This window comes from Amia ocellicauda, chromosome 17 (assembly GCF_036373705.1).
Source record: "Amia ocellicauda isolate fAmiCal2 chromosome 17, fAmiCal2.hap1, whole genome shotgun sequence".
Taxonomy (NCBI): Eukaryota; Metazoa; Chordata; class Actinopteri; order Amiiformes; family Amiidae; genus Amia; species Amia ocellicauda.
The window spans coordinates 27088992-27150317 of record NC_089866.1 but is presented as its reverse complement, the minus strand read 5'-3'; the positions used below and the strand labels follow the sequence as shown (position 1 = coordinate 27150317).

Genomic DNA, 61326 nt, shown 5'->3' with positions numbered 1-61326 from the left:
TTTTTGACCACATGAATCTCTGTTATTTCAGGTGGGCTGATTTAACATATTAGTGGATCCAGAGACCACAAATCCCATGAGAAATCGCACTCATAATTTCCGACGATCAAATTATGATTGGAAATAATACAATTAATATTTTAGTGAAACATGATATAATGTTATTTTAAAAGTAATGTAACGTACATATGATATATTAAAAAGTCAGTAGAAAGCAAATACTAAAACCAATAATTATATGTTAAATTGCAGAAGATAATTGGTTTTAAGGACAATTAAAATAAAGCATGTTGTCAAAGAGTGGAGTGGATGTAGTTTATTTTTAACTGGAACTCCTCGCAATTTTTTCAACAATTTTGATCCCCTCGCCGATTGATATACTTCCGTTTCACTGAATAAAAAAAAAAAAACAGTGGTGGATAAAACCAGACGAACTCTCTGGCAGTTCTAGATCTGTTGCGTATTCTTATTGGTCAACATGTGTTTTTGATTGGTTCTCTTATTTGACCTTTAGGTGTTAGCCAGAAGAAACGTCATGAAGTCACACATACTTTGACTTAATAGTCGCGGATCTGAGCTTCTATACCAATGGTATCGGTGGAATTCTGTAGATCTGTGCAGAACTGCGGAAATCTGCGCTACAAGAACGTTACCCAAATCTACACAGTTGCGCAGTTTCTGAAGGGGTACTGAGCTGGAGCAGACCTATCATCAGAACAATAGAAGAACGCTAGCTGACAAAGAGTTGTATAGGCGCCAGGATTAGATCATTACTCATGTCCTACTGCCACCTAGTCTGGGGGGAGGGTGAATAGCGTCTTACTTCACTTTCGAGTCTTAATTGATTTTATACCGTTATGTAACATATGTACATGTAGTGACTTTTCACTAACACGTACTCTGCCAAAGCTACTATATAAATATTTTATTAAAACATGCTCCCAAAAGACTACCCCAATGGACCGAATGGAAAAAACAACAACACTTCAAATCCCAGCATGCACTGTGTTGGACTGTTCGCGAAACTTCTGCTGTCATCGGGCCTACAAGCATTTAAAGTGGTATATTCTAGAATGTATCAAAACAAACGAAGCAATGTGCAGGCGGACGCTCTGTAATTCGTAAAGACACATTGATTGGATTACTTTTAAGGAATAAAGTAGAACGGAAAGGCACAACGTAAACCGATTATTTGCAGATACAAAAAGATGGAAGGGAAACATATATAGTATGATGAACAATACAGGTATACATAAATAATTATAAGGAATTTATAATTTAGATAGAATCGCAACTTTTTTTACTTTCCTTTTCTTCTTCTTCTTCTTCTTCTTCTTCTTCTTCTTCTTCCAAATGCGAATGCATGTTTGTGTCCGGTTTAAATCAGTTCTGCAGGGTCGTCTTGAATGTAAACAATATAACATTCTCAGGATCATTTTGTGAAATATAGACAGTACACATTCTGTTTAAAATTGATACTATGAAATAAACCCTTAATTCAGTGTATTTATATGACTATTATTAAAAAATAAATCAAATGCTTGAATATGATTAACTGCGTTGACACTTTTGAGGGTATTGTTAATGTTAATGTATAAGTGCACTCGATGGCAGTTAGTAATGCAGAATCCGAAGTTAACATTTTGAAGTATTTTTATTGTAAGTAGCCGATATATGCAGCACTGATAATCGGTTAGTAATCATTTGCACGTGCAGATAAAATGGGTGTAATTATCTGCTTAGTACTACGGTAGCACACGTGTTTCCTTACGAAAATATACAGTTAAGTATTTTACACCTTACTTAAGTATTAGTACTAGGTAGGATATGTTTTCACAGACCTGTATGAGAAAAAGTCTTGGAACACCCAACCTAAAATTAAAGTTAGTAGTTCAAGTACATTTATAGGTAGTACATTTAGGTAGCGTAATCCAAATTTAGTGCTAATCCAGGTTTGTGAAACAAAAAATATTTTTTCGATAGGACATACATTTTAGGCAACAGTTATAATGCAAATATGAATAAAAGTTAAACAAAAACAAAAACGTATATTTTATATTTGCTTTTATGTTTTGTTTAAAAAGTGGCCAATTCGTGTACATGGAAGATGAGACATTTTTTTTTTTTTTTTTTAGTAACAATGTTTTCTAAAAGCACCTTGACCAAAGTATAGTGTTAATTGGAAAAAACGTTCAGATAAAGAATAACAGACTAAACGTTAAAAAGCCTTATCTGTTTTTGTGTTAATATATTTATTTTCTTGTCCAAAAATGTTCAAAGCACACCTAGTCCATGATAGGAGTCTCACAGAAGACCTGCACCTCTCCTAGAACAGTCGCTCATCAGGAAAGGTGTGAAATACAACCCTTTGAAGAACACTTGGTGAACAGACATCAGTGTAAATGTACAGCACAGAAACTGTCTGCAGGGAGCTTCCATTCTCTCAGTACCGCACCCAGATGTTTCAGCGCACTGATGTTGGAATGACCAGGAAGAGTTCTGAAGTTATTAATCATGTTGGGGCTTCACAAAGCAATATGTAAGTTCTACTATTTTTGGTGTTATGGAGAGAGAAATAATAAGTCTACTTCCTCAACCTCAACCTGCTGATCAACTTGTCCAACTATTAAAAGGTTAAACAAAAACAAACCCACAGTGGCACACCTAGAGGTTATAACATTATGAAAATGCTATTCTTCAAATTCTAAACAATAATTCAAATACATTACCACAATATAGCTTTTTAAAATCTTTTACTTTTACAAAATTGATTTGAAGCCTTGCAAACCCATTGTCAATTAGAAGAAACATGGGGTTGCAGATTTTAGCTTGGGCACTTCCTTGTGCATACATCACATGCACTGAATACTATTAAGAGAGAGATCAATTAATATATTATTGAGCACATACTTTCTCATATTATGACATCAAAAACTTGTCCCTTTTTGTAAGAAGTAGTTGATTTGTTTATTCCAGTTGATCAGTAAGGTTTTTTAACAATCTACATTGCTGCTGTAAGGAAATTAATGTTGCTTGTTATTTATGTTTCATTGTATATATGTTTTGTAAGTCACCCTGGACAAGGGCATCTGCTAATAAATAAATAATAATTATAATATTAAAGATAATAAAACAATGATTGATTCAAGGATACAGGGATTACATGTATGATAAAAATGCCTTAGTTAGGGAAGGAGCAACCAGCTTTTTATAGTAGTACACATAATATTGTTTACTTGAACCTACTGGAGGAAAATGTTTCCATAAGTGATGAAATCAAACACCAACCAAAAGTAAAACTGATTTTTTTATTTTGTAATCAAATTGGCAGGTCCTTAATCTGCAGTGAAAAGAATCTGTATTAATATGATGCCCATATTACTCCATTGTCCCTGGGACACTTTAAGGCTATATGAAGTTTGAAGTTTTCCCTTGAAATAAAACAAATGAATGTGTAAGGTTTATGCCATGAAGACCTCTAGTTTCTGTGCATGACAAACAAGGTACTCCAATCAGCTGTTTAAGTTGATCAGTATTCCTGATGGGATTGATTAAAATTGCAAGCAGCAATGTAGGGAGCCAAGCATATGTGGAGGGATATCACATATTTAACAGACTTTAGGGTTTCAGCTATGATAAGACTTGAACCCAGGTCTTACACACCACAGTACAGTGATCTAACCACAACACCAAATGGCTCAGGCTTAAGAATATGTTTTCAGAACTGCTACAATATGATAATGCTAGTACTAATAAAGCTATAAGCAGTCAAACCCATCTGTAGGGATATATTGTGTTTAACATACTTTTCAGTTCTGGCCATGGTGGAACTCAAACCCAGGTCTCCTGTGCCATAGTGCAGTGACCTTACTGTCTGAGGCATATCCAACTTACTCAGTGTATCACAAAACTATCCTATGCCTGAGAAGGGAGTACTTAGATCATAACTTCATCTTTTGTAATATGAGTCACCATTTATAATATGAGTGTGATATGTTATTCATATATATTACAATATATTTTTTGTACTCTGCAATATACTACATTAACTAAAGTATTTTTCATTCTTACAATGAATACATAGACAATATAAACTATTGTTAACTATTTCAATATTTGTAAAGATTACTATTAGTTAAATTTGTATTGGTAGTACAGCTCCCTCTCTTTTTCAGGTTCGCATGAATTTATAACATGTATCGCTTCATAAATTTACTCTAATATAAATCCAAGCCTTAATAGCAAGCTCCCCAGTGGTGCAGTGGGTAAAGGCATGAAATGCAAGACTAAGAAATGTTCTCATATCTTGTATATATCAACACCTGCAATGTGTCTGAGTTCTTGTGATTGAATACTGCTAAAAGCTTGGTGTGATGGTTGAGTTTCAGAGTATGTGGTCTATACTGGAAGTCCTTGCAAGCTTGGCATGATGGTTAAGTTTCAGAGTATGTGGTGTGTACTGGAAGTCCCCACAAGTGGTGGCATTGTCTGTGATAGATGTGCAATCTAAGTGGATTAGATGAAGTTTATGAAAGTATTTAGTTTTATAAATCTTTTTTATGAATTTACATTTACAAATCTGAATATAGGTCATAACATGAAGTCATGCACCAAGTTTCACATCTGCCCCATTAGCGGTTTGGAAGGAGAAGAGGTTTGAATATGGTCTTAAAATTGTCACTTAATCTAATATTGGCACCACACCATATAACATATGACCTCTAAATTTCTTGTGGGACAACCTGCTATAGGTATCTACCAATAAACCAATTTTGGTGAGTTTCTCTTATGATGTTTTAATTTCATGGACGTTTGAAATTTATGGACAAAAAATTATAAATTGATTTGGTCATAGCAGACAGGTTATTTAACAAATTAGCTTGTTTTTAACAAATCTCATAGAGGACCAAGCCAAGTGCAAAATTTCACTTCAGTCATAAACATATGTACCAAGTTTTACATCTGTCCCATTAGCAGTTTTGGAGAAGAAGATTGTTTAATATTGTCTAATAATTGTCATTAATCCAATATTGGCACCAAATGATAAGGCATATAACTTCCACATTTCTTGAGGGACAAGGTCATATAGGCATCTACCAGCATACCACATTTGGTGAGATTCTGTACAGTAGTTTTCATTTTATGGCCATTTGAAATATATGCAAGTTACTTGGCGGAATAATAATAATAATCCAAACAATTACAAAAGGTTGTCCAGAAACTTCGTTGCTTGGCCCTGTAGCGTAAGGTACACTTATAAATTTCAATTAAAGAAGTGAATTTATAGTATCACCTTATCACGAATCCTGGAATTGTCTTAAATCATTTCCTAATTGCTCTCTCTGTTCAATTAAGTCCTCTTTTTCAGCATTCAACACAATGACTTGTTTTCCACAAGTATCTAGCTTTCCTTCAAATTCTAAAACCATTCCATGCCGTTTGGCTCTTTCTTCTTTCGCTTTTGCATACTTTTCTCCTAGCTTTTTCAGTTTTTCAAACTTGCTTATGCTCCAGTTCACTAACCTTGAGCTCGCAAGTGCTAAGCTAGCCATAACTTTCACCACCTCTATTGACTCTTTTTCGAGTTGCGTCGTATTGTCGTTTAACAACTGAGTTCGACGCGACTCTACTTCAAAGTCCAAACTGCCTAGGCGTCCAAGGAATTCAGGAATCTCTGTTCCTGATACCTTTACAATCAATGCTTCACATGGGGACATTGGGGTAATCATTGTTTTGGCTATTCAGTGACAACCCAACAGAACAGTACTCGAATAATCACATAATGACTCTAATGCCAACGCTTAGGATATCAACAATTTATCACAAGTAACTAAAACAGACTTAACCTTTTGTGACTTTGGAAACCATACACATACCACGTGGGCAGTTCTAGGGCAGTTCCTCTAGAGTACAAACAGTGTATCACGCCTACAAAAGTTTTCTTGTTTCACTTTGGAATCTGGATTTCTGGACAAAGCTATCCAATAACTATTACAGAAATTAGTTATTTTCAGTCTAAGATTCCTCACACGGGGCACCAATTATGTAGCGTAAGGTACACTTATAAATTTCAATTAAAGAAGTGAATTTATAGTATCACCTTATCACGAATCTTGGAATCTTGTAGAACTCAATTTCTGTAATAATTGGATGCAGACACCAATTCCAAAGATATAAATTGTCAAATTTATTCAAAAACAAAGAATAAATGTAGCATTATACAAAAGGGAAAAACTAATTAAAATTCAACTCTAGATCAACAAATCAAAGACAAATCACTTCCGTGACCAAATCAAAGACCATGGGATCGCATATGATAACACACAAATCGTTAAACAAAAAAGGTTATAAACACATTGACTACAATACTGGTTAGTAAGACGAAGGTGAGTCTCTCATTAGTATTGTTAGTCAGACATTCAATAACTACGCAGGTTAGTATTTATGTCAGGTAACTTCTCGTTATATATATATATCAGTCTCATTTACGTTTAGGTGCCGAGAAAGATCCTATCATTACTTGTTACCACAATTTCCCTTAACTGATTATTATTCAATGATTAAGGATAGGCAGGGCCACCAATAATCTAACGTCTATTAACTTGTGTCAATTTCAGACTAAACAGTTAAACAGGAATGAGAAGATATTTCTCGGCGTTGACAGATTTTATTTCTAAAATTATCAACACAACAGTTTAATGCAACACACATTTATATTTAAGAAAACTAAATGATATTACACATTCTAGAGTTATGAATCACAGATTAACATTTCTAATTGATTTCTCAAATGTCATGAATCACAAACTCCAAACTGTCAAACTTATCTGAACTTCGTCGCAGAGAGGCCTCTGGCTTCGGGCTCAGATAACAGCACACGGCACGAGGTCCGTGTGGTTTGGAACAAAGGCAGTCCGGTTCGGCTTTGTCCAAGAACTTCCACTCAGTCGATGCACCTGGAAGTTGGGGTTTCGCGAATGTAGAGTCTTTTCCAAACAGATTTTCCACTGGTTTGAAGGCTCCAAAGTTGTGCACAAAATCTTCTTTGTAAGCAGGGTTCCACCGTAGTTACTTGAAGACAAAGTCTTTGAGGAAAGCAGGGCCCTGTTTGTTCCAAGGGTCAAGTTTCTTAAGACTCAAATAACTATTTAAATGACTGACACTTTCGTATACAGTCGACTTAGTCAATTGTCCAGCTGTAAGACTCCACTGATCAGGTGGGCACAGGCGGGCATGCGCAGTCTGTAAAGTTCTTTATTTATTAAAGTCCTTTAAAAGAATTCTTCGTACGCTCAATCTCCTTCTCCCAGGTTAACTCTTCTGTTGCCGGCAAAGACTTGGTTGGGTTCTGGTTCTGGCAACAGAGCTACAGGTTGAGCTGTGGCAGCGAGTTACTTGTTCAGGTGAGAGAGAGAGAGAGAGAGAGAGGCCGTGCGCTGTTCTTTATACATCTGTCAGATCAATAGGTGATTGGTTCTTGAGTTTTTGAGATTGGATTTCGGTTTCAGCCCCCAGTGTCCTATTGGAGGGGGGCTTGATTTATGACTGATGTCAATCCATGCCATCTTTTGGAAATGCTGGTTGGCCCGGGTTCGTAGCTCTATGTCGGGATTTCGGCTCTCGTCCACTTCAAAAAGTTTTTTATTACCTACAGGCCCCTTTCTCCAGACATCTCATAGCAGGATTCCAAACTATTTGGCCAATTTCGGTGCCATCCTCCCCAAAACTGTCACTTTGATGTAAACCAGTTCCAAGCTGATGAGTTAAGGAAATCTGATAACTTTGGGGGGGAGAGGTCTTCTTTAGATCAGTGCTTCAGCTCAGAGCTAAAATGCTCTTATCAAAATACACCCAACATAACGCTACAGCCCCCTAACTAGAAGTTGCTTGCAACTTTTAGGCTTCCATGTTGTATCAGTATGTTTGAGATTTGAGCAGGCATTTGCAGTTTAAATGCATGTGTTATTAAATGTGTAATTTTCAATTTCAATCCAATGTAGTATACATTTGAGGTTTTCAATCTTTTGTCATTTGTAGTGCATATTTCAGTGTCTGTAAGGTTCCATTGCATTTTTACTTAATTTCAGCATATATGTGAAGTTTTCATTCTTGTGTCATTCAAGATGCACAATGCTATTTCCAAACTTGTCCACATGATGAAGATATAGGTCTACAAAGGAATGCCATGATGTGGCTGACATGTAAAGCTGTCATTAGGCTTCCATGCACAAAGTGCTGGAAGCCTATTGTTTCTGTTAGGATTTTTAGGCTTCCATGCACGAAGTACTGGAAGCCTATTGTTTCTGTTAGGATTTTTAGGCTTCAAAGCACGAAGTGCTGGAAGCCTATTGTTTCTGTTAGGATTTTTATTAGGGGGCCAAGCAATGAAGTTGCTGGAACCCTATTGTTATTGTTAGGATTATTAGGGGGCCAAGCAACGAAGTTGCTGAAACCCTATTGTTATTGTTATGATTATTCTTATTATTAGGAGGCCAAGCAATGAAGTTGCTGGAACCTTATTGTAATTGTTAGGATTATTAGGGTCTATTGTTTTTGTTAGGATTTTTATTAGGCTTCCATGCACAAAGTGCTGTTAGGATTTTTATTATTATTAGGCTTCCATGCACGAAGTGCTGGAAGCCTATTGTTTTTGTTAGGATTTTTATTATTAGGCTTCCATGCACGAAGTGCTGGAAGCCTATTGTTTCTGTTATTCTGTTATTATTATTATTATTATTATTTTTTTTTTTTTTTTTTTTTTCCCTTCCGCCTAAAATTCTAATGCCCCTAAAACACTCATACATGCATGAAAACTCACGAAACTCGCAAGTGCTGTAAACACATCTTATACCTACAAATGCACTGAAAACTGCACATACTAGTGTCATGGTGTTGCTAAATATTGTGATAGGAATCTAAATTGTGAAATGCAACAAGAATCTTCTTCTCCAAAACCTAATGACACATGCATATGCCACTTCATACACATGCATACCTTATGCCCCACTATTACGCTTGTTCATCAGAAGTTCCCCGGGCGCACACTTTGTCCCCCATACAGCATTCTCTGATTCAAGCTTTGTGGCCTTGTAATCCATGCCACTTATACTCATTGTGCCACAAGTTGGTATTCATGACACTAGTACAGAGTACTACCAAGGTTGTTAAAAGCGAGTTGCCCCAGTGAAAAACATGGGTGCTGTGGGCCAATGAAAAAAACGTATGTGTCGCTTCAGAGAAGTATCACATTACCTCTACACTGGAATGCAGTACACAGATGAAACTCAGCACCTGTGTTTATGTCTGTGCATTGAACATAAAACCTGATAATTAAGATTGTGAGGTACACGGTTAAGCCGCAATGTTGGATTTAACATGTGTCCGCGTGCAAAAATGACAACAGCTAGTACTCCGTAACCCTAAAGCCCAGTGCCCTGAAACTTTGCATGTATTACATAGACACTGCTATCTATCACGTCTGCAAGAGACAATTGACTGTGTTCAACAACATGGCAGCCACAAGAAAATGACTGTACATGAATCCAAAATACACATATTAACAAAAGCTTGAAATTGACCCCAGAAAAACCTATCAGCAAAATTCATAAACTCTCCAAATTGTGTTACAATATGTCACTTATGACAGCAAATATCTTCAGAACTATAGCCTAATGTACTTAAATTGTCAGTGATTGAACTAGTAGAAATATCTGTCAAAGTTGATGAAGCCAAGTTGATAGGACACAAAATCTGGCTGCTGTACACCAACCAACATGAAAGCTTCACGTCTGTCATATCATGACATTCCTTATGTAGACCTCTACCTCCATCATGTGGCCAAACTTGAGACTTGCATTCAGCATTTTAAATGACGCAATCATGAAAACATCACATATATGCTAGAATTAAGAGAAAAATACAGTGGTACCTTACACAATTGATGCATGCAATAAATAAATGAATATTATGCTTCACTGACATTGAAATACACACTTCAAGTGACAAAAGATTGATAGCCACAAATGTATACTACATTGGATTGAAATTGAAAATTACACATTTAATAACACATGCATTTAAACTACAAATGCCTGCTAAAATCTGAAACCTACTGATACAACATGGAAGCCTTAAAAGTTGCATGCAACTTCTAGTTATTATTTTATTTTATTTTATTTTTTTCCTTCCGCCAAAATTTTGAATGCCCCTAAAACGCTCATACATGTATTACAACTCACGGAACTCGTAAGTGTTGTAGACACAACTTATACCTACAAATGGAGTGAAAACTACACGTGTCGGTCACATGGTGCCGCCGCCATGTTGCGATGAGTGTCGAAATTGTGAAATGCTACAAAAATCTTATCTGAAACCAACGGACACATGCATATGCCACTTGATACACAAGCATACCTTATGCCCTACTATTACGCTTGTTCATCAGAAGTTGCTCGGTCTCACGATTTGTCCGCCAGGCTGTGTTTCCTGATTCAAGCTTTGGTGCCTTCTACTCCATGCCACTTATACCCACTGTGCCACAAATTGGTATGCATGACACTAGTACAGAGTACTACCAAAGTTGTTAAAGGTGAGTTGCCCCAGTGAAAAACATGGGTGCTGTGGGCCAATGAAAAAAAACGTACATGCTGCTTCAGACAAGTTACACATGTCCTGCACACTGGAATGCAGTACACACATGAAACTCTGCACATGTGTGTATGCCTCTGCCATGAAGAGAAAACCAGAGAATGAAGTTTGTGGGGTACACGGTTTAGTCGTAATGTTGGATTTAACATGAATTCGCGTGCGAATATGAAAACGGCTACAACTCCGGAACGATAAAGCCCTGTGCCCTGAAACTTTGCATATCTTACATAGACACTGCTATCTATCAAATGTGCAAGAGGCAAGTGACTGCATCCAAAAACATGGCAGCCACAAGCAAATGACTGTGCACGTATGCAAAATATGCGTATTTATAAATGCATGAAATTGACCCCAGAAAAACCTATAAGCAAAATTCAAAAACTCACCAAATTCTGTTACAATATGTCACTTATGACAGCAAAAATCTTCAGAACTATAGCCTAATGTACTTAAATTGTCAGTGATTACACTAATAGAAAGATCTGTCAAAGTTGATCAAGCCAAGTTGATAGGACACAATACCTGGCTGCTGTACACCAACCAAAATGACAGCTTCACATGTCAGCCACATCATGACATTCCTTATGTAGACCTCTACCTCCATCATGTGGCCAAACTTGGGAATTCCATTCTGCATCTTGAATGACACAATGAAATCTTCACATACACTCACCTAAAGGATTATTAGGAACACCATACTAATACTGTGTTTGACCCCCTTTCGCCTTCAGAACTGCCTTAATTCTACGTGGCATTGATTCAACAAGGTGCTGAAAGCATTCTTTAGAAATGTTGGCCCATATTGATAGGATAGCATCTTGCAGTTGATGGAGATTTGTGGGATGCACATCCAGGGCACGAAGCTCCCGTTCCACCACATCCCAAAGATGCTCTATTGGGTTGAGATCTGGTGATTGTGGGGGCCAGTTTAGTACAGTGAACTCATTGCCATGTTCAAGAAACCAATTTGAAATGATTCAACCTTTGTGACATGGTGCATTATCCTGCTGGATGTAGCCATCAGAGGATGGGTACATGGTGGTCATAAAGGGATGGACATGGTCAGAAACAATGCTCAGGTAGGCCGTGGCATTTAAACGATGCCCAATTGGCACTAAGGGGCCTAAAGTGTGGCAAGAAAACATCCCCCACACCATTACACCACCACCACCAGCCTGCACAGTGGTAACAAGGCATGATGGATCCATGTTCTCATTCTATTTACGCCAAATTCTGACTCTACCATCTGAATGTCTCAACAGAAATCGAGACTCATCAGACCAGGCAACATTTTTCCAGTCTTCAACTGTCCAATTTTGGTGAGCTTGTGCAAATTGTAGCCTCTTTTTCCTATTTGTAGTGGAGATGAGTGGTACCCGGTGGGGTCTTCTGCTGTTGTAGCCCATCCGCCTCAAGGTTGTACGTGTTGTGGCTTCACAAATGCTTTGCTGCATACCTCGGTTGTAACGAGTGGTTATTTCAGTCAAAGTTGCTCTTCTATCAGCTTGAATCAGTCGGCCCATTCTCCTCTGACCTCTAGCATCAACAAGGCATTTTCGCCCACAGGACTGCCGCATACTGGATGTTTTTCCCTTTTCACACCATTCTTTGTAAACCCTAGAAATGGTTGTGCATGAAAATCCCAGTAACTGAGCAGATTGTGAAATACTCAGACCGGCCCGTCTGGCACCAACACCCATGCCACGCTCAAAATTGCTTAAATCACCTTTCTTTCCCATTCAGACATTCAGTTTGGAGTTCAGGAGATTGTCTTGACCAGGACCACACCCCTAAATGCATTGAAGCAACTGCCATGTGATTGGTTGGTTAGATAATTGCATTAATGAGAAATTGAACAGGTGTTCCTAATAATCCTTTAGGTGAGTGTATATGCTAAAATTAATTGAAAAATACAATGGTACCTTACAAAATAGATGCATGCAATCAAGAAATTAATATTATACTTCACTGACATTGAAATACACACTTCAAGTGACAAATGATTGAAAACCTCAAATCTGTACTACATTGGATTAGAATTGAAAATTTCACATTTAATAACACATGCATTTAAACATTTAAACAAATGCCTGCTCAAATCTGAAACCTACTGATACAATATGGAAGCCTTAAAAGTTGCTTGCAACTTCTAGTTATTAGGCTTCCATGCACGAAGTGCAGCAGAACCATGTGACCAGCACATGCAGTTTTCACAGCATTTGCAGGTATTAGTGGTGTCTTTTGTGAGTTTTCAGGCATGTATGAGCATTTTAGGGGCATTTTAAATTTCTGGCGGAAGAAAAAAATAAAAATAATAATAATAACTTTGTGCATGGAAGCCTAATAATCCGACCAATTACAAAAGGTTGTCCAGCAACTTCGTTGCTTGGCCCCCTAACTATCAGAAAATAAATGATGACTAACATACTTTGGACTGTTGAATCAGTCCAATCAGTCACATGTTAGTAAAACATCTTATTGCACCACCTTGTTTGTAATGCTTAGAAATTAGACAACATTATTCATCTTGTCAAATGTGTAATAATTTATACATTATCTTCTTTCAGTTAAAGGAACAATTAAAACCCTGTCCTGTCTCAAATTGTTTTAGGGATTATGAAGCGATATGGGCATCGTATTAAATGGGTTCAGTACACTACACATGCTATAATTGAAGGGATCACTGCAGATGAAATAACTTTTTTAATCCAAGACTATACTTGTATCTTGCATTGTTTTGTGGGCGGTTGAGAGAGATGGTGTGCACGCCAAAACCTAGGAGAGTTGAGACCTCAGAGCAGTCAGCGTAGAGAACTGCTGGGTTACAGTAGGTCGTACAGTGTACAGTGTACAGTGTAATCAGGACTGCATGTAGCAAGGATGTGGCTGTTATAATGGGGGATTTCAATTTCCCAAACATAGACTGGGAAAGCCCCGGTTGAGACTACAGAAGCAGAAATAGAAATGGTTGAGATGGTAAATGACTGCTTTCTAACTCAATTTGTCAGGGAACCAAGCAGGGAGAGTGCATGCACTGACTTGATATTTTCAAATGACCAAAAAAGAGTCAGAGGGACACTAGTTAGAGAACCAATGGCAAATTGTGACCACAACATGGTTAGCTTTGAGGCATTCTTTCAAAAAACAAGGCCCAAGTCTAAAACAATGGTCTACAATTTCAGAAAAGCAAACCTTGAAGGTATGAGGTGGCACTTAGAAGAGGTAGACTGGAGCACACTGGATACAGATTCAGTTGAAAATGGATGGTTATATTTTAAGAATATACTACTTGAGGCTCAGGAGCCACAAACTTAGCAAATTGAGGACCAAAAAACAGTGGCCAAAATGATTTAATAGAGGTATGCAAAAAAATATCAAGAGGAAGAAAATGTTGTATAGCGCATACAAAAGGGACGGAGACTAAACAAAATACATAGAATATGTTGAGCTGCAAAAAGATCTTAAGAAAGGGATCAGGAAAGCAAAGAGGGAAATAGAAAGAAACATAGCTCTTGGAGCTAAAACTAATGGAAATAACTTTTATCAATACTACAACAGCAAGAGGACAATAAGGGAGGAAGTGAAACCTGGGCCAGATGGTATATTTCCAACAGTACTTAAAGAAATGAGGGACATTATTTATAGACCGCTAAGGCAAATATTTCAAATGACACTTCGAACAGGGGATGTGCCAACTGACTGGAAGACATTATATGTCATACCAATCCACAAGAAAGGGGACAAAACTGAGCCAGGAAATTACAGACCAATCAGTCTCACCTGCATCACCTGTAAAATGTTGGAAAAAATGATTAGACAGAAAATAGAGAAGCATCTTGATGAAAACCATATTCTTGGAGATAGTCATCATGGGTTTAGATGAAGCAGATCATGTTTTACTAATTTATTCAAAATTTTTGAACATGCAACTGCAGCTCTAGATCATGTGAAAGCATATGATATGATATACTTAGATTTTCAGAAAGCTTTTGATAAGGTTCCACACCAAAGACTGATCCTCAAATTGGAAGCTGTAGGCATTCAGGTTAATGTAAGTAGATGGATTATGAACTGGTTGATGTATAGGAAACAGAGGATGTCGATTAGAGGAGTTGCTTCTAACTGGAGTGAGGTTGTTAGTGGAGTTCCACAAGGATCAGTATTAAGGCCTTTGCTTTTTCTAATCTATATTAATGATCTGGACTCTGGGATAGTTAGAAAACTTGTCAAGTTTGCCGATGATAATAAAATAGGTGGCTCAGCAGATACAATCTTGGCAGCACAGGCTATTCAAAGGGACTTAGATAACATTCAGTTGTGGGCCGACACCTGGCAGATGAAATTCAATGTGGACAAGTGCAAGGTAATACACACAGGTAACAAAAATGTCCACTATAATTACACTATGGGAGGAATAGAACTAGAACTAGTAACACATGAGAAAGACCTAGGAGTCTATGTGGACTCCTCACTTTCTCCATCCAAACAGTGTGGGGACGCAATAAAAAAGGCAAACAGAATGCTAGGGTATATTGTCAAAAGTGTAGAATTTAAAACAAGGGAAGTAATGTTAAGACTGTACAATGCGCTAGTATTCATCTGGAATACTGTGTACAGTTCTGGGCACCACACTTCAAGAAGGATATTGCTGCTCTAGAGGCAGTTCAGAGGAGAGCAACCAGACTTATTCCAGGTCTGAAGGGTGTCCTACACGGAGAGACTGAGGGAACTGAACCTTTTCAAACTGGAACAGAGGAGACTACGTGGGGACTTGATCCAAGTCTTCAAAATCATGAAGGGTGTCAACCACATCAAACCAGAGGAGCTTTTCCACATCAGCAGGGACACATGCACCAGGGGACACAAATGGAAATTGGGCTACAAGGCATTCAAAACGGAAAACAGTAGACGCTTCTTTACACAGAGAGTTGTCACAATCTGGAACAAACGATAGTTTGCGTATACAACCCCGGTTATCTGAAAAAGGAAGCACTGCCAACGCTGCCATTGGCCCCTGCGCTCGTCACTCAGAACAGGTCCCTTCCCACTTCCTGTTCTATAAAACGTGACGTCAGCACAGGTTCGTCCTCTTTTGCCAAGAGCCTTGAGTCCCGCGCGACCTTGCAACCCTTGGCAGTGCTTCCTTTTTCAGATAACCGGGGTTGCATATGCAACCTATCGTTATCTTTCAAGTCAGAAGCACTGCCCAAGGGGGAGGGGTTACTGTATAACAAAACCGTCGCAAGGGAGGAGGCAGCGAGCAGATAAGGGAGGCTGCCCCGAGGTGCACCGCTAGGGGACCTCGGCAACACAACTCCAGACAGTAACCTCAGGGGCCCCGTAGGGCCACACCTGAGCCATCCAGGAGCGAGAACCATAGTCACGCTCTACCGGGAACTGTCTGCAATCAGCATATACAAAGCGGGGCTACAGAGGTTAACTCCTATGCCCTCCGCTTACAAGAGCAAGGCCGGCTGCTCTACTAATGCAGCTAGGAGCAGGGCCGTAATCTACTTGCACAATGTCTGGCGCGGGCAATCAAGCACTTGTGCGGCCTCCGCGCAATATCATGGCAGTGGACCCCTGATCCAATAGGAGTGGGGCTACAGACTCAGACAGCTGAACAATATACAATACATACATATCGCGTGACAGCAATACCTTCATGCTGTCAGCGCGCAGCACAAGAGCATCCAACTTGACTAAACAGTACAGAGTGGAAGAGCTCCATTGTGCTGACAATTTAGATTTCGTACAAAGGAATGAAGGAATGAAGTCATGCACTGCCCATGGAACACAGGAGTAGTTGACGCCTACTGGTTAGACCGGCTAACGCAGGGCAACATTAGCTGTGTTAACAAAGGAACTATATACACAGCGAGGCAGCGAAACTCAAGCGCCGTCAGCTGGGAACAGCGGCAGTGAACTTCATTCTACAATTTTAGAATGGAGCCACAATCCTGCTGTTTAACATATGAGGTGGTGGTTCAGGCACCTCAGATCCAAGATGGGGCGGAAACCGCCATCTTTCTTTGGCACAAGGAAGTATGGGGAATAAAATCCCTCATGCTGCCCCAGCGGGGGCACTTCGCGGATTGCTCGCTTCTCCAGGAGAGCGGAGATTTCGACGCGAAGCGCTGCACACGGCAACGGGTCCCTCACTCGCGTCCACACCACGCCCTGGAAGGGCGAAATTGCAGGGAGTAGCCAACTGATATAATTTGGAGCACCCAAGAGTCTCGCAATGTTGCGAATTGGAGAGTTGTTGGGGGTGTAAAGGTGGGCCAGAGGCTGCTGGAACGCCTCAGGGACGGGGCTCAGGTGGTGGAGGAGGCGGGGTCGGGCTGGGTCCCCTCCAGGCGGGCAAGGTGCGGTGGCTGCAAGCGGCACAGAGGAGTTCATCGCCGAGCACCGAGCACACACGCGCGAGCACTCTAAAACCCGAGGCACGCACGCACGGACTGGGAGGGCTAGCAGTGCTCGTTCTCGGCGAACCGAGAGAGCGAGATCTCCTACAGGGCCGTGGATTTTACTGCCGCTGCTAGCGCTACTGCTGTGGAGGAAAAAGCCCTGTGGACAAATAACCAACACGGCAAGCAGTCAGAATATATATAGCACTATATAAACACGACTATTATTTTTAAAAGGCTCTTCTTGTGAACGAAACTGAAACCGAAAGTGCAGTCGGACCTCCGGTGAGCGGACGGGACAGAATCGGGATTAGCTATCAATAATAACTAAACATACACAAGACAGAGACGATGTGAAGCGAAAACGGTGGTGATCAACACTATGAAGTGAGCCAGCCAGCCGAAATACGCAGTTTGAATGTTTATTTCAAACACAGACACAGAGAGCTTACGTTCTTGAGTCAAGCGAAGAGGCAAAAGAGGACGAACCTGCGCTGATGTCACGTTTTATAGAACAGGAAGTGGGAAGGGACCTGTTCTGATTGACGAGCGCAGGGGCCAATGGCAGCTTTGATAGAGTGACGTTTCGATCGGGGCAGTGCTTCCGACTTGAACGATAACGCCCCAGTAATGTGGTAGATGCTGAAAATTTGGGAACATTCAAAAATAGACTGGATAGGATCCTTGGATCACTTACTTATTAATGGACACCAAATGAGCACGATCGGTCGAATGGCCTCCTCTCATTTGTAAACTTTGTTATGTTCTTATGTTCTTATGTCATCATTGATGGAAATGAGAATATATTCCCCTCTTTGTATTTCCCATAACGAACACAATACTGGGCTTATAGCACATCGATATATCTTAGGATCTGAGGTCAGTTCATTTATTGAATAAATCAAAGACAGGTTTCATGGATCCTAAGAGACTGGACTGACCATGTGAGTTGGTACACTAGCATTGTGGCATTATGTGTTGGAAAATTTAGTTGTTATTCACCCATCCATTTTCAATAGTTGCTGCATCCAGTGCAGGGTCACTGGGACCAGATATTGCATGCTGGAATACCTCACCATACTGAAGTACCTATAGGCTTTTCAGACGAGACTGATGCATGGGGAGGTATTCCAGCATGCTGCACCTGAAGACTCTTGGCGCAAGGCAGGGGACCCTGGACGTCCATCTCATGGCAGCCAACACACATACATGGCAATTTATAGTAGCCAGTCAACCTAAGCAGATGTCTTTGGGATGTGGGAGGAATCCATAGCACCCAGTGTTAACCTATGCAAACATGTGGAGAATATAGGACATATTAGAAATACAATTAAAGAAGCAATGCAGAATTAATTTTGATGTAATGTCTATTTTAATAAAATATATTAATAGCTTCATATATGTTAATGCATTTCACTTTTTTGTTTAGGAGCTCAGATAGACGATACCAGAGAAAGCACAGGAGAAGTAGTAATGAAGAGTAAGTGTTCTGATTTGTTTAACAAATGGATGTTTCTTGTCTTGTTTTGCAGTCTTAATGAAAAGTAATCTGAAATTCACCTCTCACAACTACAATGAGCAAAAGTCCAAAAAAGATCTGAGTATACTCTTTGTACTCTATTCATAAAGATTATAGTTTAAAATTACCTAGTTTAGGACATATTATGTTTTATATTCTATATTATTTTTGTTTTGTTTTTCTGTCAGAATCCTAATTTTTTTTGCAGATGTTCTCCTTACGAAAACAGCAATGAAAATAATTAATGAAACGTTATACCATTTTAGCACATGTGACCAATGTTGGGGTCATTACTAATAAAAAGTAATATTAGTCATTCATTATTCGTTTCTTGAGAAAAAAGAAATCTTACATATTACTCGTTATATTACCGGCAAAATGTGAACATATTTTAATGTTGAATATAAATAATTTATTCCTGCTTCAAGATTAGTTTTTAGAACTATACAACTTTAATTTCAATAACTAGAATAAGGTAGTTTAACTATTGTTTTATAATTTATTTTCCTTTAATGTTGATTGAGTATTTACACAATAGTATCATCTGAAAATACTATACTGCTGAAAATAATTTTGGTATCAGAATAAATACATATGTACAAATATATCAGGGTGAAGAAAATAATGTTGTCCTTGAAGTGTATATTCTTACAGTATAATTGTCTGTGGCTGAGTTACTGAATTCAAAATAGAATGGAACATTCTGTAGCCAGGTGGATGAATCAGCATATACAGTGAGGGAGAAAAGTATTTGATCCCCTGCTGATTTTGTATGTTTGCCCACTGACAAAGAAATGATAAGTCTATAATTTATCATTATAATGGTAGGTGTATTTTAACAGTGAGATACAGAATATCAACAACAAAATCCAAAAAAACGGATTTCAAAAAAGTTATACATTGATTTGCATGTTAATGAGGGAAATAAGTATTTGATCCCGTATCATTCAGCAAGATTTCTGGCTCCCAGGTGTCTTTTATACAGGTAACGAGCTGAGATCTCAGTTTGTTACCTGTATAAAAGACACCTGTCCACAGAAGCAATCAATCAATCAGATTCCAATCTCTCCACCATGGCCAAGACCAAAGAGCTGTCCAAGGATGTCAGGGACAAGATTGTAGACCTACACAAGGCTGGAATGGGCTAAAAGACCATCGCCAAGCAGCTTGGTGAGAAGGTGACAACAGTTGGTCAGATTATTCGCAAATGGAAGAAACACAAAATAACTGTCAGTCTCCCTCGGTCTGGGGCTCCATGCAAGGTCTCACCTCGTGGAGTTTCAATGATCATGAGAACGGTGAGGAATCAGCCCAGAACTACACGGGAGGATCTTGTTAATGATCTCAAGAAAACAATTGGTAACACACTACGCCGTGAAGGACTGAAATCCTGCAGCGCTCGCAAGGTCCCCCTGCTCAAGAAAGCACATGCACAGGCCCGTCTGAAGTTTGCCAATGAACATCTGAATGATTCAGAGGAGAACTGGGTGAAAGTGTTGTGGTCAGATGAGACCAAAATCGAGCTCTTTGGCATCAACTCAGCTCGCCGTGTTTGGAGGAGGAGGAATGACCCCAAGAACACCATCCCCACCGTCAAACATGGAGGTGGAAACATTATGCTTTGGGGGTGTTTTTCTGCTAAGGGGACAGGACAACTGCACCGCATCAAAGGGATGATGGACGGGGCAATGTACCGTCACATCTTGGGTGAGAACCTCCTTCCCTCAGCCAGGGCATTGAAAATGGGTCGTGGATGGGTATTCCAGCATGAAAATGACCCAAAACACACAGCCAAGGCAACAAAGGAGTGGCTCAAGAAGAAGCACATTAAGGTCCTGGAGTGGCCTAGCCAGTCTCCAGACCTTAATCCCATAGAAAATCTGTGGAGAGAGCTGAAGGTTTGAGTTGCCAAACGTCAGCCTCGAAACCTTAATGACTTGGAGAGGATCTGCAAAGAGGAGTGGGACAAAATCCCTCCTGAGATGTGTGCAAACCTGGTGGCCAACTACAAGAAATGTCTGACCTCTGTGATTGCCAACAAGGGTTTTTGCCACCAAGTACTAAGTCGAAGGGGTCAAATACTTATTTCCCTCATTAACATGCAAATCAATGTATAACTTTTTTGAAATGTGTTTTTCTGGATTTTTGTTGTTGTTATTCTGTCTCTCACTGTTAAAATACACCTACCATTAAAATTATAGACTGATCATTTCTTTGTCAGTGGGCAAACATACAAAATCAGCAAGGGATCAAATACTTTTTTCCCTCACTGTATGTTGCAATAAACACAAAATTAAGCATACATTTATTTTTCTGCCAAAATAAATTGCATTCAAAATGTTTCCCCTGATGTGGTGTTTATTTGTATTGGCTGTAGAATGTTGCTTTTGCAAAATGAATTATATTTTTATTAATACATTCTGTGTATTATGCCTTCCCCAAATTTGATATTTATAGTAGTATTTTTAAAATTTCGGAATGTGAAGTATTAGCACAAATGACCTTTGTAAGTCTGATTAATTAAAAAAGTTATACTGAGTGAATATAGTTCACTGAATCCAACAATGCTACTGTCAGTCAGTGTTTAACTTCTTAAAATATTTTTCTTGAATGCCCATCTTCTTTTTATTAAAGAACCTATGTTTTTCATATCTTTTAATTTTTCATCTGCATATTTTAAGGGAAAGTAGCCCAGTCATAATATAATATATTGTGCTCCTACCTGAGACATCTTAGATGATAATGTAATACTGTTGGACAATCAGTTTAACCAGCTGAATCTTGTGCTTTCAGAGCCTGTAGTGCCAAAAGGCGAAAAGTAATGGGGGAGGTGGTGAGGCTCTCGTGCCAGACTCCTTGGCAGCAGGATGGAAATGCCTGGGTACTTGAGGCTTCACATACTCCACAGCAGGCTTTACAGCTGGACTCCAACCCTCATAACTCCACTATGCCAGAGTTAAGGGGAGCCTGTTACAAACCCATAGTGCAAGAGTCTGAAGTGACCTCTATGGAAGTAGAGGCCAGGGACTGTACAGAGCAGCTGGAGGCAGCACACTGGCAGCTTCAGGAGATTGAAGAAAGGTATATGAGCACAGTGTTTTAATTCTCTTCGGGGAGACTGAAACCCAGAATCTAGCAATATAAATGACTAGTTTATTCGTATAAGTATACACTTCATGGTTTTGTTTCCACTTCAAAAAGTATGGCTTAAATTGGTTACTCTTAAAGGGTATATCACCTTGGACATGAGATGGGCAAGTAGAATAACTGAAAAGACCTTTGCCTCCAAAGTTTTGTTAAAGAATGCTGTGTTTACCAAAAATTAGACTGCTATAACTTAGAATGAGATTGCAGGAATTCTGAGAAAAATGCATTATCCAGTTCCAGTTCATACTTTTTCTGCCATATTGTCTTTGAACACCACAGTGATGCATGCATTCACTATCTACAAAATACAAAAAAATGCAGGTATATAGTTTTTGATAGAAACAACTCTAAAGGTAATGTATTGGATATTATACAGTGGATATTAAAAGTCTACACACCCTTATTGAAAATGCAGCTTTTGTTGCTGTAAAGGTTGAAATCAACACAAATCATGTCAAACCTTTTTTCACCATTAATATGATCTTGTAACCAACAATATTTAAGTGAAAAACAAGTGGATAATTTATTGGAAAAATAATAAAAAAATACGAAACTGCCAATGCCTTGATTGCATAAGTTTGCAAATGCTTTATAATGGGGGTTGTAACTGTGTTCAGATTTAATCAATCACATTCAAACACCATGGAACACTGTGAAGACCATCATTAAGAAGTGGAGGCTATATGGCACATCCAGGACATTGTAAAGATCAGGACTTCCCTCCAAAATTGATGACACTGCAAGGAGAAAGCTCATCAGCGAGGCTACCAGGAGGCCAATGGCAACCTTAAAGGAGCTGCAGGAATTTCTGTCAGTAACTGGGCACTCCCTGCATATTACAACCATTGGGCGTATTCTCTGTCTGACCTGCGGGATAGGGTGGCAAGACGGAAGCCATTTCTCACAAAAAACAACATCCAAGCCCTTCCACATTTTGCAAGAAGACGCATTCAGTCTCCCAAAATCATGTGAGAAAATGTCTTATAGTCTGATACCAAGGCAGAACTTTGTAGCCTTAATTCCAAAATATATGTTTGGTGCAAAGCCAGCACGGCTCATCACACAAAGAACACAGTACATACTGTCAAGCATTGTGATGGCAGCATCGTGGGGAAAATTAATAGCTCCAAATATCAAGATATTTTGCCAATTATATTGCTGCCCTCTGCCAGAAAGCTGAAGTTAAAGAAGAATTTCATCTTTGAACACACCAATGATCCGAAGCACACAGCTAAATCAACCAAGGAATGGCTTAAAAAAAGGAAGATCAATGTCTAGGAATGGGCTACTCAGAGCCTGGACCTCAGTCCTATAATAAAAATCTGTGGACTGACCTAAAGAGGGATGTGCACAGGAGATCCCCTTGCAGTTTGACTGAACTTGAACTTGAACTTGAAGAGCGTGATAAAATTGCAAGATCCAGGTGTGCAAAGTTGATACAGAGGTATCCAAACATACTTACTGCTGTAATCCAAGCAAAAGGTGCTTCCACAAAGTATTAGTTAAAGGGTGTGCACACTTATGCAACCAAGGCATTGACAGTTTTTAATTTGTTATTTTTTTCCCAAGAAATTATCCAGTTGATTTTCACTTAAATATTGTTGGTTACAAGATTTATTAAAGGTGAAAAAAGGTCTGATGTGATTTGTCTTGATTTCAGCCTTTGCATCGACAAAAACTGCATTTTCAATAAGGGTGTATATACTTTTGATATCCACTGTATATATATTGAAATCAGTTGCATATCTGTCAAATATACTAGTAATAATTGGATCAAGTGTAATAGCATCAAGACAGTCAATGTATTGCAGTGTCATTAAATAATCTTGGGACTACTGTGTTTTGAGCTATTTATTTACTGTTTGTTAATTTAAAGCTGAAATTAGTTATTTTCTAAATTTTCTATTTTAGAATAACACTGGAAGATGACGATGAGGATGATTTTGAATTGGAACCAGCAGAGAGAAGACCCATCCTTGTGATGTCAGACAGTCTGAAAGAGGGGTTGCAGAATGGAATTGGGGACATCATCCCACAAACCATAGTCCAGTCTGTGTGAGTGATATAGTTTTAAAGGCTGACAAATCCAAAAAATATGGGACATTCAATGGTAAGGCCTCCATGGTGTCCTGAGCCACTTACCTGAGCCATTTTCTGACAGGCCTATGGGAAAACTGCTTCAATTCTTTACTTTTGGCCTATAAAGTAAATGTCCTACAAAAATAATAAAAAATAATGCACATTTCCCACACAATAAATTAAAATGAACATAGTAAAGGTCAGGCTTGATCACAGTCGGATTACAGTCAGACCAGTAGCTGAGAATACCCGTTCCAAAGGCACTGATATCCTGGATAATTTTCCAGTCCTGTTTTATTTGTTCAATCAAACAGTAGAATGTGCAATGTGCAAATGACTCCATTGCAAAGAGGTTTTTTGGTAAGTGTCATGAAGTTGCGGACTTAAAATCCTGACTTTAAAGGAGCATTTGAAATACACTTTTTAGATTCAGATATATTTTAAAGAACGACGTGTAAATGAATCAGCAATGTTTTTTGTTTTTTAAGTGTTACAAATGTGTGCTTTCAGTTGCGTTGTGTGTGGCGGTTCCTGTCAAAAATATCAGCATATTGACTTTGTTTGGTTTTAACAATGATCGCATCATAGTTTTAATGTTTGGCAATTGAAATGGGAGCCTAATGCCTGTTCACAATATCAAAGTGTTGTAGCCCAAAGAAGCATCCCATCATAACAATACTAAATCAAAAATAATATATATATATATATATATATATATATATATATCTGCATTTGTTATGTTCCGCCACTCATTTATTCAAGTTTTTCCTTTAATTTGTCAACCATCAGTATGTATGTATATATACTGATGGTTGACAAATTAAAGGAAAAACTTGAATAAATGAGTGGCAGAACATAACAAATCCAGATACCTCCAAACAGGTGTACTGCATGATACAATTAAGCAATTAACATCCTTTCATGCTCTGTGTCATGTATAAAAATGCTGAGCAGGCCCACTTGACCTCCATTTTGGATCAAGATGGCAAGAGGAAACGATATAAGTGACTTTGAAAGAGGGGTCATTATTGGGGCCCGAATGGCAGGAGCTTAAGTCACAAAGACTGCTCAACTGGCTAGTGTTCTCGACAAGCGGAGTTCCAGAGACTCGTAGAATCTATGCCAAGGTGCATTGAAGGAGTTCTGGTGGCTTGTGGTGGACCAACACCTTACTGAGACACTATGTTGTTTCTTCCTTTAATTTGTCTCCCGTCTGTATATATATAATAGTAGGTAGGTCAAACAGGGTTTTTTACAATCTTCCCCAGTGGGGCTTTGTTTAAAATTCAAATTAATCTTTTATTATTATATATTATTATCTATCATTATCTATTGATTATATCTATTAACCTATATGTTAAAATGTTCACAAAGCAATTAAATGAATTATAAAGCTATTTTTAAGTTTTAAAGTAAAATATAATGAACAAAAACACCATGTATGTGTTGACTGACACTGCATGTGGCTTACTGTATTCACCTATGGCAAATAGCGTTGCAGAATTAGCATGTGCTCATAACTGAATTTTATGTAGCTGTAATGAAGATTGACGCAAATGTGGGATTTGTTATTTCCTGTCTCTGATCGGCTAATCTAGAACGTACCTTGGCTAACAATCACTGTGTTCGTGCAGCGCAGATTTTCGCGGATCTGTGCGGCTCCACCAATGGGATCGGTGGAATTCTGCAGATTTCCGCAAATCTGCGGAAATCTGCGCTACAAGAGAGAAGCTTCCTCTCTTAGCTTAGCTTCCTCACAGAGAATTTCTGCATGGAAATACTTTGATAAAGTAAATAAAAACACTGTTAAGTGTATAATGTTTGCATTGCAATTAAACTACCACAAATCTACAGTTGGTTTGTTAACTCACTTAAAAGGTATTGCTATTGATATTTATTTATTTTATTCACACAAACTCGAATGCATAGATATGTTTCGTAGACCGGCAGTTTAAATTAGATGATAGTCAAATACTGCTCCTCAGCAGTGATGCACTTTGGGCCACTCCACAATTGTTGGCAGGGGGGCCCCCCACATTTTGTGTTGCGCCACTGGTAGAATAAGCAGTATAAATGAAGAGCTGGTCACTCAAAAGTACTTAAACTTAAAATGGGAGTTAAAAAACACACAGGAAAACCGCTACAGGAGGCTGGTGTTTGTAATTTACAGGACAAAGTGGACAAAAAATTGAAACACATAGTTAATTGTGGGACCACACAGGTTTGGCTAATGTATTACTTAAGCAGATTACATTCCATCTTATTTAGGGTAATGTATGAAAATGCTGCACAAGCCTGGTTACCTTTAATTATGGCTAGCATGGCTGCAACAGTATGAAAGCATATAGAGGACTTAATTCAAATTAGTGCTTCAGTCCTGTGGGCATGTTCAGAGGTCAAAAGTTAGAGGTCGGTAGAGCATGATCAATTTTGTTTCAATAGCGATTGCAATTGCATTTACATTTAGTCCAGAAAACTGCTTAAGAGGTATGACATGCATTTGTAAAGAGGGGCGCTGTTTCTCTCATTTCACAATTGCATTATCAATAGAATAAAGTCCATCTTGAAGCAAAGTTGATCATGCATTTGTAATAGTTGTCTTTTGACCATGCATTTACAATAGCGTTTTACATTTACATTTACATTTTGTCCAGAAAACGGCATAAGAGCTAGGACATGTATTTGCAAAGAACAGTGCTGTTTTTCTATTTTCACAAATACGTAATCATTTGAATAAAGCCCAACATAAAGCGGGGGAAGATTTTGAAAATGCAATTGCAATTGGGTTTTGAATTTACATTTTAATATTATCTGCAAATGTGCGTACTAGATGCAAATGGTATTACTGTATTTTCATTTTAATTTTGTCCCAAATAATGCGTGTATAAATGGAACATGATTATGAAATTGTGGGATTGCATAATGACGTTCCATTTTGAATTTACATTTGAATTAAGTCCTCTATATGCTTCCAAACAAGAGGAGACCACAGTGACTTTTGCGCATTTGGTAGGAGTGACCAAGACTTGGTAATGTTTCACGAGTAACGGTGTCTAAAGTGATGTCGGCATGGAACTCCGAGGGAAAGACATTATCAGCAAAGGTCAACAGTGGGCAGAAGCACATACTCCAAGATCGTGATGAACATTCAATAATTCGAAGTGCAAGGGAAAACAGGTAACTACAGATCATTTTACTGCAAATTTTAACCTGGGGCTTGAGCGTCCAGTTTCAAAAACTGCTGAGAACTTCACAAAGCAGGATATCAAAGTAAGGTTGTACTGCTCAAACGATTTATCACACCTGGCATGTTTGTGAGTCCAGTGGTGCAGAGAGCACAGACAATGGACTACCAAGCAGTGGAGAAATGTGATATGGTCAGATTAATCATCTTTCACCATTTTCTCAACAAAAGGATGAGTGCACATGTGGCTTCAACCTAAAGAACTCTATAGCCCTGAGTGCTTGGTTCCAATGATGAATGATTCTGGTGGTTCCATAATGTGTGGGGCTCATTTTCCTTGAATGAGCATGACACTGATGTTATATGTGGTGGCCTTCTCAATCACCAGATCTGAACATTGAGCATTTATGGGATGTCCTGGAATGACGCCTCAGACAACACTTTTGACCTCCATCAGGCTGGTGTGAGTTGATTGGGTTGCTTGTGGAAGAATGGAGATGCACCCCTCCTGCAGAAATCCAGATGCTGGTAGACTGTATCCCACGGCGTACTGCCGCATGTGGTGGGCCAACGCACTATTATGTGTCTTTACCTTGGCGTTTCCAAATTATTGTCCACTACCTTTATGTGTATCTGTTTTTGCTTTGCAATATATGGAGATGTATTTAATATATGTACATATATGTACATGTAATTAAAACTGGTGATTAAAATTTTGAACTTGGAAGCTGTAAAATTGCTGGCAACATCTAGTTCTAAATGTTTTTTTCCTATCTGGTAGGAATCAATCGTGTATGGAGCTGGTGTTGTGGAGACCCCTGAAGATTCTGCCAAAGACACTGAATGACTCAATGCAGAGACTGAAGCACCAGTCAGCATACAGTTCAAAAGAGCTTTTGGTAAAAAGTACAGACACCGAGGTGCAGCAAAAAGGTGGCTATAATAACCTTAGGCCACAGACCAGCCCAGAGGAGGACATGGAACTCTAGAGTACAGAAGCTCACACCAGCTGTGAATGTCTGGGGAAATTAACTGGGTAGTGATGCAGCTAAAAAAAAAAAAAAGGTGTTCAACAAAACAAAAAACATGTTGCTGTACCATACAGGAATCCTGTGTTTACAGGCATTAAGCTTGTGAAGAAGCTTACTTTTACTGGGACCATCTAACTTGTTTCTTTAATGCAAACTATAATTTGACCTTCCTTTACCTGCATTAAAATCATTTCAAAATGTAAAAAACTTTCCTCCAACTTAAACTCCTTTCTTCATTTTTTCACTGCATTGATTCTATATGTATTGCATAGACCTTGTATTACATTTGTCCTTGAGCATCAGGTTCATGTAGGTTCAGTTAGCAACTGATTAAGACCTACAATAAATAGGTGATTTGACTTGTCTATCCTAATACTTGAATTGCTTGAATCCCTTTGAGCCTCAAGGCGTAGAATTGCCTGCCACTGGATTAGACCTATTCTAAAAATGCCTGGACATTGAATTTAAGAGACAATTTTATAACATATTATTAATATTATAATGCTAGTGGTAGGGGGGAAATGAACAAATAACATGGATGGAATCTAGTTCCTATACATCTATTTTTATGTTTTCAGAAATTAAAAAAAAAATCTGTTACCAGAAGGATTATATATAAACAGTTGTTGTTGTAAAGGACATTGAGTTTGCCTTTTACTTATTAAAAATATGACAAATACACAGTCTTGATTGATTTGTACATTTATAAAATGTGAATGTAAAAACTGCTATTTAGCACTGACATTAAAAAGCAAGGTTGAATACTGTTTTAAAGAACTTAACAAATGTAAATTTTGTATAACACAATTTAATTGAATTTATTTGACTGAACAATATATAACTTCTGAACGTATTAGGTTAGTTTGTATCTAAAAATATATTTTCATATAGAAATGTTCTGTGTAACAATGATGACATTCCACAGTACATTTATCTTTTCTATTCAGAAGTATTTATTTGAAGGGATGTATTCTGGACTGTACCTTCCACAACTGCTGCTGATTATGGATATTATTAGAATCAAGGGATTCTGGAACATGCTTTTGAGAGATGGATTGAGCAGATGGTGTCATTGTCCAGAAGTAAGATAGAACTATAGCTGGAGCTCCTGGGTTTCAGTACAGCACAGGTGTATCAACCAGTTTCAGCTGGGGGCTGCACTGATAGTGGATCTAAACCTGGTCCAGGTGTCCTGTTGTCTGTTGGTATTTGGACCTACTGCAAGGTATAAAGTAGTTTTTTATTAGACATCATTAAGTAGTCATCACATTTGCATTAGGATAGCTGGCATTAGGATAGCTGAAGGTAGATTTTGGAATATATATTTGTCTACAAGATTATGATTATACAAGTTTATTGTGTGATTGTACTTGAAACTATATACAATTGACTGAAATTGGTTTATTTGTTCTCATCTGTTATGAGTGTATTAGTAAAGTATATGTGATTTTTCTGTTCTATTCTACACTCACCTAAAGGATTATTAGGAACACCATACTAATACTGTGTTTGACCCCCTTTCGCCTTCAGAACTGCCTTAATTCTACGTGGCATTGATTCAACAAGGTGCTGAAAGCATTCTTTAGAAATGTTGGCCCATATTGATAGGATAGCATCTTGAAGTTGATGGAGATTTGTGGGATGCACATCCAGGGCACGAAGCTCCCGTTCCACCACATCCCAAAGATGCTCTATTGGGTTGAGATCTGGTGACTGTGGGGGCCAGTTTAGTACAGTGAACTCATTGTCATGTTCAAGAAACCAATTTGAAATGATTCGACCTTTGTGACATGGTGCATTATCCTGCTGGAAGTAGCCATCAGAGGATGGGTACATGGTGGTCATAAAGGGATGGACATGGTCAGAAACAATGCTGAGGTAGGCTGTGGCATTTAAACAATGCCCAATTGGCACTAAGGGGCCTAAAGTGTGCGAAGAAAACATCCCCCACACCATTACACCACCACCACCAGCCTGCATAGTGGTAACAAGGCATGATGGATCCATGTTCTCATTCTGTTTATGACAAATTCTGACTCAACAAATTCAACAGAAATCGAGACTCATCAGACCAGGCAACATTTTTCCAGTCTTCAACTGTCCAATTTTGGTGAGCTTGTGCAAATTGTAGCCTCTTTTTCCTATTTGTAGTGGAGATGAGTGGTACCCGGTGGGGTCTTCTGCTGTTGTAGCCCATCCGCCTCAAGGTTGTACGTGTTGTGGCTTCACAAATGCTTTGCTGCATACCTCGGTTGTAACGAAATGTTATTTCAGTCAAAGTTGCTCTTCTATCAGCTTGAATCAGTCGGCCCATTCTCCTCTGACCTCTAGCATCAACAAGGCATTTTCGCCCACAGGACTACCGCATACTGGATGTTTTTCCCTTTTCACACCTTTCTTTGTAAACCCTAGAAATGGTTGTGCGTGAAAATCCCAGTAACTGAGCAGATTGTGAAATACTCAGACCGGCCCGTCTGGCACCAACAACCATGCCACGCTCAAAATTGCTTAAATCACCTTTCTTTCCCATTCAGACATTCAGTTTGGAGTTCAGGAGATTGTCTTGACCAGGACCACACCCATAAATGCATTGAAGCAACTGCCATGTGATTGGTTGGTTAGATAATTGCATTCATGAGAAATTGAACAGGTGTTCCTAATAATCCTTTAGGTGAGTGTATGTTAGCCACTTCTAATTTCGAAAAGTTTCACCCTCACCAAAACCGTGGTTTCCAGGTTTCAGGATGTGTCGTTTGGTAATGTCCTGGACAGTGAAACAGAGAGGGAAAAAAAATTACATGAGCAAGGGATCTCTCTTCTCTGTGGGTAAGTGTTTAGTGGTGATTTAGCAATTGACAATAATAAAATAGCTGTAAAATTATATTTTTTCTCTAAGTACAGTAATATAAAAATATTGTGTGTGTGTTATGGCTGCAAGGAGTCTAGCTGTTTAGATTAATTGTCAGTTACATCTCTTTCTGAACCAGTAAATTGACTGTTTGTATTATCTTTCTTTCCATTCAATAGAGATTGTCAGCTTCGATTAACTTGTTAATAATTGTACACTCCACCCTGTTTCTCTTAAACTTTAAAATCCCATCAGAAATGTATTGCTCATAGTAACTGCAAATAGGAACATGGGGGAATAGTTTTTTGTGTTTTGGGTGACATTACACTCATATTATTTAACTATTCATTTATAATATGTCTGCACTGGAAATCACCAGGAAAAAACGTGTTTCTGTTGAAAGTAGTCAGGCGACTAGACACAAGGTAATTATCTGTTTTAAGAATGTAATTAGGTTAAATTAATATTTGGTGGTTGAAAGAGTCATAAATGGAAATTAAACTGAACAGATTGACTCCTAACAAGTCTATGTATAGCACAAATTAAACAAAAAGTTACAGAAAGCTTTTGAGATTTCATACCATTAAAATAATGGTTATATTTCAGAAATGCAATTTGCATATTTTAGCTCTCCCTTAGCTCTTTGTGTATGGAGTCAGCCACAATTTTCCTTGTAATACACAGCTATCAGCCATATACTAAGCATACAGATGTGTATTCTGATGTTATCCATAGATTCACCCACAGGAGTAGTGTATTGTTTAAAAACAAACTATCTGTTTCCAGGCAAAATACTTTCCATGAAAAACTAAATTCTGTAATTTGGGGATAAACCTATTAATTAATCCATGGAACTTTTCCATGGCCAGAAAAATATTTAGTTGCATATATAGTCCCCACTGCAGACTAATCTCCCATGTTGTTAGAAAAGATTAACCCTGTCTTCCCTTTCATTCCTGTAGCCATGGACACAGAAACAACTCATGTAGTCTGGGGAAGCTATAATTATTATGAAACACCAATTGCTTAGTTGACCCGATCAAAATAATAATTTGAGTTGCTGCGGGTTAAATAAATCCCTCATGCTGCTGTAGTTTTTTTCCAATTATGTTTATCCATAAAGCTATTAGACGAGACATCCTGTAACCCCAAAGCCACACTCCTTCAGCTGCTTGACAGCTGCCATGTTTTTAGGGAAAGTTAAACTTTTAAGTGCAAATATGATACAATTAAATAGCAAACAAGAACACAATTGTAAGGGATCATGAGAATTATTTAAAAGTTCAAGTTACTTTATTGTTTGAAATACATATTAATCAACATTTTTTCTTATTTTGCCTATGGGATACACTATGAAAGTGTAAGCGAAAATGGTGATGTGCTGATTTAGTATTGATTATAATGCAGTAGAAAAATGTTATTTATAAGGTAATGGACTGTGACTCATAGTCTGGTTTAACAAGTACTCACCGTCTCCATGTATGATCCAGCCAGCTCCATGGGCAGTGAGGCAAGGTTGCTTAACCCGTTGCTGTGGTTCCCACTATTCTCGGCTCTAAGCTGTCTTACCCGGCTCTGTAGGTGGCGCAGCAACTTTAGGGTACTCGGGTCTGGCTGGCTGGTGGGGGGACTGGCACCAAGGGAGGGAGAGGAGGCAGACTGCAAGTGTCCAGATTCACCACATTCCTGGGGAGAAATTATAAGAACATAAGATAGTTTACAAACGAGAGGAGGCCATTTGACACATCGTGCTCGTTTGGTGTCCATTAATAACTGAAATAATTCAAGGGTCCTATCCAGTCTATTTTTGAATGTTCCCAAGTTTTCAACTTCAACCACATAGCTGGGGAGTTTGTTCCAGATTGTGACAACTCTGTGTGAAGATGTGTCTCCTGTCTTCTGTCTTGAATGCCTTGAAGCCCAATTTCAATTTGTGGCCCCAGGTCTGGAAAAGCTCCTCTGGTTTGATATGGTCAATGCCTTTCATGATTTTGAAGACCTGAATCAAGTCCCCACGTAGTCTTCTCTGTTCCAGGGTGAAAAGGTTCAGTTCCCTCAAACTCTCCAAATACGACATTCCCTTCAAACCTGGTATAAGTCTGATTGCTTGCCTATGAACTAGAGCAGCAATATCTTTCTTGAAGTATGGTGTCTGGAACTTTACACAGTATTCCAGATGAGGTCTAACTAGTGTATTGTGCAGTCTTAACATTACTTCCCTTGTTTTAAATTCTACACTTTTGCTTCCCCACATTGTTTGGATGGGGAAAGTGATGAGTCCACATAAACTCCTAGGTCTTTCTCATGCGTTACTTATTCCAGTTCTATTCCTCCCATAGTGTAATTTTAATGGACATTTTTATTACCTGCATTTAATACCTTGCACTTGTCCACATTGAATTTCATCTCCCAGATGTCAGCCCACACACAAACTATTATTATCCAAGTCCCTTTGAATAACCTGTGCTGCAGAGATTGTATCTGCTGAGCCACCTATTTTAGTATAATCTGTTATTTTGACAAGTTTGTTAACTATCCCAGAGTCTAGATCATTAACATAGATTAGAAATAGCACAGGCCCTAATACTGGTGCCTGTGGAATGGCACTAACAACCTCAACCCAGTTAGAAGCAACTAATCTTATTAATATCCTGTTTCCTATACATCAACCTGTTAATAATCCATCTACTTGCATTACCCAGAATACCTAATTATTCAAATAAATGAAACCTTGTAATATATATATATAAAATTATATACGCTGTAGTTTGGGTGGAGATGTTCACAAAGTATTAATGTAGTAGGGGTGCGGCGGAGTTTTCTCGCGTGAGGGGGGGGGGGTGCGGCGGAAGCCCCACTAAATAGGGTCTAGCGACGCCCGTGGGCTATTGGTATATTTGGGAATGAAGGCGACTTTTAAGACACGAACACTAAATCGAATTGCACTGCTGTCAGCAGGTGTATAATTGCTATTATGAAGATGTACACAAAAAGGTAAAGCATCTGGAGACATCTGGATGAGATTTATAGAATATTGTTACAGGCACATATGGTTGTATAACTTGCAAGCCAGTACACATACAAGTGTATGACGTTTGTGCACTGCACGTTGGGTGCAACCCCCCCCCCCCCCCCACACACACACACACACACACAAAATCTAGAAAAATATTTAATAATCTGAACAATCAATTATCTAGTAGCAGGTGGCCAACGTTATGCCTTTATCCTAGACACAGCAGCCTATATAACACGGAAATTATAACGACACACTACTGTACTGCTCTGCACCGTTACATGGACACACACACAATATAGAAAGAAAGTTGCAATGTTAATATATATATATATATATATATATACACTCACCTAAAGGATTATTAGGAACACCATACTAATACTGTGTTTGACCCCCTTTCGCCTTCAGAACTGCCTTAATTCTACGTGGCATTGATTCAACAAGGTGCTGAAAGCATTCTTTAGAAATGTTGGCCCATATTGATAGGATAGCATCTTGAAGTTGATGGAGATTTGTGGGATGCACATCCAGGGCACGAAGCTCCCGTTCCACCACATCCCAAAGATGCTCTATTGGGTTGAGATCTGGTGACTGTGGGGGCCAGTTTAGTACAGTGAACTCATTGTCATGTTCAAGAAACCAATTTGAAATGATTCGACCTTTGTGACATGGTGCATTATCCTGCTGGAAGTAGCCATCAGAGGATGGGTACATGGTGGTCATAAAGGGATGGACATGGTCAGAAACAATGCTCAGGTAGGCTGTGGCATTTAAACGATGCCCAATTGGCACTAAGGGGCCTAAAGTGTGCCAAGAAAACATCCCCCACACCATTACACCACCACCACCAGCCTGCATAGTGGTAACAAGGCATGATGGATCCATGTTCTCATTCTGTTTACGACAAATTCTGACTCTACCATCTGAATGTCTCAACAGAAATCGAGACTCATCAGACCAGGCAACATTTTTCCAGTCTTCAACTGTCCAATTTTGGTGAGCTTGTGCAAATTGTAGCCTCTTTTTCCTATTTGTAGTGGAGATGAGTGGTACCCGGTGGGGTCTTCTGCTGTTGTAGCCCATCTGCCTCAAGGTTGTACGTGTTGTGGCTTCACAAATGCTTTGCTGCATACCTCGGTTGTAACGAGTGGTTATTTCAGTCAAAGTTGCTCTTCTATCAGCTTGAATCAGTCGGCCCATTCTCCTCTGACCTCTAGCATCAACAAGGCATTTTCGCCCACAGGACTGCCGCATACTGGATGTTTTTCCCTTTTCACACCATTCTTTGTAAACCCTAGAAATGGTTGTGCGTGAAAATCCCAGTAACTGAGCAGATTGTGAAATACTCAGACCGGCCTGTCTGGCACCAACAACCATGCCACGCTCAAAATTGCTTAAATCACCTTTCTTTCCCATTCAGACATTCAGTTTGGAGTTCAGGAGATTGTCTTGACCAGGACCACACCCATAAATGCATTGAAGCAACTGCCATGTGATTGGTTGGTTAGATAATTGCATTCATGAGAAATTGAACAGGTGTTCCTAATAATCCTTTAGGTGACTGTGTTTATATATATAACATTTACGCAACAGCGTAACGAAACCTGTAATAATGTAACATCAGTCAGTCATTCATTACTAATCACAGATCACACACGGATGACGCAATTTGATTGAATGCACACCATATTGCCATTTATACAAGAGAAAGTGGACTATTATGACAATTACAATTATAATGGCAGATATCGATGCCTGCGTCCTTCTCCTTGCCTGAAGGGGCTGAAGACAATGCCAGCCCTACACTTTCAGATCCATCGGAACTTTCTAGACCTTCCAATCACCTTTTAATAAGACGTTATCGGTTTGATAGACACAGCACAGCGTTATTGTGTCACCTGCTGAAGGATACATTGAATAATAGATTTGCACGCAACCATCATCTCAATGTGGAGACAATTATGTGCCGTGTTAGCCTATTATGCTCCAGGCTCCTTGCAAACTACAGTAGGGGATGTTGTGGGAGCGTCAAGCCACTATCAACAACGCTATCATAGCTGACACTGTGGAAAATCAATGATGTAGATTGACATATATACAGTATATATATTACATATATTACATTGTCATATTACAACGTGTACTGTAAAGAGTATTTACAGTGAGGGGAAAAAAGTATTTGATCCCCTGCTGATTTTGTACGTTTGCCCACTGACAAAGAAATGATCAGTCTATAATTTTAATGGTAGGTGTATTTTAACAGTGAGAGACAGAATAACAACAAAAAAATCCAGAAAAATGCATTTCAAAAAAGTTATACATTGATTTGCATGTTAATGAGGGAAATAAGTATTTGACCCCTTAGTACTTGGTGGCAAAACCCTTGTTGGCAATCACAGAGGTCAGACGTTTCTTGTAGTTGGCCACCAGATTTGCACACATCTCAGGAGGGATTTTGTCCCACATCCTCTTTGCAGATCCTCTCCAAGTCATTAAGGTTTCGAGGCTGACGTTTGGCAACTCGAACCTTCAGCTCCCTCCACAGATTTTGTATGGGATTAAGGTCTGGAGACTGGCTAGGCCACTCCAGGACCTTAATGTGCTTCTTCTTGAGCCACTCCTTTGTTGCCTTGGCTGTGTGTTTTGGGTCACTGTCATGCTGGAATACCCATCCACGACCCATTTTCAATGCCCTGGCTGAGGGAAGGAGGTTCTCACCCAAGATGTGACGGTACATGGCCCCGTCCATTGTCCCTTTGATGCGATGCAGTTGTCCTGTCCCCTTAGCAGAAAAACACCCCCAAAGCATAATGTTTCCACCTCCATGTTTAATGGTGGGGATGGTGTTCTTGGGGTCATTTCTCCTCCTCCAAACACGGCGAGTTGAGTTGATGCCAAAGAGCTCGATTTTGGTCTCATCTGACCACAACACTTTCACCCAGTTCTCCTCTGAATCATTCAGATGTTCATTGGCAAACTTCAGACGGGCCTGTACATGTGCTTTCTTGAGCAGGTGGACCTTGCGGGAGTTGCAGGATTTCAGTCCTTCACGGTGTAGTGTGTTACCAATTGTTTTCTTGGTGACTATGGTCCCAGCTGCCTTGAGATCATTAACAAGATCCTCCCGTGTAGTTCTGGGCTGATTCCTCATCGTTCTCATGATCATTGAAACTCCACGAGGTGAGATCTTGCATGCAGCCCCAGACCGAGGGAGACTGACAGTTATTTTGTGTTTCTTCCATTTGCGAATAATTGCACCAACTGTTGTCACCTTCCCACCAAGCTGCTTGGCGATGGTCTTGTAGCCCATTCCAGCCTTGTGTAGGTCTACAATCTTGTCCCTGACATCCTTGGACAGCTCTTTGGTCTTGGCCATGGTAGAGAGTTTGGAATCTGATTGATTGACTGCTTCTGTGGACAGGTGTCTTTTATACAGGTAACGAGCTGAGATTAGGAGCACTCCCTTTAAGAGAGTGCTCCTAATCTCAGCTCGTTACCTGTATAAAAGACACCTGGGAGCCAGAAATATTGCTGATATCAAATACTTATTTCCCTCATTAACATGCAAATCAATTTATAACTTTTTTGAAATGCGGGGGTCCTCCACCAGAAAATGTAGAAAATTAAATAATTGAAATGAGCGATTCTGAGTCATTTCGGTGTCGAACAACTTATATCAATATCTCCATGAAATATATATTTGCTTCACAGCCACATATCACAATGGGACACATCCAGTGAACAATTACACATCAACCGACATAATGCAGGCAAACTAGCGGCCGGATTGAATCAAAGCTTTGACCCACCCGCTAATACAAAACTGCAGAACTGAACTCAGTTGATCATTTATTCTAATAATTAATGTAACCACTATGATGTTCATTTTGTAGTTTTGTATTAGCCAGTGGGTCAGTTTTTATTGAATGCACCGCACTACACATATTAATAATAATAATAATAATAATAATAATAATAATATTATATTTGTTTATTTTTATTGGCAGTCTTACAAAACAGAGCAATACAAAGTGCACATGTAAAGTGCTGATGTAAAGCGTCCCTGAATAAGAGACTTGCATTGTTCTGGTATTCACATATAACCGAAGATACCAGCATTGATCCACCGGCTAATAGATAACGCCTGGATAAGGTTGTCAGCGAAGACATAAAAAAATGAAAATACATAGCTGTCATCAATGGTGGCTTTTGTTTTTTTGTTTGCCCTCACTCGGGGCGAAGTCTCGCCAGTTCTTCTGCGATTCCAAGCCTCGTCTCCTCGCTGACCATTGCCTGTGACCTCGACCACGTCCTTGCCTAGCCCTGATTTGCCACCTCCACAAGTTCTGCACCTGGGTCCCCTTTTCCCGTGCCTTGCGGTCCTTGAGACTATGACAGAAGACTTCGCCATCTTCAACATGGACCCAGCAGTTCTCCTCTTCAACATACGCCAGGGAAACCGGTCTATAGAGGAGTATGTTGTGGATTTCGGAACCCTGGCCAGTCACGTAAACTTCGATGACGTCGCTCTTAAACATTTTTCGTTTCGGACTAGACGAGACCATATCATGCTTGCTACCTAGTGGCAAATGTGACTGGACCCTGGAAACTTTTATTATCTTTGCGCTCATGTTGAGTGGCTCGGATTTCACTGTGGGAGCAGATGAAGAGGTCCAGATCCCGAGTGCCCAGCGGTCGCCGCCGCCAAGCCCGACTGCCCGGCCGCCTCCGCCGCCGCCCAGCGCGAGTGTCCGGCCGCATCCGCCGCCGCCCAGCCCGAGTTCTCAATCCTGCTTACCACGATCCCGGAGCCTGTGTTGCCGCCTGTGACGTCTTGATGTCTATGTGTTGATACTATCCGAACATATGTATTTAAATGATACGCAGAGCGCTACCGATTTAACAACATGTTTATTTAACCATGCACATGCCCAGAGCCTCCCCAACTCAATTCCCATGTTCCAAAAGATATACATATCACGTGACATCTCCCCTCTCAAGTAAATGTTCCATTTCCACACATCAAGTATTATTATTTTACCTTTCAGGAACAAAGTAAAATTCTCCCTGTAATTAACACACTCAACATTGTATCATTTTTCTATACGATTCAATAAAACTTTTTTCGGCAGGGTTGTTCGAATGTTTCGGCCCATTATAAGGAATGTGTCATGGTGTGGCTACACTGTAAGGTTGTGCATCATTCTTTAACACTATTTTCACTGGATCACCTCTTAGTGTGCCCACATCTCCGAACACACTGACTTCCTCAATTTGCTTAATCAGACCTAAATTCACTGCTACTGCACAGCTAAGTAGATTTTCTCCATTGGATTTGACTACTACTACTCTAAAATGACAATCTTGCCATTTGTTCCCAATTTGGGCATGGTTTTTATCTAAAAACTGCCCCCTTGTGGTCACTATGCCTCCTGGACTTTGCAGAGTATTTCTGACTGGTCTGAGCTGGGGTTTCTTTACTAAGCTATCATAGGTAGCTTCTGACATCACTGATGTATCTGTTCCAGAGTCTATTTTAAATAATACAGGGGTCTTGGATATTACTACTGTAATACGCCATGGTGGTTCATCATCATTGATTACTGCGTCAATAGATGTGTCCTCTGTAAGTGAGCCCAAAAACAATGAGTCTTCCTCTTCTTCTTTCTGGACCACTTCCTGCACTAATTTAGAGTGACAAACAGCGGCAAAGTGGCCTAACTTTTTACATTTTAAGCATCTCTTGCCTCTGGCTGGGCATTGGTCTGTTTTCAGGTGATCACGCCCACATCTTTTGCATTTGTCCTTCCCCCTTTGCTCGTGATGCTGATTCATGGTATTGTGGCTATTTTTAACTTTTCTTTGCTTGAAAGATTTCAGCTCATCTACATGCTCTGTAGCAGCAGCCCCCTCTGCATTTTGTGTTTTTACCAACTCTGAATGCCTAGCTATATCAATAGCAGTTCACAGGGTAAGATCGCTCTGCATTTGCAACTTTTGTGACACCTGTTTGTCTCTAATGCCTATTACCAGTCTGTCACGGATCTGTTCCTCCTTCTGAGCCCCGAAATCACAGTTTTCACCCAGCTCATATAACTGTCTGATAAAGGCTTCCACAGATTCTCCCTTATTTTGAATTCTGGAGTGAAACTTAGCTCTCTCGAATATCACGTTGTGTTTGGGAATGAAATGTAGTGTTTCATCCTCCTCAGTCAACTTTGTTACCGTGCGGTATCTTGTGAAGCATTGCCTCCAATCGGGCCAGTCTGACGGCCTTGCGAAATTGAGAGGGTCAGGAGGTGAAAACTGGGTTGCCGGCTCCGCCCTCGCCAATCCAGGAGCCTGGGTTGCCGGCTCTGCCCTCGCCCGTCGCGGTGCCTGGGTTGCCGGCTCAGCCCTCGCCCGTCCCGGCGCCCAAGGCTCCGCCTCCCGAGGCTCCCATGGCTTCGCCTCTTGAGGCTTCCAAGACTCTGCCTTCTACGGCTTCGCCTCCTGAGGTTTCGTTTTCCACGGTTCTGCCTCTTGAGCCCTCCTTGGCTCCACTTCCTAAGGCTTCCAGGACTCCGCCTTCGCCTTCCTCTTGAGGCATCCTTGGCTCCGCCTTCCGAGGCCTCCGCGGCTCCGCCTCTTGAGGTCTCCTCGGCTCCGCCTTCCTCGGCTCCGCCTCCTAAGGCTTCCAGGACTCCGCCTTTTAGGGCTTCGCCTTCCACGGCCCCGCCTCTTGAGACTTCCTCGGCTCCGCCTTCCACGGCTCCCGAGGCTCCGCCTCCTGAGGCCTCCACGACTCCCGAGGCTCCGCCTTCCTCGGCTCCGCCTCCTGAGCCCTCCTCGGCTCTGCCTCCTGAGGCCTCCTCGGCGCCGCCGGCTAACCCCGACTCTGTCCTGTGGCCATCTTCCAGACCTCCCGACCCAGTCCCTGTCCTGTGGCCGTCTCCCAGACCTCCCAACCCTGCCTCTGTCCTGTGGTCACCTCCCAGACCCCCAACCCAGTCCCTGCCTTGCGGCCACCTCCTAGACCTGCCAACTTTTCTTCTGCCACTCCTTCTACGCCTGCTCCTCGGCCCTGTGCCCATCCCCGTCGTGTCCGGCCTGTTTCGGCTGCGCCGATCGTGGAGGGGGGATACAGTCATGGTTCCCAGTCTGTACCCTCTATCACCTCTAGAGGCCACTGTTTCCCTGCCTTTTCTCTCCCCTCACTGCTTTCTTCTATCTATCTTTCCATTAACATTCTTCTCAACCATGTGCACATTTGTTCCATACCTCTGCTTCTATTGGCCCTGCACCTGCCTTCCCAGTTCCTGCTCCTCTTCTTAAACCTTTTAAAACCTAGCTAGTAAATACAACACACAGTTACCTGGTGTTGCTGCATTTATAGAGCTAACATGAATTCAGCCAACCAGAATTACTGAATGAATCAAAGAATCAAAAGAACCCGATCTTCATACTGAACTGAATCAAAAGAACCGGTTCTCTGAAAAGAACCGTAATTCCCATCACATTTCGGTAGAAGCAACACGCAACACAGAGCTCAGAATGTCAGGAAATAAACACTTTCTGTACAGTGCACTGATACAGAACTATCTTATATCATCGGATCTGAACTTGTCTGTGTTTGATATAACATACAACATTATACATAATATACATTAGATTAACCGTAAGGGTGTTCTGAACAAACGAAGACTATTTACAAAGAAATCCGACCAAATTTGAGGGATTTGTGCGCATCTGTCTCCCCGTGTATGCGCTATTCCCCCCGGGTCACCATGGTGACATTGTGAGACTGAAACGCTGTCTACGTTATCTGTGAGATTGACACACACATGGAGCCTATAAACTCAGCTTTCAAACGATATGCGGTTTTGGCGGATGTTCAGTAGCGTCTCTGCATGAGAGCAATGCGTCACAATGCTGTACAGCATCATTGCGCACGGGTTCAGTCACAGAGCGCCTGGTGACGCATAAAGCTGAGGCTGAGCCGTGGAACGCTATTGTTTAGAATGATTAGATTCTGTAGTCGATCTGCAAGTAGTATTATTTGGTTATTTGTATTATTTCAGCTACATTGTAATTTGACCACTTGGGTATGTGTTGTTTGGACAGCACCTAGATACCTCTCACAAACGTCCTGGTACAGTGGGCTCAGTTTGTCCTATCAACATGTAAATTGGTACAGTTATTTTCGAGTCAACACTGAAGGGATATTGCGGCGATTGAGCCTACTATACATAGAGGTGCCTTCTTTAGGTGATGTGAAATATGATTGTGCATATTGAAACAAAAAAACGTTTATTCTGCATGTTATCTTGTATTATGTTTATTTTGTTATTCCAAGCTATGTTCTGAGCATATATAAAAAATATACAAGCGATTTCCTTCCATATGATACCATCTATAGACTTATGGGCTTTTGAAATGGGGCCGGTCCTTCTAGGAGAAAATTCCCAAAATGTAATTTTAAGATGTTAATACACAATCACGTTTTTATTCTGGTTGGCTGGTTTCAGGGCTGTGACTTGGAAAAAAATGATGGTGTCATTGATTATTTGATTGTTTAATTTCTCCAGCTCAGTAGGTTTGTTCTGTTTATAAACAAGAATAATATATGTATAGGTATTGGTAGGCCTTTATTTAATTTAACATTCACATTATAGCAGACCTTGATGTGGTCTAACTAATGTGTCATGACAAACTGCATGATCACAATGCTCAATCTCTATCTAGTTATTATCCTTAAACAGCCTTGGTAATGTCTGCCTAGTAAGATATATGATCTCCCTGATACTTCTTTCTGTGCTGTACAACTCCTTTGCACTCATCTCCTGTCACAGTACCACATCCATGCAACACTACTTGTGGTCTGCCCAATTTTAATTGTGAATAATACTAGTTTATTGTGTGTATATTAATGTGATAATTACCACAGAGAGCCTTTTCATTTCCGATTCCAGTTTCTGTAATTTTCTGTGATGATCAAATATTTTTCTTGGAGTTCTTCTGAAAATAATAAAAGCATTATAAAAGGCTAGTACAACATTTTTACTAAATTAACTACAGATAAAGAAACTGAAAGCAAACAAGCTATCAACAAATATTTTTTGTACATTGGAAAATTAGTTGAGACTATGCTACTGATGTTATAACTATACACTGCTAATACAAACACTATGTACAGTCTCTATGAAAATTCAAATTACCTCTCCTTTAGTAACTCTGCTTTGCATCTGTGGAAAGCAAAATCTTAATGTGAAACAAAATGAAGGTCTCACATGGATGTAAAGTTCATATTATCACAATAGTTTACTATAGTATAGATAAAGTGCAAGCCTCTGTTGTGGGGCTTGTATTGGTTACCCTTTCAAGAGTCTAAGCAAAATAATATATTACAGTTTTATAGTCTCTATGCTATTTCAGTACTATGTGTCTGTTTTCTGTAGCTGAAGATATTGCTCAAATAACAATATGTTTTTCATTAGCATATTTACACAGGTCAAAAAGTAACAGTTTAGGAATTGGTTTAACTACTGTCTTATAATATTGAGGAATAAAAGCCTGACTGGCAAGACAATATTTCAATTTACATAGACTACGGGATTCAAAGTTCAGTCTTCTGTGTCTTTTTTGCTGTTGTTGTTCTTCTCTGTAACATTTTTTTTCCATTCCATGCCCAGAAACAATAATGTATCACCTAATTAGTATTTAGATGAAGTGAGGTATAAAGGCTCTGGCCATTTTCAAAAGCTCAGGAGTTTGACAGGCAAGGAGTTTAGTATTTTGTTAAGTGGATTAAGTTAAGGCAGAAAGCAGAGTTCAGAGGCCTGACTGTGAATTAAAGCAAGGCCAGCTATTACCTCTCCAGCTCTGAGGTGAACTCTTCTTCAAATTTGAGGGCCAGCTTGGCAGCCGTCTGGTCTTTCCACTGGCTCATGCTCCTCTGGATGGCTCTCAGCTCTTCATCCTTCTGCCATAGCTGCTGCCTTAGCACCTGGCTTTCTCCACCCCTGCTCTCCTTCATCTTGGTCCGCTGCAGCTTACTGACCTCCTCCACATGCTCCTGCACACAGTGGCCACACATAGCATTATAACAGGGCAGGATGGGCACTCACTCCAATGTAAATCGGTTTTTCCGACTATTGAAGGGATTTTCAGAAGCAGTGTGAATTGCTTTTGGTTTTCGTTGGACAAAACAGGTTACTTCAAAGTCTCTCTAAACAGGGATTTACAACCCTACTGAACTATGTAAGTGTCACAGCTGCTGCCAAAAAAAGAAAAAAAACTTACAAATTAGTACTTTGCAATTAACAATATTAGTGCTCTACCATGTTTGTTATTCTGTAAATTAATATGCTTGAAACCAACCAGGGTGTGCTTCACTTGACCCCTACAATTTGTGGTTTGCCTTTGTGCTTGCAGTGTTCTGAATGAGCCACATCAGCCCCCATGCAATTGAGGAAATAGGACATTAAAAAATATTTTTTCTATTTAATCAATACAATAAATGTATTAACAGTATTTTTCTTGCATTTATATAGCTCTTTTTATCCCAAAGGATCCCAAAAGCACTTTAAAATGATGACATGACTCACCAACCAATTCAATATAGTACCCACCTGGAAGTACAGCAACCATTTTGTACCTCTCCACTGAGCAGATGTGAAGAACTATTTAACCAAATAAACTACAGTAGAAGTGTGAGTTGTTCTGTGAAGGGGGAGGGGGTGTAGTACCTGGATCAGCCGTTCCTTCAGTAAGTCCAGTGCCTGCTCCCTCTCCATACTGAGCTCCTCTCTCTGCTGTCTCAGCTCGCGCTCCTGCTCAGCAGTACAAGCACAAACCAGAGACTCAGGGACCACCACAAGACTCAGCTGACCCACAACAAACACAATATTAAATATAATATTATAATACTTATAGTGTCATTTTATTGAAATATGATTCAATAAGACAAAAAAAAAACATTTGGTATCTGAGATAATGCAATATGTTGCAGTCTGCTTTTCCCTGTATATCATGTGATTTAATTGTAAAACTTGTGAGATTACAATGCTTTGCTTTGTACTTGTTGGTGCACACAGATTGTTCCCCTGAATGTTGATCTGGGGTCAATAAGATGACAAAGTGTGACAGAAGAACAAGCAGAACTTTCAAATCCTGTAGCTGCAGGCGGAGAAGTTCAGGAAGCCAAAATAGTGCCTAAATAAAAAAAGACAGTGCCTCCCATGTTTGGGAAAATTTTAAAAAGAGTGAATGAAAATGTAATGCCAATTTGTTGTGGTAGGTAAAAATGCATTTTCGGTGAAAACAGGGAAAAGTAGAATTCAGGTTTTTCAGATTGCTGCATTCTCACATATTAACTGTATATACAGTATAGTCACATTAAAACTTCTTCACACCTTATCATTTTATATCGAGAAATGATAGACCACACATCTATACTGAAAATAACTTGGAAGTGAAACAAAGAAACTATATTATACACTCACCTAAAGGATTATTAGGAACACCATACTAATACTGTGTTTGACCCCCTTTCGCCTTCAGAACTGCCTTAATTCTAGGTGGCATTGATTCAACAAGGTGCTGAAAGCATTCTTTAGAAATGTTGGCCCATATTGATAGGATAGCATCTTGCAGTTGATGGAGATTTGTGGGATGCACATCCAGGGCACTAAGCTCCCGTTCCACCACATCCCAAAGATGCTCTATTGGGTTGAGATCTGGTGACTGTGGGGGCCAGTTTAGTACAGTGAACTCATTGTCATGTTCAAGAAACCAATTTGAAATGATTCGACCTTTGTGACATGGTGCATTATCCTGCTGGAAGTAGCCATCAGAGGATGGGTACATGGTGGTCATAAAGGGATGGACATGGTCAGAAACAATGCTCAGGTAGGCCGTGGCATTTAAACGATGCCCAATTGGCACTAAGGGGCCTAAAGTGTGCCAAGAAAACATCCCCCACACCATTACACCACCACCACCAGCCTGCACAGTGGTAACAAGGCATGATGGATCCATGTTCTCATTCTGTTTACGCCAAATTCTGACTCTACCATCTGAATGTCTCAACAGAAATCGAGACTCATCAGACCAGGCAACATTTTTCCAGTCTTCAACTGTCCAATTTTGGTGAGCTTGTGCAAATTGTAGCCTCTTTTTCCTATTTGTAGTGGAGATGAGTGGTACCCGGTATGGTCTTCTGCTGTTGTAGCCCATCCGCCTCAAGGTTGTACGTGTTGTGGCTTCACAAATGCTTTGCTGCATACCTCGGTTGTAACGAGTGGTTATTTCAGTCAAAGTTGCTCTTCTATCAGCTTGAATCAGTCGGCCCATTCTCCTCTGACCTCTAGCATCAACAAGGCATTTTCGCCCACAGGACTGCCGCATACTGGATGTTTTTCCCTTTTCATACCATTCTTTGTAAACCCTAGAAATGGTTGTGCATGAAAATCCCAGTAACTGAGCAGATTGTGAAATACTCAGACCGGCCCGTCTGGCACCAACAACCATGCCACGCTCAAAATTGCTTAAATCACCTTTCTTTCCCATTCAGACATTCAGTTTGGAGTTCAGGAGATTGTCTTGACCAGGACCACACCCCTAAATGCATTGAAGCAACTGCCATGTGATTGGTTGGTTAGATAATTGCATTAATGAGAAATTGAACAGGTGTTCCTAATAATCCTTTAGGTGAGTGTATATTAGATACAGCCAGGGCCCCTTAACTGTGGAATGATCTGCCGGCCAATGTCAAGGATGCCCCTTCTGTCTCAGCCTTTAGGCTAGGCTGAAGATTAACTATTTAGTTCTTCATCATCTTCTATCATTCCCTCCACAGTCTTTACTTCCTGCTACTGATGTTTCTGGACATGCTTTCACAGTAATCTAGGCTGTATTCTTCACTCAATCGCTTGTTTGGCTATCAGTAACATAACTGGAAAAAAGTTTTCAACAACAGATTAATCTTTTGTCACTCTTTATTCACATCCAGACACTTCACATCCTATCACTTGTTGCAATATAGTTTGATTGAGCCCAGTTGTACAGTGTGTTAATGCAATTATCAAAATGTATGATTGTTATTGTTTTGTCTTCAATCTGAACACAGATAGAGTTCAATGACACTTCATGTAGCATCTAGTATATAAAGGTGTTAAACTTTAGGCTTGCAGTGTGGATATAGGGTTTGTGAATCACAGGGAGACATCAGTATAGCGGGCAGTACCTTGTCTCTGGTGATTTGCTGCACAGAACGTTTCTGTGTTTCCTGGTCCTGGTACAGTTTTTTGATGTGGCTGTGCAGCTGATCAATGAGCCTGTGCAGGGCCTTCACAGCCTGGGGAATGGATGGACAACAATGGCTGCAAAATACATAAATAGCACAAAGCATTCAATGTGGTTACAAAGTAAAACCAATGCATTTGCATATTTTTCGCAACCAAAGCATTTTAAATACATATACAAACATTTTTTGCAACCATAAAAAGTGTATTTTAATTTAACTTTAAAATTAAATTATATATTTTTTGCTAAGATAAAGTAACAAGACATTTAGTGTTAATTTTAACAATATTTTATTTGTAATAAGGGAAGTAGGGAAGGGACAATTATCTGCTCCACTGATGCACGTCTGCCGCCTGCCTTTAAAAGTTGTGAATCGCTTTGCTTAATTCATTTACATATAATTAAGTTTGGTCTGATGTGCTAATGCGGCGGTGATTCTGCAGATTCTACAGTGTGTTGTTTGAACTCTGGTTTATTTATTTATTATATTTTGAAAGAGCGAGTCCTGTGAACAGAAACAAGAATGCAATCTAATAATAAGCCAAACACAAATACATGTATCCAGATTACTTTAAATTGCATAACCCAAGTTTTCCTTTAGCACAGATTTCCTCAATTCTTCACAGATCTTGTTATCAGTTGAAAAATGCAGATCTGTTCAATACTTTAGAAATCTGTGACAAGAATGCACACAATTACTTCGTTCACAAAACATTAACTACCCATTATTATTTGGGAAGTACTTATAAATAAGGCCCTGAGAAAATTGCTGAGTTTTTGTACAAAATCCATGTTAGTTTCATGGGAAACGTATAATTTAACATAAAATATGCATTGGACTATTCAGTACGTTGTTTGCAGTGTTTTTATTTTTATTTTATTAAACTACAAAATAAAATATTCTTCCCTTGAACTATAGATTGCAATAATCCCCAATTCTATGTATGACTGTACAGTACAGTAGTGGTCATTGCTATGTTCACTACACACAGGCAGACTGGCCATCGGGCAATTCTGGAAAATGCCAGAAGGGCCGGTCCATTATTTAGTTTGTTGGGCCTGTCGATTCCCACGTGGGCTGGTTGCCCTGTGTAGACACCCACACCGCACATCGCCAGCACCCCCCCGGACCACACTTTATTGGGACCCAGACTTCACCAGCCTTCGCTCCCCTGGGTATAAGTCCAGGGCTGTTTTTTGGTCCCAGTCCACCTCTGTCACTATATTTCCATTACAAAAATAAAAATAATATATGGATTAGGAATTTGATTTGAAAACTTGCACTTTATGAGTATAAGATTCTTTAAACAAATTTACACATACTCTATACAGTTCTGGAAATATCCATATTTGTAGTTTTTTATAGTTTTTAAATAAAGCTGAGCATCTTGGTTCTCTGTGACCTCTTTGAGCTGTAAAAAAATAGCATGTGCCCTGAAATACTAGTTTCTCACCATCAACACAGTTAGGGATGGCAGATAAGCATGGCTGGGCCAGTTTTGAGATTTTGGGATCAGCATGATTCTGTAGACCTACAAAAAGCAGTCAGAGAAAACTCACTAGTGCTGCATTCTATTGCATAAAAGCAATAACCTTCCAATTCAGTGTTAGTCATAAGTGAAGCCTGGTATGTAATCCAGACAAGTGCAAGTTTAAAATGCACATCTGTACAGAATCCAACATGGGTGCTTTAAGGAACTTGTGTATTGGCTGGGTGAAACTTAGTGTTTTTTCATACTAGTCTGGGTTCTGAACCTATCAAGTTCAGAGAGAGGTTTTGTCCCCTTTCTTGTGGATAGGGATCAAAACTGGGACAGGAAATTACAGACCAGTCAGTCTCACTTGTATTACTTGTAAAATGTTGGAAACAATGATTAGGCCTAGACAGAAAACAGAGGAGCATCTTAATGAAAAACATATTATTGGTGATAGTCAACATGGGTTTAGATGAGGTAGATCATGTCTTACTAAATGATTTAAGTCTTTTAAACTTGAAACTGCAGCTGTAGATGATGTGAAAGCATATGATATGATAAACTTAGATTTTCAAAAAGTTTCACCAAAGACTGATCCTCAAATTGGAAGCTGTAGGTATTCAGGGTAATGTAAGTGGATGGATTATGAACTGGTTGATGTATAGGAAACAGAGGATGTCGATTAGAGGAGTTGCTTCTAACTGGAGTGAGGTTGTTAGTGGAGTTCCACAAGGATCAGTATTAAGGCCTCTGCTTTTTCTAATCTATATTAATGATCAGGACTCTGGGATAGTTAGCAAACTTGTCAAATTTGACGATGATACTAAAATAGGTGGCTCAGCAAATACAATCTCGGTAGCACAAGCTATTCAATGGGACTTGGATAATATTCAGTTGTGGGCCGACACCTGGCAGATGAAATTCAATGTGTACAAGTGCAAGGTAATACATGCAGGTAACAAAAATATCCACTATAATTACACTATGGGAGGAATAGAACTAGAACTAGTAACACATGAGAAAGATCTAGGAGTCTATGTGGACTCCACACTTTCTCCATCCAAACAATGTGGGGAAGCAATGAAAAAGGCAAACAGAATGCTAGGGTATATTGTCAAAAGTGTAGAATTTAAAACAAGGGAAGTAATGTTCAGACTGTACAATGCGCTAGTTAGGATGTTGCTGCTCTAGAGGCAGTTCAAAGGAGAGCAACCAGATTTCTTCCAGGTCTGAAGGGAATGTCCTACTCTGAGAGACTGAGGGAACTGAACCTTTTCATCCTGGAACAGAGGAGACTACGTGGGGACTTGTTTCAAGTCTTCAAAGTCATGAAAGGCATCGACCACATCAAACCAGAGGAGCTTTTCCAGACCAGCAGGGACACATGCACCCGGGGACACAAATGGGAATTGGGGTTCAAGGCATTCAAAACGGAAAACAGGAGACACTTCTTCACACAGAGAGTAGTCACAATCTGGAACAAACTCCCCAGCGATGTGGTAGAAGCTGAACATTTTGGAACATTTAAAGTCAGACTGGATGGGATCCTTGGATCACCCAGTTATTAATGGACACGAAACGAGCACGATGGGTCGAATGGCCTCCTCTTGTTTGTAAACTTTCTTATGTTTCTTATGTTAATGGTGTATATAATATGTATATACAATATACAAAGATGACTCTCAATTGTTGCTTTATTTCTCCATCGATAAGAAGTATCTGTAATGAATGTACTAAGAATAACCTGTGAAATAGCAAGAATTTTGATATTATTTTGGTATACTGCCACTTTGGGGGAGGAGAAAAGTCGTCTCAAGGGCAGTGATTATGTACCCAGCATGTATTGGTTGTATGCATGCTGGTTGGACATGTTCACTATTTTGATGCTCTTTGTCTTTTCTAGAGTCCCTCTGACAATACTAAAAGCTTGTCTGATTGTTTATCATATTTAGACATATTTACAGTGTAAGTTAGTTGCAGACCTGTATGGGAGGTGTGTGGGGCTCCCTGTTGCCCCTGTTTGGGGCAGTAGCTCCTGAATGCGCTGGCACTGCATGACCAGATCCAGTGCCCATGCCCTGTGCTGGCACTCAGCCTGTGCCAGGGCCTCCTCCTCTCTCCGAGCAGTTTTGGTCAGCTTCGTTCGCAGCTTCACATTTTCCTCCTTCACCTGCTCTAGCACCAGCCTGAGCTTATCCAGCTCTCTCTCCTTGTCCTGGAGAAGATATATATATATATATATATTTATTTGCATATGTGGTAGAGGAGACTTTGGGATATGTAAATAGAGAAAAGCATTTATATGAAGGGAGGAGCTTCCTGTGTTCTAGCCTGCCTCACCTGCTGTAAGTCCAGCCGGCGGCAGAGTATCTCCCTCTGCTGCTCCTCTCTCAGTGCACCACATATTGTGTTCTGGGCCACCTGTTGTTCTTGTTGCTGTAACCGTCTCTCACACTGCAGCTCCTGCACCTTCTGACACACGAACACAATTACTTTATGAGCCTAATGCAGACTATTATGTGGCAATCTAGAGCCTCTTCCAAATCACTTCTGGTCATCCTTATTATTTCTCTGGTTTCAGTAAAGTCCAGTAGTGATCTCTGCAATAGGATCACTGCATGCTCAGAACTGCCCCAGTCTGCTACTGTGGGCACAACCTTACATACAACCTTACATACAACCTTACCTTAAAAGTTTGCAAACGAGGGGAGGCCATTCGACCCATTGTCCAGGATGTAGGAAGTCACTTACTGTACTTGTGTAAATTGTAAATTGGAATTTGTAAAATATATTATTCTGAATTGCTGTTTTAGCTACATTGATTTTGTAATGATTGATGCCTTGTACTTCACTGTATATTGGCACTTATGTTGTAAGTCGCCCTGGATAAGGGCGTCTGCCAAGAAATAAAAATAATAATAATAATAATTGTGCTCGTTTGGTGTCCATTAATAACTGAGTGATCCAAGGATCCTATCCAGTCTGATTTAAAATGTTCCCAAATTTTCAGCTTCAACCACATTGCTGGGGAGTTTGTTCCAGATTGTCACAACTCTCTGTGTAAAGAAGTGTCTCCTGTTTTCCGTTTTGAATGTCTTGAAGCCCAATTTCCATTTGTGTCCCCGGATGCGTGTGTCCCTGCTGATATGGAAAAGCTCCACTGGTTTGATGTGGTTGATGCCTTTCATTATTTTGAAGACTTGAAACAAGTCCCCACATAGTCTCCTCTGTTTCAGGGTGAAAAGGTTCAGTTCCGTCAGTCTCTCCGAGTAGGACATTCCCTTCAGACCTGGAATAAGTCTGGTTGCTCTCCTCTGAACTGCCTCTAGAGCAGCAAAATCTTTCTTGAAGTGTGGTGCCCAGAACTGTACACAGTATTCCAGATGAGGTCTTACTAGTGCATTGTACAGTCTTAACATTTGTTTTAAATTCTACACTTTTCACAATGTAGCTTTAATGCCTGTGGTATTCAACATGATGAATGCAATTTCCAAAATTGTCCACAAGATGGAGGTAGAGGTATACATAAGGAATGTCATTATGTGGCTCAAATGAAATGCGCTCATTTTGATTGGTATACAGCAGCCATGTTTTGTGTCCTATCACCTCGGCTTCATCAATTTTGACAGCTCTTTGTACTAGTGTAACTCACTGAAAATGTAAGCACATTAGGCCTTCTGTTTCTGAAGATTTTCGATGCCGGAAGTTAAATTTTGTGATGCAAAGTGCTGCGAAATTCACCACAATCAAGCATAACATTACCCTTTAGTATTGTACAAATTGGGTGAGTTTTTGAATATGGCTCATGGGTTTTTTCTGGGGTCAACATTCACATATTACACATATTTTACATACATGCACAGTCATTCTCTTGTGGCGGCCATGTTCTTGCACACAGTCCCTTGCCTTTTACAACTTTGACAGATAGCAGTATCTTGCTGCTCTAGAGGCAGTTCAGAGGAGAGCAACCAGAATTAATCCAGGTCTGAAGGGAATGTCCTACTCGGAGAGACTGAGGGAACTGAACCTTTTCATCCTGGAACAGAGGAGACTACGTGGGGACTTGATCCAAGTCTTCAAAATCATGAAAGGCATCGACCACATCAAACCAGAGGAGCTTTTCTAGATCAGCAGGGACACACGCACCCGGGGACACAAATGGAAACTGGACTTCAAGGGATTCAGAACGGAAAACAGGAGACACTTCTTTACACAGAGAGTAGTCACAATCTGGAACAAACTCCCCAGTGATGTGGTTGAAGCTGAAAATTTGGGAACATTTAAAAATAGACTGGATAGGATCCTTGGATCACTTAGTTATTAATGGACACCAAACGAGCACGGTGGGTCGAATGGCCTCCTCTCGTTTGTAAACTTTCTTATGTTCTTATGTTCTTCTATGTAACATATGTAAAGCTTCAGGACACTGGACTTTATAGTTCCAGAGCAGTAGCCATAAAATGTAAAATAGAGAGAAGGGGAAGGAGGGGGGTGTTTTAAATAGGGCTATATTACAATTATTGATAAGTTATATTTTACAACGTAAAGTTTATAAGTATTATTTTATTAAATCCAAATCTGAAATACATATTTTACGTTTTACTTTATACAACGTGAAGCACTTTGAAATGACTCTGTCTGATCTTTTACAGCTGTGTACATCAATGCAGAAAACGTGCATTGCATTTAGTAATCTGGCAGTGTCTTTATTCTGTTTGGCTGTGGGTAGCTGGCTGAAAGGCGGGGGACACCTACAGTCCTATATAGATGCTGAATTGTAGTGCCAACAGCAGTCTAATTGCTTACATCAGCCCTACACCCAATATCAAAAATTGAATGCAAACGGAAAGTTAGAAACTTGCTGAGCCGATCAGAGGACAGGCAGGCGACCTATATCACCTGCGATTCTTAAATTGTTTATCAAAATGTGCGCATATTCATAAACAATTAAAACAATTAAGAAAATTAAAAAACAATAATAAAATTAACTTTTGGCAATAAACTGTGTAAACTGGTGTAGCAGACATATACAATTATAAAACATAAATAACCATTTACAAAAAAGTTATACATTGATTTGCATGTTAATGAGGGAAATAAGTATTTGATCCCCTATCAATCTGCAAGATTTCTGGCTCCCAGGTGTCTTTTATACAGGTAACGAGCTGAGATTAGGGGCACTCTCTTTAAGGCAGTGCTCCTAATCTCAGCTCGTTACGTGTATAAAAGACACCTGTCCACAGAAGCAATCAATCAATCAGATTCCAAACTCTCCACCATGGCCAAGACCAAAGAGCTGTCCAAGGATGTCAGGGACAAGATTGTAGACCTACACAAAGCTGGAATGGGCTACAAGACCATCGCCAAGCAGCTTGGTGAGAAGGTGACAACAGTTGGTGCGATTATTATTATTATTATAATGGAAGAAACACAAAATAACTGTCAGTCTCCCTTGGTCTGGGGCTCCATGCAAGATCTCACCTCGTGGAGTTTCAATGATCATGAGAACGATGAGGAATCAGCCCAGAACTACACGGGAGGATCTTGTTAATGATCTCAAGGCAGGTGGGACCATAGTAACCAAGAAAACAATTGGTAACGCACTACGCCGTGAAGGACTGAAATCCTGCAGCGCCCGCAAGGTCCCCCTGCTCAAGAAAGCACATGTACAGGCCCGTCTGAAGTTTGCCAATGAACATCTGAATGATTCAGAGGAGAACTGGGTGAAAGTGTTGTGGTCAGATGAGATCAAAATCAAGCTCTTTGTCATCAACTCAACTCACCGTCAAACATGGAGGTGGAAACATTATGCTTTGGGGGTGTTTTTCTGCTAAGGGGACAGGACAACTGCACCACATCAAAGGGACGATGGACAGGGCCATGTACCGTCAAATCTTGGGTGAGAACCTCCTTCCCTCAGCCAGGGCATTGAAAATGGGTCGTGGATGGGTATTCCAGCATGACAATGACCCAAAACACACAGCCAAGGCAACAAAGGAGTGGCTCAAGAAGAAGCACATTAAGGTCCTGGAGTGGCCTAGCCAGTCTCCAGACCTTAATCCCATAGAAAATCTGTGGAGGGAGCTGAAGGTTTGACTTGCCAAATGTCAGCCTCGAAACCTTAATGACTTCGAGAGGATCTGCAAAGAGGAGTGGGACAAAATCCCTCCTGAGATGTGTGCAAACCTGGTGGCCAACTACAAGAAACGTCTGACCTCTGTGATTGCCAACAAGGGTTTTGCCACCAAGTACTCAGTCGAAGGGGTCAAATACTTATTTCCCTCATTAACATGCAAGTCAATGTATAACTTTTTTTAAATGTGTTTTTCTGGATTTTTGTTGTTGTTATTCTGTCTCTCACTGTTAAAATACACCTACCATTAAAATTATAGACTGATCATTTCTTTGTCAGTGGGCAAACGTACAAAATCAGCAGGGGATCAAATACTTTTTTCCCCCAATGTATATCAGGTGCAAATCTGCTAATAAAATGAATAATAATATTAATAATATATGAATGATGTGTAGAAAATCACAAGTTTCAGGAATCAACATGATTGTAACTATTTCACAATGAATAATGTTATTACAAAGCCCAGATTGTCGGCTATATTATTTTCAGTAGGCAGCCTACTGTGTTCTGCCCCAGTTTTCTTACTATTGTAATTATTGCATCCCAGTGTAGTTTGACTGTTGTCCTTGGGTAGACCGGATGTGGCCCCAAGGGGCCCACTGCAGAATTCTATCTGGGTTCTGTTTGAAATTGACACAGGTTGCAGACTACTATGACACCGTGCCATCTAAACTGCATGTGGACTATATTTAAATGTTTCAACTGAAGCATGTAAAGTTTATGTACAGAATTAATAAATACGTTTATTTGGTTTAACAGTCGTTACAATCATTTATCATTATTTTGAAACATAGTTATGGTGCTTTAGTTTCCATTGGAACCTTTACGACTCCACAGTGATTTTCGTGCACTGCAGCGTTGCGCGCTTACTGCTGAGCACTGTGGTCAAACAAACAGACACCTAGTGAGAAACACAGGGCTCATAAACCAATAAACAGGTGTTTTACTAAAACCCTCATAACCAATAGAACGTGTTTTTGAAAGCTGTGCTACATTTGAGTATGCATGGTTTTGATTGTTTATTTTCATCATGACTGATGATTGCCGTATATTATGGCATAGAGGTGCATTTTTAATGAAATGTTAATTAAATCGCTTTTCAAAATTCACAATAGTAATTAAAATAATATCGGCAAACAAATGACAAGCAAGCTCAGATTACAGTAAAACATCTAAAGAAAATGACTGAAAAATGCATCTCTCAGACAATGTGGATAAAAGTTAAACTATACATTATATTTATAAAACTGTTCAAATTCTACATCGTGTTTTGGATATGATTTGTATTGTGATACATTTAACATATGTATTAAATAAATTACACTTTCAATGGCATTTTTAAATATGTATTTTTTTAAACAAATGCAGCTGTGCTGTGTGCACTATAACCTGACCCTGTTGGATTGGCAGTATTGAGCACTGAGGAGGACTTGTGAACCTAAGAGAACCTCATGTGAATACAAACAGCTGACCATTTGGTGAATTGTCCCACTCACTGACACACTGGTCTCACTGAGGTTTGCCAAATTCAGCAGCAGACTATTTTTTACATTTTAGTTACATGAGCTCTACCCTATATTTAAAGGAAAGTATGTCTGATAATTTATATATTTTAACAAAAACTTGGCATGTAGTTAACTAGGAATGCTGGCTGGCACCAGTAGGTCACCATCAACATATTTCAGGAGGCAACAATACAGTGTTTCTGTGAATCAACTCACATTCTGGAACTCCACTACTTTGTTCTGCAGGGACAGCATATTTCTCCTCTCTCTTTCTTGCTCTTCTTTTACAGTCTCCAAGGCCCTCCTGCTCACTTCCTCCAGTATCTCATGTTGCTTTTTGAGCTCTTCTGTTTTCTCTATTTCCCACTGGTTCTGTTGCTGGATCAAAGCATTTTGAACCTGATAGAATAAAACCAAGGTTCATCAGTGGAATGATAAGCAGACAGTGTGGAGCATGAGTTCCAATAAGGGTTCAAGTCTTCAGTTGTGCCCTTGAAAGACACACCACTCTAATTTCTCCTAGTTTCTCTAGTCAGCAAAAAAAGCAGACCAGCTATATACAATGGAGCATTAACCTGCAATTTACTAGTATCCAATCCAGGAGAAGGAGACCCCCAATGCTGGGGTCACCTCCAGCACTATCAACAACAACAAGATTTGTAAGTACTTAAATTGTTTCAATTCAGTTAATTCAATTTCATGTTTAAAAAAGACTGTACTTAACCACCAGATGCCTCTCTCCTAACATCTGCATATCTGGTGTCAATATTTCACTCTTAACAACACATGTTATACAATGGGTATACTAGGCCATTTCACCAACTGAATAACAAGATAACTGTAAATTGTTATATGTAGTTGAATAGTTTTTATATTTAAAATAAACAGAGATAATAACTTTCACACCTAGTTAAAAAAAAGTTAAAAACAAGTTAAAAACAAAATCACAAATGCAGAACGTCCATTAAAATACATAATTGCAGAAAATAATAAAATATGGGAAAATTTACTTTTATTATTTTATTGATTGTAACGTTGTTAATTCAGTTTTTTCTACAAAGCAAATCATTATTTTGTATTTAACCCTTTCTGGGAGCTACTTTAATTATTAGCTTGTTAAAACATTTTGGTCTGTAGTTTCATACCAAACTAAGAATCTACAGAAATCTACCGAAGTCATGTTACCCTGTCTCTGCCTTAAAATTCAGAAAGGGTACTTTAACCAACCATTGTCTTTTGGATACTTAATCAACAACTGCATTATTATGCATTTGGTGAACTGAACTGGTACAACTAGATTGAACTCTTATAACTGGATTTGATTGACTGGATTTGTCACTTCTGCCAGATAAGACTATAACCTATTGTCTATCAAAAGATGGCTTCTTCCAACTCGCATTTCTAGTTCTTTTCCTTAAAGGTTAACCTGTATTTGTTTTCTGTAAACTTCAGTGTATCCTGGGATTTACTAAAACCACCACAATAACATTATTCTCTACTGCATTTGGTTATCTTTAAATGTATTCAGTGCAATTTTATCAATCTCTAATTAAAATTGTGAGGGAATTCCACAGAGAAGGAGCGACACAACTAAAACCAAGTGTGATGTGTGTTTTTTGTAGGAGTCCGGCGCTTGCAGATCTCTGCAGCCTTCTTGAACTATAGGAGGTCTGTTATGTGGCTCGGACCTTGGCCATACATTACTTTATATTATAGCCAATAACCAATAACTCAGTTTTACTATAATTACGTTTCAAAAAGAAGTTATCTGACAATCAAGTTTGTATATCTCGCAAACAGGCACCTAAGTCAGAATAGATTTAAAAAAAAAGTCTGTCTTTGTATTGTCTGCATAGGAGTGAAACTGAACACCATCCTTTCCAATCACATCACATATTACATTTTAAAATCAGGCACTGTTAGATTATTTTGCTCAGTGCTTAGCTAATAAGGTTAAAAATAAAAATAGAATGGAAAATATGTTGCACAACAACGAGCACGATGGGTTGACACTTTCTTATGTTTCTTATAGTATTTTTCTGACTCAATGCTTTTTTTTTTTTTACTTATAAACAAGTATGCACTACACCTCACTCCATTCATTCTGGCTTGTGCTGCAACAATTAATTAATGTGTTGATGTTTCTGATAACATTTTCATCTTTGCCAAAACACCTGTAGGCCTACAGCAATGCAGGTCTCAGATTAGAAGTTAGAAAACTGGAATCAATATCAATTGAATATGTCATGTTCAATAGCTATGCAAACACGAAGATTGAAGTAGAACAAAAGATAAAAGAATAAGTAAACTATGTCTACCTTGGCCAACAAATAAGCACAGATGGAGATCGTAGGGAAGAAATCAAAAGTAGAGTAACAATTGGAAAGAGTAAATTTGGAAGCTGCATGATATTTAAATTACATCTACGCATTTGCCTGAAGAGAGAATTATTTAACCAAAAAAACAGAAGTACCAGTTGCCACAGAGAGACACAGGAAAGTACAGGTGAGAGGCAGCCATCTTGTTGTTTAACTAGTTTCAGACCAGTCTTAGCATTGCTCATTTTGTTTTAAGTTTGCCTAAATTGATGCTAGCATTGTCTGTAGTTTGCCTAAATTGAAGTCAATTCAGTTCAGCTGCTGAGTTGGTGAACGTAAACAGATTGTAGAAGGGAGATTTTGTCTAGGACTAGCAGGAATTCTGTTGCAGGAGGAGCCAGGTGTGACCAGTTAGGTGTGAATTGGGGGTAGGTAGACAAAAGCTACTTAAAGCAGCTGTTGAGACCAAGAGGCAAACAGAAGTATTTACAAGTTGCCACAGAGAGACACAGGAAAGTACAGGTGAGAGGCAGCCATCTTGTTGTTTGACTAGTTTCAGACCAGTCTTATCATTGCTCATTTTAATTTAAGTTTCCCTTAATTGATGTTAGCATTGTCTGTAGTTTGCCTAAATTGAAGTCAATTCAGTTCAGCTGCTGAGTTGGTGAAAGTAAATATGCTGAAGAAGGGAGATTTAGTCAAGGACTAGCAGGAATCAGGAGTCAGGTGGTGCCAGTTAGGTGTGAATTGGTAGACAAAAGCTATTTAAATCAGCTGTTGAGAAAGACCTGTGCTGTTTTTCAGTCACAAAAGTTAAGCAGTTGACTAGGCAACAGGAACCAAGGGACTTTTGGACAAAAAACAAAACAAAACACTAACATTTAGAAGCATGTGCCCACTACAGTGTCAGGTTTGCAGAATGATTGCCTTCCTGGATGAACTCATCCAAGAAGGTTTCATTTGTGAACGTTTTCGACAGGTTGAAATCTTAGAGATCAAGGTTCGTGATCTTGAGGCTCTGTATTAGGGATATAGAAGAATTGGTCAATCAGCCCATGAGAGAGATGGTGTGCACGCCAAAACCTAGGAGAGTTGAGACCTCAGAGCAGGACAACGTAGAGAACTGCTGGGTTACAGTAGGTTGTAACCGTAGAACAGGGCGTGCACGATCCCTAGAGACACCCCAAGAGCTAGACTTGCTGGACACCGAGTTTGACAATGACAGCTCAGAGGGTGATGGGGGGGCAGTTGAGCACCAGAGCACCATGGTGCCCACTCCCTCCCAAAAGAGGGAGGTAGTTATAGTAGGAGAGTGGCGTAGCCATGGGTGTGCCAGGGTGTGCCACCCAAAGAGACAGCTGGCACACCCAGAAATCAGATGCAGAATGCATTTTTTGTAATAGCCTTATGCTGGGGTCACACTACATGATTTCTTCAATCCGACCCGACTTTGTGAATAGTGGGCAGCTCACACTTAACGACTATTTTACACCGAATTTGTGTATTTTGCGTCGTGAAGGAGCACACACACCCGAGCGCTTCAGTACAGGGACACACACTGCAGGACTGATCTGACATCCTTGTTGTGGGTGTGCGTCACAGCCTCGACACTCCCACATCCCGCAGAAACACGTGTGATCCACACAGAGAAAAGGTCAACAAACATGGATGTGGACATTTGCAGGTCATGTTCGTGAAGTGCAGATGTCCGCAGTTATGCGCAGATCTGTGCTGCTCCACCAATGGGATCAGTGGATTTCTGCAGATCTGTGCAGAACAAGAACACGACCACAAACTGCTGTTGCTGTCCGTGTTCGTGTGTCGGACAAACACACAAAGCGGAGAGAAAAGAGGATGAGTGTGAAGACATGGCTGGCAGGCATGGGCAATAGCCTGTCTACTCTGTGTGAGAGCTGGAGGTGAGCAACACACAGGCTCTATCCATCCCACAGTATGATCAGCGCATTGTAGGGATCGATATTTAGCGCAGATCTGGGTCAATTACAGATACTAATTGGTATCATATTATTTTCCCTGTATTAGAGTATTTTAAAATAACCTGCGCCGAAACAACCATTGGTATTTAAGTATTTTAATAAATCTTAATAAATCTTTAATCTTATTCTCCTGTCATGTTTATGCCGATCTAGTCGTAAATATTAAACATGTTTAATAAAATCGTAGCGGCTCCGACAAGGTTACCATCGGATTGGAGGGCAAGCGATCACATCGCAGCCCGTCTCACACTACACGACCTTCGGCAGCGGGGATCTTGACGATCAGTGCCAATTTGTCGAGGGCCAAATCGTGCTTAAATTCATGTAGTGTGACCCCATCATTAGGCTATTATGGTCTAATTATAATAAAATAATAAAAGCCTTTGTAAAGAATGATTGCACTGTGATGTTTAAAATAACAATAACAATCAAAGGATGGACTACTGTGTTGTAGAGAAAAGTCGATGTGGCACACCAAGTTTTTCAGATCCACACCCACAGTCTCTTTTCTGGCTACGCTACTGTAGTAGGAGACTCAATTCTTAGAGGTGTAGATCACACAGTGTGCTCTAGTGATAAGGAGACCCGCATGGTATCTTGCCTGGCTGGTGCTCAGGTTGCAGATCTCCCTAAAATAATAGACGGGCTACTGGCCAAAGCTGGGGGGAATCCACTGGTCATGGTCCACATTGGAACCAATGACATAGGAAAAGGTAGGACAGAGGTTCTG

General features: G+C 39.8%; 3 protein-coding genes across 3 annotated transcripts in view; 1 reads left to right on the top strand and 2 right to left on the bottom strand.

Moving 5' to 3' along the window:
- The first annotated feature begins 827 nt into the window (after positions 1-827).
- ccdc117 (coiled-coil domain containing 117) lies at positions 828-28698 on the top strand. Its single transcript, XM_066689327.1, has 6 exons — positions 828-1246; positions 2281-2539; positions 18487-18537; positions 21370-21657; positions 23635-23778; positions 27768-28698. Exons 2-6 carry the CDS (start codon positions 2403-2405, stop codon positions 27973-27975), a joined length of 828 nt encoding a protein of 275 aa, XP_066545424.1. The 5' UTR covers positions 828-1246; positions 2281-2402; the 3' UTR covers positions 27976-28698.
- A 15033-nt stretch (positions 28699-43731) lies between these two features.
- On the bottom strand, positions 43732-47274 carry LOC136713061 (uncharacterized). The gene is made up of 3 exons (XM_066689960.1): positions 47110-47274; positions 44612-44695; positions 43732-43938 (listed from the first exon to the last, which is right to left on the bottom strand). The coding sequence occupies exons 1-3, from the start codon at positions 47272-47274 to the stop codon at positions 43732-43734; spliced, it is 456 nt and encodes a 151-aa protein (XP_066546057.1).
- Positions 47275-50591: 3317 nt separating this feature from the next.
- The window catches only part of LOC136713060 (uncharacterized), a 13793-nt gene continuing 3058 nt past the window's right edge, over positions 50592-61326 (bottom strand). Inside the window, exons 3-5 of the mRNA XM_066689959.1 lie at positions 56498-56680; positions 50984-51115; positions 50592-50858 (exon numbers count right to left, since the gene is read on the bottom strand). Of these exons, the coding sequence (XP_066546056.1) occupies positions 50592-50858; positions 50984-51115; positions 56498-56680 (582 nt within the window). The remainder of the gene's footprint in view (positions 50859-50983; positions 51116-56497; positions 56681-61326) is intronic.

Bases quoted from the DNA above. Each gene is read 5' to 3' on its own strand.
- ccdc117 (XM_066689327.1), top strand. From the start codon at position 2,403: ATGTACAGCACAGAAACTGTCTGCAGGGAGCTTCCATTCTCTCAGTAC. The intron at 2,540-18,486 runs GTAAGTTCTACT...TTTTTTGTTTAG, and splicing joins GGGGCTTCACAAAGCAATAT to GAGCTCAGATAGACGATACC. The intron at 21,658-23,634 runs GTATATGAGCAC...TTTCTATTTTAG, and splicing joins CTTCAGGAGATTGAAGAAAG to AATAACACTGGAAGATGACG.
- LOC136713061 (XM_066689960.1), bottom strand. From the start codon at position 47,274: ATGCTTTGTGCTATTTATGTATTTTGCAGCCATTGTTGTCCATCCATT. The intron at 44,696-47,109 runs GTACTGCCCGCT...ACTGCTGAGCAG, and splicing joins AGCAAATCACCAGAGACAAG to GAGCGCGAGCTGAGACAGCA. The intron at 43,939-44,611 runs GTACTACACCCC...CACTGTGTGCAG, and splicing joins TGAAGGAACGGCTGATCCAG to GAGCATGTGGAGGAGGTCAG.